Source organism: Helicoverpa zea, chromosome 14 (genome assembly GCF_022581195.2).
Source record: "Helicoverpa zea isolate HzStark_Cry1AcR chromosome 14, ilHelZeax1.1, whole genome shotgun sequence".
NCBI classification, from domain to species: domain Eukaryota; kingdom Metazoa; phylum Arthropoda; class Insecta; order Lepidoptera; family Noctuidae; genus Helicoverpa; species Helicoverpa zea.
In genome coordinates this window covers 2,335,440-2,403,165 of record NC_061465.1, presented here as the reverse complement: position 1 = coordinate 2,403,165, position 67,726 = coordinate 2,335,440, and the positions used below count along the sequence as shown (strand labels likewise).

Genomic DNA, 67,726 nt, shown 5'->3' with positions numbered 1-67,726 from the left:
TGGTATTTTTGGTGTTACATATTATATATAAAGGAGCAAGCATGTTTAGCTATAGGTACAATAGCATGCAAAAATTTCAAACTTAAAACTAACATCTTAATATCATATTAACATTAACCTATCTGAGATCAAAATTTCTGTCAAGAAATTCATTTACACTATAAAAGCTACATTTGACTAGCCATTCGTGTAGTTTTGCCTTCAAAGCTCTTACATGTAATAATTTAAGATTTCTGGGAATTTTATTATAAATACGTACACACATTGCAAGGCAGTTTTTGTTATACTTTGTCAGTCTGGGTAGGTCATCAAGTACTAGCGTGTATGGATCACGTCTGCTTCGCTGTAATACTTCATTTGCTGACTTAAACAATTTTTTGTTTTTTGCTACAAACATACAAGTTTCATAAATATAAAGTGATGGTAGTGGTAACAAACCAAGCTTTTTAAATACTGGTCGACATGAATCGTCAGGTTGCATACCCCAAATCGATCTTATGCACTTTTTTTGTGCAATAAATGCACGGTTCATGTCGGTGCTATACAAAAAAATATCAAGCTATCAAAAAAACACATGTCGTTTAATGATGGTTTCAAACTAAATTCTAATCGTCTCCCAAAATGTTTGTGTACCTATCTGGTAGCTTTTTCAGACGTAGTTCCTGATACATACCAGGAAAAATCTGATTTAATTTAAAAAATACTGATGATTCTTCCAATATTATGGATACATTATGTTAACAGAAGTAACTTCCAAAAAGGTACTCCCAAAGCTAAGATTAATAAAACAATTAGACGACTTACAAAACTTCATAGAAATTTTGACTTATTCGAAAAGTTTTTCAAACAAAATTTTCCTTAATTCAGATTGTGGAGATTGAAGCTTTTGTCGACATTTATTATAAAAGTCTCAGAATTTACATATTACTATGTGCCTTATGAAATTGAAAATTCTGTTTGTGAGAAAATGGCGTAGGAACATTTCGATAAAGTTTTAAAATTACTTTGTGATATCTAAAAGTTCTGTTTGTGATCCTTAAAGATTTCTAAGTAATGGATTAATGTCAGGCCACGAATTTTTGTAGGTACTTCAAACAAGTAGGTACAATGAAGTATATTCAAACTGAAAATAAAACCTTCCACGCACAGCATAACTGCGAGTCCACTGCAACCGCAAAAAAATAAACAAACAAAGAAGAACAATAAATGGATATGAAAACCACATCATGCGCCCAAACATAATATAAAAACCCTAAAAAAATCCAAGTACACAATGGCAAAAATGTTACAACAAAACCATAACGGGCATAATGAAAATCACAGTGCGCACTTATTTGGCCCACTGTACGTGACGCGGGTCGCGAAATTTCGTCATTCAAAGCGTCCATTACGGGTCCAATCGATTGGTCGGGTCAAATATGTCACCTATATACATGGACGTTCATAAAAATGGATGATATTATTTCATGATACACAAAAAATGGGACTATTGAATCTTTATACGGTGTTATGAAGTGCATCGATGTTCGTTTCTTTAGTAATAAGGTATTGGTGTCGTGTAATTTTAAATGGTTTTATTTAGCTCACCCCGTTTGTTTTATTATTTATTCATTCTTGGGTCAAATTTAGAAATTGAAATTTCAGTGCCTTCCTGTTGTCAGATTGATCTGAAATTTGGTACACACCTTTAATTCCGATGACAATACAATATAGTAATATCAATAACATTGTAAATCCACGATGGCCGCCGGTACAAAATGGCGGATTACATATTTTTCCACAACCCCCTCAATATGGGTATCAAATGAAAGGGCTACTCAAGTAGAATACTGTCAGCAACCCCAACGGGGCCCAACAGGGCCAAGGCCTGCCTGGGCTGCGGGATTGTCCTAAAGAGTTACCGTGGTCGTGGTACATAAAAGGCCTACGACGAAAAAGAACGGTTTTTAGTCAGTAAGAGTCTGGCACTCCCTCACCGCTGCTGACCCATGTATAGAATGAAGAATATTCGGTAGGCATTTTCATTAAATACTAAAAACTAGATAATAAAAAATCGGTAAAAAAACTTTTAAGTTAAACGGTTTTATATCTTATGTGCACTGAAAAATAAAAAATTAAAAAACAGTTACTTACCTATAAACCTACGTAGGTGGTCCCGGTCATATTAGACTAAAATAAAAACGTGGGGCCCTCTGAAATCCTACTTATGGCAAAGCATATCTTTATACTTTGGTAGATCGTGAGCTCGGCGTTCGCTGATGAAGCCGCTACGGCTGATTATTGATTGTCAAAATCTCCAGTTATGATTATAGTAAGTCAATGCAATCCACACCTATTATACCTCTAGCTAGAAGAAAGTATTACAGCAATAGTTACGGAATGGGCCCCACGTTTTTATTTTAGTCTAATATGACCGGGACCACCTACGTAGGTTTATAGGTAAGTAACTGTTTTTTTTATCTTGACATTGTTGTCATATGAAACTTTTCGTAACGGGATCCTTTTTTTGTGTACCACTCGAAACTCACCACCCACAGCCTCGCGCCTGCGGTGGCCAGGAGTCGTCTCTCGACACCAGTTTAGATACAGTAAAAAGCTACAATATACGTTGATCAAAGTTCCGTATCATCTTCAAATTCCTTACACACTAAGTGCTGTTCAAACTATTTGGATTTCCTTTGAACTTTGAGTATAGGTCGAAATTCTTAATGTTAAGTTTTTGAAAAGGACGTCGAGGTAGTAACACCCAATTGCTATTGGTATTTCTTCCCTCGCTTATGTGGTTGAAGACACGTGTAAAGTTCGCGTCATTTAACTTTGCATTTTTGATGTTTGCATGCCTGCGCTGAAAGATGTCGTTTATATTTTCTTTCATAATTCAAATAGCTACCTCAGGAATGAAATGTTAATCGTTGTTAATTATTTTCGAGATGCCTTACTATATACCTAGGTATATTTCATTCATTTCTTAAAACCCTGCAAAATGGCCTGCTTAAAAATCTTCAGGATTGTTTCCAATTAGTGCAGCATTTCTTCTTCCATAGTTCTCTGTCTGACGTAATCTCACACATGTTTTTTGTTTATTTATAAAATAAACAAGGATTAAGATAAGTTAAACATCACAATGATTGTACATAAACAAAAATATAGTTATTGACCGGTAGATGATAAGTCGGATAATTTATACGTCATTCGATCATTATCAAAAGATTTTGTAATAATCTTTTCCATTTCATGCAAATAAATACAAATTTTTTGTAAAGACCTATCTTAAAAATTGCTGAGTTAGTTCTAAAATATTTAACAAATCTAAAGATTATGTTATCGCTAGGTATGAAAGTCATGTTTCTTTTGTATGTATATATTATTATAGATATTGTGACCGGACTTTCGATAAAATCTGAGAATGTATAATAACTGAAATATGTTATTGTATTTTTCAAATAGGTAAAACATAATAATAACACATTTTTTCATTGGTATCTTTACTCTCATTTCTTCAGAAAGGTAACTGAATCCTATAATCGCTTGTAGTCGCGATAAAAATATATTAATTGGTATTCATTCATACCTTTATTTACATAGATATTTACAATACATATTTACAATAAATATCAAAAACTATCCTAGTAAAACAAAAATCTAAAAAGCGTCAAAAAATTCGTCCCCATCGCTGTCAACTGGGAGCGTGCCCAAGAGGCTGGCAGCATTACCTCGTTGGATCGCCATGCTGATTCTTTGTCCGAGGTAATAGCCAGCCTTCTGGTCACGAGAAGCGTCAACCAGCCGCCTAGAGAGATTTTTAAATATAATGTGGGCATTCGGACCCCACGACCCGAGGGTTTCAACCCCAAACGGTTCGAAAATATAGTTTCCGACAAGCCCACTATATTTCCGCCGCTTGAGGTTCTCCGCAGCCGCAGCGGCAGCAGCAGCACAGCACGCAGAACTTGGAAGGTGTGATGGCGTAAGAGTATCGACACAGGTTGCGTCCCATACTAAAGGCCTACCCATCTTCCAAGGGAATAACGACATGCCGTCTGGTCTCTTACCGTCGTCGCGTGCCAAGCCGTTTGGTTCTAATACGGCTGGTACCCCGACGGCAACAAGAGCTCGACGTATAATGTCATTGATGTTTGCATGTCGCGTAATACGGCCCGCACTACGGCTGCACGACAGGCCGTGGTGTCCGAGGCTGGTGACAGCCTCACCACTGTGGCAGCGATGAGGGGAGCAACACGGTGCTCCTATACGTAAACAGGTAGCGAGGCGGAAAGTTGTATTGAAGAATATTGACGACGGTAGTGCCTGAAGCCAAAGCACCGACTCCCATCTACCCGCAGCCAGTAGGCGCGCTCGCTCAGCAGGAGTAATTGCCGTTTCTATTAAACAATTCCGGGTTACTCTGCAGAGCGGCTCATCCCACTGTCTTTGGGAAGACGGGTTGCTGGGTAAATTTTCGTTCGGGCAAGTAATTTTCCATGCATCCATAGCCTCGGCTAAATACGGCACCTCGAAATCAGCCAGTGTTGGAGTAAGAATATTCCTGGCTAATTTCTCAGTGCCGTGAACCGAGGATTGGTACCTATTTATTTTATACTTAACATTAAAAAATACAAGCAACAAAACAGTACCTTGATTTTTCACTCACCCAACTAAGCTGAAAATCGATGTGATTGTTCATCCGATTTGGAACCTAAAACAATAATAAAAGTACAAAGTGAAACAAAAAGGAAATCTTAACAGTCATAAGCGGATTATTTTGTGATTTGTTTTCTTTGTCTATCATCTTTGTTGACAGATCTTACGTTTGTTTATTTAAGTGGGTCAAGGGAAAATTGTATAAACATCATTTGTGCTTCACATTATACCAGGAATTAAATAGGAACGGTAATGCGACCTTAATGGCATCAGTACCTTTTTAGGTAATTAGAAAGTAAACAGTCTGCCGTTTAAAATGTAATATTGGATGTAATCTCACAAGGGTGGCTGTTACACCTCTTTCGGGTTTTATATTATCAGATTATTTTTGGTAGAAACTTTGTTCATAAGAGGCTTGAAGTTTAAACGAATTCTTAACCGGAGGAGGGATCAATTCCACAGGCTAATCTTAGAATACGATAGGTTCTATTTTGGAAGTTTTATTTCGATATTCAGCAGAGAAGCTTCATTGGTGAAGAACTCTAAAAATAAGAGTAACGTAGAAGTGACTTGAGTACAATACTACTCACTTACTCACATAGTTATCTGTCCACTCCACTGCACAAACACTACAAATAAATCAAGGCCAGCTCTAACCTTCAAGACATATAAAAGGCCCCCAGAGATTGAATGTTATGTTAACAACGGAATTTTTCATCCCTACTTCTGTTAAATAGGGTAAACGCGACAGTTGGCGACTGATACAAATTGCGGCTTAATCCTACGATTGAGCGTGAACTATGGCAGTCGTTACGAGGATCCAGCCGAAGTAATAGTCCTTCTTTGAAGCTAATGTGCCATAAAAAGAGCTCTGTCCTCACGGCAAACGGTTTTGACGGTCAATCGGGTTTCGGACAACGGGTATGGCGGTGTATCGAGCTTTTGTTTGCGTGTGTGGGTAAGTGTCTATTGTGTGCTGTTGCTTTGTAAATATCTATGATACTAAAACTAGGGAGAGTATTTGTTTGTTTAAATTTTACTAGTGTTGTAAAAGAGAGTACCTACGGAAATAATACGTACCCAGGCTTTGTTGTAAAGGTTGGTAGGTGTTTGTAGTTCAGTGTTAGTAGTTCCATTTTTTTTACGCCCTTTGGTGTAGGAAAAGCTTCAGATATGTAGGCAATGGTCATGATAATTACCGCTTAGTTCTTCAGGATTACTATTAAAATATTGAGTTTTGTTTTTCATTTCTGTTCAGATTTATTTATATTGCTACAGTCCATTTTACTTCAAAAATGACATAAGTATGCAACTAAAGGAAGCGCTCCTTATTTAATTCTTGGTAGCGTTATAGTAGGTAATTAAAATCTAAGTATATCTCTAGTCCTTTTCGATGTAAAACCTATTTCATAAAATAGCACTCCTGGATTTATTACTTTAAAATTGCTTCTCATCCGAGAACTTCAAACTTCATAAGCACGCTTTAGCAATATACAATATCTATGTATAGAATATAAAATTCTAGTGTCTGTGTGTCATGACACTTTTCTAAACTAGATTTCAAATTTAACATCTCTTTTGTATTTTACCTAATACCCACTTAAAATCTGACGGTATGTATGTATCTATTTGTATTTATTAATGGCATTCTCAAAAACGTTTATACCCATATAACCTACTGTTTGCATCACATACCTGAATTCATAAAATGCTGTTTATTTTTTTTAAATCCTTGCATTTTTAAAACGAAAACGACGCCGCGGGAATTATTCCGTAAAGGTAATAAAATATTCCACTTATTTTAATTTGAGCGATCCTTCCCGTCTTGTTCATAACTCCTTTTGATTATTTTCCGTGTAAGTCTCTTAAAGGAAATTATTAAGGCAGGAATGTGACTGCGCTCAAAGGCGGGTACAGAGACATTAATTTTTGATGTTATAAATAGCGACAATGTTATGTAACCGTCTTGCTTAATTATTTATTTATTTATTTATTTATTTATTTATGTAACATGGAAGACTTACAGCTAAAATAACTAGAAATAACACAAGTTTAGTTAACAGGGAGCCAATGACAAGTCTTCACTTATAGCAATAGTGTAACAATTGTAAAAAGAATGAGCAAACTGAGCATGCACAGGTTTTATAAAAATAAAATATGTAACTTATTGCCAACCAGTCAAATAACCAGACTAAAATAAAATAAAGTAACATAAAGTAAAAAAATTAAAAATAATACAAGAACAATGGTAGGAACAAAAACAAAATATAGAAAAACTAATCTAACTTTTGAAGAAGCTATGGCTTAGACACCTTCTCGCCGACACAACACTGGTTATAAATGGATCGAAATCATGCTGCCTGCACAGGTTGTTGAAGCAACGGCTTGCTCGCACAATATAACTATTTTGTCTGTAATTGGTAGACGCATTCGGTATACGTAGTGGTGGATTGAAACGAACTAATTTATGTGGGATGTTAAAGAAAAGTTTTGATAAGAGTTCTGGACTGTCGATGTCATTATTAATTACACTCTGCTCTGTCCTCGAGATCAAGAACAACTACGTAGTAACGCGCAGGTACTACACTATCCATCCACTGAATTTGAAATAAAAAAATAAAAATTGAAAACCAACAACTGTCAGCGCCCTCTCTTGGTAGGTAGGTCATTCGCGTTTTAGTGCTCACACTATCCGCCACGTTTTTTCGTTCCTCTCAAATAATTATTATTTTCATTAAAAAATCCATCTTATAGGTACTCGTAAGTGTTTATTACTGTGTTAATCAAGCTTAAAGTTACAATTATGCCGAAAAAGCGATATAGTGATGAAGATATTGAGTCTACGTAGGTCGGAAAATAAGGAAGATCGAAAGAAAGTTACGGAAGAGGCGAGCACACCGTCTTCGCTCATCTTCACAGGATTCGTTAAAAATCTTAGGTAAGTGCCTATTAATTAGCTGATTTCATGAATACTACGGTTTTTTTCCATAAGAAAGATTTATTTGTTTCGGTATGTTGAATCTACCCTCCTAATTTTAGAAATTTTATTTTCGTGGTAGTATATTATAACGGAATGTTCCTACAAGCTAAGTCGAGTTCTAACGATTACTACCCACATTATTTCATAAACTATTAACATAAATATACTTTGTTGGTTGTGAACATTTTAATGGAATGTTTCCGCCATCTGATAACAACAAGCTGTGTTCAGTCCACAGGGATTGTTACCAATGCTGTAATAAGATGATTGTGAGCATTACAATGGAATGCTTCCGTCATAGTTCCCCGCATAAATGTCAAATAACAAATTATGCGAGCAATTACAATTAAAGGCAATAATGCCCATTTCAGACGAACCTCACAGAACCCACCCTGGTGAAGAACGCTCGTCATCTCTCGCGCTAACTCATCAACCTAACGAGGCCGCACAAAATATAGACCACCATGTCGTGGATGACGCCCCACTTAATGACGTGGTCAATATATCGGAGCAACCTCCAGATTTATCAGCCTCTATTGTCCCTGATACTGCAGCGGCGACCGCGCAAGTAGCGGACAACGATACAGTTGAGGATTCTCTTCCTGATGACATTTTAGAAATATTAGGGGAAGCCCCCATAAACGATAAAAAATTTGGCCCACCCTTGAATTCAAATCTAGCTATCAGGTGGGAGCATACAGCGACGAATGGTCTCTCTAAGGAAGCTAGAAAACAGATTCTTGATAAACATTCTATCCCACAAAACTGCAAGAATATCGATGCTCCTGCTCTCAATCAGGAGGTAAAAGCAGCTTTGTCTGAGGTTCTTAGCAAGAAAGATAAAGCTATCGAAAATAAACAGAAGCAAATCGCATTGATAATCGCTTGTGTAGGAGATGCCCTTTCACAGATTTTATCCACCGGTAGTACAAACATATCGCTTATTAAATCATTAACTGACGCCGGTAAACTAGCCTGTGACTTGCAACATACAGAATCCATGATTCGTAGGAGTTTTGTCTGTTCTTCAATCAAAAAAGAAATAAAAGATCACTTGTACGAAGCAAAAATTGATAGCCATCTTTTTGGTAGCCAACTGGGTGACTTGTTAAAGGCGGCAAAAGCGATTAATAAAACAGGTGCAGAAATGAAGACTGTAGCACCTATACCTGGACCGTCAAGAAGATTAACCAATCAGACGCAGAATTTAAACTCGCGGCGCCCACTTCCACCCATGAGCAGGCAGACGGGAGTTGCGGCGAGACGTTCGACAGCGCCTGCTCCGACCCGACCGGAGTACCCGCGCCAACAGCGTCGCGCCCCACCGCCGCCGCGGCCGCAGCCGAGCGCACCCTACAGGCGCTCACAGACCCACGCACCGCACCGCCGATAGAGCCGGTGAGTCATACAGGACGTTTGTCACACTTCATCGATAGGTGGCGTCTTATCACCAGCGATGGGCTACTTTTATCTTGGATAAGGGGTTATAAAATACCTTTCCATACTTACGTACAGCAAAATAATACCCCATCGGCACCAATCTTAAATAAAAATGAATTAAAAGCTTATAGGGAGATTGTCACTGATCTAATTAAGATGGGTGCCGTATCACCATGTGTACCATGTCCGGGACAATATGTCTCAAGCACTTTTCTTGTACCCAAACCAGATGGAAGACAGCGTTTTATATTAAATCTTAAAAAATTAAATACATTTATAAATACAAATCACTTCAAGTTAGAAGATTTACGAACAACAATAAAATTAATTTCTAGAAATTGTTATTTAGCCACGTTAGATTTAAAGGACGCATATTTCTTGATCCCAATTGATAAAGAATTTCGTAAATTTTTGCGTTTTCAAATACCAAATATTAAGGGTTTGGATAATAATCTTTACGAATTCAACGTCCTTCCATTTGGTTTGTGTACAGCTCCATATGTCTTCACCAAATTGCTAAAGCCCGTGATGGCATTACTGAGAAGCTTAGGATATTTTTCAACTATTTATTTAGATGACATATGTTGTATCGGAAAGACTTATGAAGAATGCTTAAAAAATGTTCAGACGACAAAATTAATTTTAGAATCTTTGGGATTTGTTGTTAACATCGAAAAAAGTTCATTGACGCCACAGACTTCATGTAAATATCTAGGTTTCATTATTAACACAGAGTTATTTCATATACAGTTAACTGATAAGAAAAAGTCGCACATCATAGAAGAGGTGAATAATTTTATGACCCTTAACCGCTGCAAAATTAGAATTCTTGCTCGCCTAGTGGGTCTTCTGGTTTCTGCTTGTCCAGCTATCCAATACGGTTGGCTTTATACAAAGGAATTGGAAAGGTGTAAATACTTAGTTCTGCTTAGGTCTAACGATTATGAAAGTTTTATGGATATACCTTCACACATTCGTCAGGATTTACTGTGGTGGTTAAACGCTGTCAAAAATAGTGTCAACCCTATTCGTGACGAAAAATATTTGCTTGAAATATTTTCAGATGCAAGCAAAACAGGGTGGGGGGTGGCATGTAGAGATGAGACGTCTAACGGACAGTGGAGTGATGTAGAAAAGGATCTGCATATCAACTTGCTAGAACTCATGGCAGCCTTTTTTGGCCTCAAGATATTTGCAAAACACCTAAAAAATTGTCAGATCCTTTTGCGCATCGATAATACTACCGCAATATCGTATATTAATCGAATGGGTGGTATTAGGTTTCCTAATTTAAATAAAATTGCTAGGGAGCTCTGGCAATGGTGCGAGCAGAGAAATATTTATGTTTTTGCTTCTTATATAAGCTCAGAAAATAATGAAATCGCAGATGCTGAATCTAGGGCCACGCATCCTGACGTAGAATGGGAGTTAACTAATCGTGCCTTCAGTAAAATCATTCACAAGTTTGGTTCACCATCTATTGATCTTTTTGCATCTAGAATAAATAGAAAGTGTGACTTATATGTGTCATGGAAGAAAGACCCTGACGCTTACACCGTTAATGCTTTCACACTAAATTGGCGCAATCTAAATTTTTATGCTTTTCCACCTTTTTCTGTGATTTTAAAATCTTTGAGAAAGATAATCACGGATGAGGCTGAAGGCATTGTCGTTGTTCCATACTGGCCTACTCAACCCTGGTTTCCGCTGTTCGAAAGTTTATTAGTATCAGATATTATTCTGTTTGAATCATGTGACCAAGTTCTGTTGTCATGTTCCCACAGACCTCCACCTCCACGGCTTACCCTGGCTGCAGGCAGATTGTCAGGACGGCACTTCTAAGAAGAGGCATCCCGACTGCTTCTATTGATATAATGTACGCTTCACTTTCCAATAATACCATGAAGCAGTATGATACAGGTTTGAAAAGATGGTTCCTTTTTTGCCAATCTCACAGTGTTGATTTATATGAAGCTTCTGTCCCTAATATCATATATTTTCTTACGAAGCAATTTAATAACGGGGCCCAATACGGAACTTTGAATAGTTATCGGTCAGCCTTATCTTTGATTATTGGTTCAAGAATCGGAACTGATGATAGAATCATACGTTTATTTAAAGGTTTCTATAAACTTAGACCACCACTGCCTAGATATAATGAAACCTGGAATCCGTCTATTGTACTAAATCATTTGTCTCAATTTTATCCCAACGATAAGTTAGATTTAGAATGTCTTACCAAAAAGACTGTTGCACTGATCGCATTAGTGACTGCTCACAGGGTTCAGACCATCTCAAAAATTAATATTAAGAATATCAGTGTTAATTCAGACCACATATCTATTAAGATCCCAGATTTGATTAAAACTTCGCGTATTGGCTCAACACAACCCTGTCTTCATTTACCATTTTTTAGCCAGCAGCCAGAAATATGCCCGGCAGAAGCTCTCAGAGCATATATTTCGAAGACTCAGACAATTAGAGGCGCACAAGAAAACCTTTTCATAAGTTATAAAAGCCCCTATAATTCGGTAAATTCACAGACTTTGAGCCGCTGGATTAAAAATGTTTTATGTGACAGTGGTGTTGATACCAGTAAATTCAAAGCCCATTCAACTAGACATGCATCTACTTCAGCTGCTCTAAGATTAGGCGTATCCATAGATTTAATTAGAAAAACAGCAGGCTGGAGTGGATCCTCATCAGTATTTGCAAGGTTTTATCAAAGACCAGTCCTAACGGATAATGCCAATGATTTTGCTGTATCAGTTTTAGAATCTTAATTACCCCTTTTTATTCCGATAGAAGAAATTTATTTTTACAGTAAATGTAAAGAATGCCTTTTTCTCAATAGTATCTAATTTAAATTAGTAAGTATGTAGCATACCTACTTGTGTAATTCCCATAAGTAATCATTAAGTATTGTAAAACAAATAAATATATAATTAATGAATAATCTATTACATGCTCTTTATTTTCTTTTATTCAGTCATAAAATAACAAAACCGTACATACATACAACGCAACTGAATGCTTTCAAGTTCTACGTAGTTGTTCTTGATCTCGAGGACAGAGCAGAGTGTAATTGATGATTAAACGAACTTACCTGAAGTGAAGTTCAATCCCAATTACACGAAGGCTCTGTCCGAAGAGATCAACACCCGCCCGATCCCGTACTTGAACAACCAGGTGTGTTCAATTGATACCCAAATGCGTTGTAAGTATGTAATCGTAAGTAATTCCGTTCTCTACTTTTAACTAAATGACCTACCTACCAAGAGAGGGCGCTGACAGTTGTTGGTTTTCAATCTTTATTTTTTTATTTCAAATTCAGTGGATGGATAGTGTAGTACCTGCGCGTTACTACGTAGTTGTTCTTGATCTCTTCGGACAGAGCCTTCGTGTAATTGGGATTGAACTTCACTTCAGGTAAGTTCGTTTAATCATCAATTATTTTTAACAAATAAATAAAGTCAGCAATTTCTCTGCGTCGAAAAAGTGGTAATAAGTGAAACTTCCTGCAAAGATTATAATAATTTACTGACTGATATGGGATCTTTTGATGAAAACAAAGGTACTTAATAAAGCGTTTTTGTATTCTCTCAATACGGTCTATGTATTTGATGTATCGTGGATTCCATATTTGTGATGCGTACTCCAGGTTACTCCTGACATAGGTGCAGTATAATATTTTAAGAGTTTTAGCTTGTGTAAAGGATTTGGACAGTCGCATTATGAACCCAAGTGATTTTGAAGCTTTTTTGACTATAGCATCAATGTGAGAATCAAAGAGCAGCTTGCAATCATGGTGCACACCCAAATCCCGAACGGAGTTGATTCTCGGTAAGGTATGGCCACCTAAGTTGTAGGAAGTTTCTAAGGTTAAGCGCTTTCTGGTATATGTTATAACTGAGCACTTTGAGGGGTTGAGGTCCAATTTATTTAACTGGCAATAATATTCAAGTCGCCGAAGATCACTCTGCAGCAGATCCATGTCTTCACTCGATGATATTGTTCGAAAAATTTTCATGTCATCAGCAAAGCACAATAAATTGGATGATTGGAGGCATTGATCGATGTCATTTACATATATAATAAACAGAAGCGGACCGAGCAATGAGCCTTGTGGGACTCCGCTAGGTACTAGAACCCAGCTGGACATGTAATTATTCAGTGCTACAGCTTGCGACCTATTTTCAATGTACGAGGAGAACCACCTGAGTAAATCTCCGCGGATTCCCACAAATTCCAGCTTTCTAATTAAGATCGTGTGATCAATTCGATCAAAAGCTTTACTATAATCGGTGTAAATGACATCAACCTGTCTGCCTCCATCCATAGCGCTAGTAATAAAGTCATTAAATAAGGTCAGATTCGTAACAGTGGATCGATTTTTCAAAAAGCCATGCTGAAAGGATGAAAAAGATTTCGAAAGACAAGGAACTAACTGATTATAGATGATTCTCTCAAATACTTTAGCTACGATGCATAGTTTAGAAATTGGTCTGTAGTTTGTAATTTCTGTTTTAGCCCCTTTTTTGTGCACAGGTGTTATAAACGCGGATTTCCACAGTCTAGGGACGACACACGTCGAGAGAGATTTAGCAAAAAGAATTGTGATGGGAAGAGAGATAGATGCCGCACACCTTACTAGAAGTTGAGATGAAATATTATCGGGTCCTGCGCCTTTAGAAGTATCTAGCTTAAGGAGCATATCTTCCACAGCATCACGTTTTATCTCAATATGGCCAATATCAGATATTAAATTCGGTGAAGAAGGACAAAGGGAAGAGACGCTGTCAGACCACCGATACGTGCGGTTTGATGTTTCCATCCCGGGCTTTCAGGGGGCCCGGGAGGGTCGGTCGCACTTCCCACGGTGGGCGCTCTCCCGCCTAGACCGGGAGGCCGCTACGGAGGCGGCTTTCGTCCAGGACTGGCTGTCCCCTCCTGTAGTAGTCCGGGATGTGGACGCCACAGCGGCCCATTTAAGGGTCTCCCTGACCGAGGTGTGCAACTCTAGCATGCCTCTGTCTCATCGTCCGCCTCCTAGGCGCGCCGTCTATTGGTGGTCGGAGGAGTTGGGGGATCTTCGGGCCGCCTGTGTGGCGGCCAGGCGGGCCTACACAAGAAGCCGGCGGCGGCGCCTTCGCGACCTCGACAACGAGGACCGCCTCTATGCAGCCTACATAGAGGCCAAGTCAACATTGACGGCTCAAATGGGCACAGCCCAGGATCGCGCGAGGGCGGAGATGCTTGAGGGTCTGGACATGGATCCCTTTGGGAGGCCCTACAAGGCGGCACGCAACAAACTGCGCCCGTACGGTCCCCCAGTTGCCGAGACCCTCGAACCGTCGTTACTGGATGGGGTTGTTCAGTCCCTGTTTCCGCGCAGGGACAACTTCACTCCACCCGTGATGAGCGCCCCGCAAGGTGCGGTTCCATCGGCCGAGGAGGTCCCGCCGGTTACGGAGGACGAGGTGGAGAAGGCAGTCTTCTGCCTCAGGGGGAAAAAGACGGCCCCAGGTCCAGACGGCGTTCCCGCAAGGGTGGTGGCCATCACCGCCTCCCAGATGGGAGATAGGTTTCGGGACCTCTTCAGTGCGTGCCTGACGTGTGAGAGGTTCCCAAAGCCGTGGAAGGAGGGCCAATTGTGCCTTCTTCGGAAGGAAGGGCGGCCGGTGGACTCTCCATCGGCATACCGACCCATCGTTTTACTGGATGAGGTCGGTAAAATGTTCGAGAGGATCCTCGCTGCCCGTATCACCAGGCATCTGAGCACAACTGGCCCAGATCTAGCGGACGCTCAGTTTGGTTTTCGAGCTGAGCGTTCGACAGTTGATGCCCTGTCCCGACTCAAGGGCCAGGTGAGGGAGGCGATGGATGCGGGAGATGGACTGCTGGCTGTGTCATTCGACATAGCCAACGCCTTCAACTCAATTCCTCACTCCACTATACTGGAGGCCCTCCGCTTCCATGGGGTGCCCCCGTATCTGCGGAGACTTTTGGCTGACTACTTAAGGGACCGTACAGTCATCCTTGTGGACAAGTCGGGCCAGCTCCGACGTTACGTCGTCGAGTCCGGTGTCCCGCAGGGTTCTGTTCTAGGGCCACTCCTGTGGAACATCGGATTCGACTGGCTTTTGAGGGGCAACCTCCCCCGTGGCACTTCTGTCATCTGCTATGCAGACGACACCCTTCTGACTGCCCGGGGGAGAAATTTTGGAGAGGCGGCCAGCTTGGCCTCGGCGGGCGGTTCTCAAGTGGTGGACAGAATCTCCCGCCTAGGGCTGACGGTGGCGCTGCACAAGACCGAGGCCGTGTTCTTCCATGGGTCTCGGCAGCACCAACCGCCCGACGCCCATATCCATGTGGAGGGTGTCCGCATTGAGGTGCAGCCCCAGATGAAATATCTGGGCATAGTCCTTGACAGTAAGTGGCGCTTCAGAACACACTTCAGCGGCTTGTCGACGCGCCTGATGAGGACCGCGGGCGCCCTCTCATGGCTCCTCCCAAACATCGGGAGGCCCGGCGACCAATGCCGGCGTCTATACGCCGGCATACTCAAAAGTATGGCACTGTACGGGGCCCCAATCTGGGCAGACTCATTGTCCAGTCGGGTGAACGCCGCTGCCATCCGCAGGCCACAAAGGGTCATTGCACAGCGGGTGGCGAGGGCGTATCGCACGGTGAGCTTCGCGGCGGCGTGCGTTCTGGCAGGAACCCCTCCCTGGGAGCTCGAGGCATGGGTGCTCGCCAGAGTGTACGACTGGACGGTGGCACAGAAGGCGCTAAACCGGCGCCCAGACCCGATAGAAAAGGAAGAGGTGCGTGAGGAGGCAAGGGAGGCAATAACACTGCACTGGGCCGAAGACCTTGCCTCGGCAACGTACGGGCGCTGGACGCTGGATGCCGTCGGGCCTGTCCTGAAGGGGTGGCTTGATCGGCGGCACGGGTGCCTTTCGATGCGTCTGGTGCAGGTGCTGTCCGGGCATGGCTGCTTCGGATCGTACCTGCACCGGATTGGGAGGGAGGAGAATCCACAGTGTCACCACTGCGAAGCCACGGTGGATACGGCAGAGCACACACTTCAGGTGTGCTCATCGTGGGCTGAACCCCGCCGCGCCCTGATGGCAGTGGTCGGGAACGACCTCTCGCTTCCCAGCGTGATTGCCGCCATGCTGGGAAGTGAGGAGGCATGGGAAGCAGTAGCCTCCTTCTGTGAGGACATCATGTCACAGAAGGAAGCGGCGGAGCGCATGCGGGAGAACGACCCTCTCGCGGTGCCGCTCCGCAGACGAAGAAGGGGCAGAAGACGACAAACACGACGTCCGTCCCCATCCGCCCCGGGGGGCGATCAGCAGGCGACAGGCGCGGGGGCGCCACCGCCTGTATCACAAGGATCAACCCCTGCGCTCCGGCCATTATAAGGACCCTTCTCCACTAGGGGGAGGTATGAGGGGCCTGCCGTAAGGCGGGCAATCGCCGGTGGGGGACTGGACGCCATAGATTCCCAGACCCCCTCCACTCAGGCGAGGTCGGAGTGCCGCTGGGCCTTTTTAGTGGGTATACCGGAAACGATTTTACCGGGGAGTCCCACATACCCCTCTCCCGTCCCCCGACGGGAAGGGGATGCGTAATAGCATTTTTAGCCCAGCGACAACAAAAAAAAAAAAAAAAAAAAAGGACAAAGGGAAGTTGAGGATAAGGCACAAGTATTGCCATTGTCATGATTAAGAAAGGTAGAAAGAAAGTAGGAGGAGAACCCTTCACAAATCGATTCCCCCGTGAGAAGCATTTCATTATTATAATTTAGTGCACTAGGTATTGCGTTTAACTTATGACGGTTCTTAACAAAAGTCCAGAAATATTTTGGATTTTGTTTAATTGCATTCTCAGTCAATCTGACGTAGGTGTTATAACATTCAGATTCCATATTTTTAACTCTCTCACGCAATAACTTAAATGTTAAACTGTCAGATATATTACCATATATCTTAAATTTTTTTAAATATTTAAATTTTTCTCTAATTGTTCTTATAAGTGCTCGGCTGTACCATGTAGGGTATTTATTTTTACGGACAATTTTCAGAGGTATATATTTTTTCTGCAATTTAGATAAAGTGTCATTAAAAAACTCAACTGAATCATCCATTGAACGAGACGAAAATTCATGACCCCAGTCAATAGCACTTATCCCATTATTTAAAGACTGGAAGTCTCCCTTACTATAAATATACCGCATTTGCGGCGCACATTCCAAGGTACGTATTGCGAACTGATGAATGTTAATGAATAAAGCTGGATGATAAGGGTCCGTAGTTACTAAAGGTTCTGAACATTCATAAACGTGAACTACTTTATTAGACAGAACTAGATCCAAAAATTTACCATACCTATTACTTACCGAATTATACTGGCCGAAACCCATTATGGTGAGGAACTTTTAAGGTAGAAACACATTATTGAAACGCCACGCCACCCGACAAAACGTGATGCGTGTTGAGTGGAATCAATTCGTACTATTTTCTATGCCTAGAATCACATTATAAACACCCGACGCAACAACATGCGCGTACACGCCACCCGATCCCTGACTGCCAGATCAACGTGTCGCCGGTGGTGGGGGTAAACACGCCACCCGACGCACCGCTCGCAGTGTGTTTCTAGTGCAGACCCGACGCCACGCGTCATTTGTTCGAGAACTTTCTTTGATTTTGCACGCGGATTTTATTTGCATCTTTTGGAAATGAGGGACGAACAATTAATAGAATTAGTGAAACGATATCCTATTCTATATAATACTAATTTAGCTCAGTACAGGGACCATACTGTACGAAATAATGCTTGGGAAGAAATTGCAGGGGAAATGGATACACCAGGTAAGTTTTATTACGAATATTATTTATTACAAAATAGAATATACTTATTTTTTACTTGAATATATATACCTATTGGATAGGACTGTATATAAAATTGAATAAAAAATGCTTCGTGAAAATTATATAAGAGAGTTGTATTCCGCAAGACTTATTTTTGACAACGAAAAATTAAAAAAAGATAAAACAAAACACAGACACAAAGAGGTTCCTACTTTATAGGTTTTGGTGTTTTACATTAAAAAAGGTTTCACGTTCTGGGTATCCCGAACACCTATGTTAACTAAATATACATATATCTCGTATGAACTTAGTTTTGTGATTTTTTTGAAGAGTAGCCATGTTATTAATGTTGTCTACCTCTCCTCACAATATCAAGCTGCCACGGAACGGCGCCTTCACTGTTAAAATATTCTTTGAATTTGTTTCTCACTGTAAAAGCATATTGTGTGGAATTTCTACGAATTGGATTTAAATTGTCAAAGGCGGTAGATTCTGTCACATTTGTCTCTGGATGATCACAGTTCGAGGGTAAATTATCCGTGCCCAAATAATTGTGTAAGCAACATGTTGCTAAAATTATTTTGTCGACCATGTCAGGTTGTACTGACATAGGACCTGCAAATACACGCCATCTTGATCTTAAGATGCCAAAAGCATTCTCGACTATTCGTCGAGCACGACTGAGTCTGTAATTGAATATTTTATTGGGTTCATTGTTACGAACGTCATTCTTACTGTAGGGTCGCATCAAAAATGGTTTTAAGGGAAAAGCTTCATCTGCCACAATCACATGTGGCAATGGTTCTGAATTCGGAGTTAAAGGGTTAGCGGCTGGCAATTCTAATTTTCCTTTTTCTATTAATTCTCCTAAAATGGATTTTTCAAATATGCCACCATCGCTGTTTTTACTATAGGATCCGACGTCCACAACTAAAAATCTATACTTTGGATCTACTACAGCTAGTAACACGATTGAATTAGTTCCCTTATAATTCCAGTAATTTGAACCACCATTTATAGGACAAATAATATTCACATGTTTTCCATCTATTGCTCCACAGCAATTTGGGAAATTCCAGTAATTTCTAAAACCATTTTCTGATTCTTGCCAAATTGCAGTTGTAGGTTTGGGCATATAAATAGGACCCATTTTCTTCCAAATTGCATTGCAAACGTCTTGCACAATGTTTCGTACGGTACTGAATCCCATTCGATAGTTGAATCCCATCGATCTAAATGAATTGCCCGTGGCTAAAAACCTATAACAAAAAATTTCATTATTTTTCTTTTCTTTCAGTTGAAGATGTAAAAAATAAATGGGCAAAATTAAGAAACTGCTTCACAAATGCATTGAAAAGACGCCGCAAGAAGAGCGGTCAAGCAGCAACTAATTTAGTACCTTGGAAATTTGAGAAGCAGATGGAATTTCTGTTACCACATTTAGAAGGGAGACAGACTGTTACAAACTTAGCTGATATAAATGATGAAGATTCAACACAACACTCTGAATTGCAATTTTCTGAAGAATCTGCACTTTCACCTCCTCCTATAATTCGTTCACCTACTCCAGGGTCCTCTTCTTCCAGGGCATCTGCTGCAAGAGCTTGTACTACTCTAAATTTTACCCCGAGACGCACAAACAAAAATGATAGTGATACTCAAATTTTACGAGAAATGGTTGATGTAATGAAAACGACGCAGGATATGAGACAGAAAAGAGGAGTACCAGACATGGATGAAAATGACTATTTTTTTTTATCAATGAGTAAACAATTGAAGAAGTTACCTAAAACAGACCAAGCTGAAATAAAATTTCAATTACATAAGCTAATACATGATTCGGAAATGAAAATGCTTAATAACCGTGAAAGAATTCTGAACACACCGATAAATATTACTAGTGATAATATAATTCACAATTCTAATAAGCCATTTATTGTAAAACCAAATCAAAGTCCATATACACACACTAGGACAACAGAAAAAGAAAATGTACCGGTTAATATTATCCCTAACCAAACATCGCGTGATTTAGAGAAGACTACATTATACTATAACTTAAATACGAATCAAATAATGTCGAATCCAAATGTGACTCAATATAGATATTACGACCATTCTCTATCAGCACAAAATGATGTGTCAAAAGTAGAAGCTGGACAGTTGCCAAATGAAAATACTAATTTGAAAGAATATTATGATAGTTTTGACCATGAAGAAAAGTTTTAAAAGACAGTCTGATCTTATTTTTTTTTTAATATCTAGTAGTTACTTACCTGAGGCATACAGCAAGTCTTTCTTTTGTACTGATTGCTTCGCGAAATGTTGTCCTTTTCTTTTGTATATCATTTTTAATAAATTCATGTATTTCCTCAAATTGTGTTTTAGTAACCCGAAAATACATATGAAATCTTTCGCTGTCATTAAGTAAATCTTGATAAAGAGCATGATATTCACCACACGTACTTCTCTTTTCATTTATTTCATGCACCCAGTAACGTCTAGTTTGTTTCTTATTCTTGAGTCGTTTTAGTAACATATATGTACCCAAAATTTGCATCAATCCATCTTCAAAATCTTCATCTGACTCGTTATTTAGAAGATCCATAGTACACGACTATACATGTTCACCGCCGCACATAGACTGAATTAAAAAATTGCGAGCGTGTCGTGGCATCACGTGTTGGTAATGTGCACAGTGCTCATGGGGTGGCGACACGTTGTGTGGCGTGGCGTTTCAATAATGTGTTTCTACCTTTATTGTTTGAATTGATTATCTATACATCTTATTTTTAAACAACTAGTTCTTAGCTAATTTATGTATTTAATTAAATGATAAAAAATGGAAAACTAGTCCTACTAAGTGGTATGAAGTTGCCTGAGTAACTGGGTTGATGAAGTCAGATAGGCTGTTGCTTCATCTAAGCACCCACGGTTAGACTGAATTTTTAGTTAGTACCTTTATGTTTAGTTAGTAAAAGGCTAAGGAGATGATGATGATAGCTCCCTTGGTCGCAATATTGGCTTTGCGATTCTGGAAGATTGTGTGGTAAACTTTATGTGTTTTTCTTGTCATGACCTCATTGACGGCGATATCAATTAGGTATTTCAACCATTTCTTAAGTGTAAACTAACTGTACAGCTTAAGCAACGCGGTGTAATAACATACGTAGTCATGGCAACAGTTACCACTTTACAGGCTTATGGTAATTATAAACGCGGTAATATCAGATTATATTACTGTCGGCCTTAGAATAACAGCCGGTATCGTAATACGACGCTGAAGGCTTAGGTACTTACATATACATTGTGTAGTTATATAGCTATGTGTGTGGTAGGAATAGGAACCACATTGACAAATAAGTCATCATCATCCTCCGAGCCTTTTCCCAAACTATGTTGGGGTCGGCTTCCAGTCTAACCGGATTCAGCTGAGTACCAGTGCTTTACAAGAAGCGACTGCCTATCTGAACTCCTCAACCCAGTTACCCGGGCAACCCGATACCCCTTGGTTAGACTGGTGTCAGACTTACTGGCTTCTGACTACCCGTAACGACTGCCAAGGATGTTCAATGACAGCCGGGACCTACAGTTTAACGTGCCATCCGAAACACAGTAAAATAAGTAATCCTGGGTAAATAGAATTGGATGTAAATATAAGAGGCTCCTAGGGCCTTTTAGGGCAGAAAAAAGATAATATCACAAAGGGCTCCAAGCTCCAAGAGGCAACATGTGTAGGTTAATACGTAGCAAAAAAAAAACATAGTAAAGACATACAATGATAAATGAATCGTAATAGATATGGACAATGATTGGAGGAACGCTATGAAAAAAACTGATTTAAATGAAACTTAGACCACTGAGCGTAGAATCAGAGAAAGAACATAGTTTGATCCGCGGGGTAAAAAGAAAGCTATAAAAAAAAATCTACCTGGGGAACAACAATAAACCAAGAACTCGTGTTTTCTATAACGAGTTAAGCGTGTAACAAAACCTCTGAGGTTTAAGAAAAATAATATCTCAATTATGTTCAAGATTTCAGTACAAGTTTCTGACATGGTTGTGAAATTGTTTAATGTAGACGGAACATAATGGATTTATTTTATGTTCAGTAACTTTGCCTTCGTATGTTGTTTAAAGAGGCAGCAGGCAGTAGTTTATAATTGCTTTGCATTGCTGAACACCCATCTTCTATTATGCTGACCAGTCTTTTCCTGGTCGAACTATACAGAGACTCAATTGAATTGATCCTAATAACTCAAACTATTATTAACTAAATTATGATTAACTAATTGTAATATAATTGCTGCGTTCATTCAATTCAAAAATCAATCCAAATGAAAAAAAATATGTTCGAACTGAATTGAGGATCTCCTTTTTTGGAATTCAGTAAATAAATAGTACATGTAACTTTCATCATCATCTTCAAGACACAGGCCTCTTCTCATGCAGAGAAGGAATTCCTCGACATAGTTGCGAGTTTACTTGGAAGGTCGATGCTTTAACTATATGCCAAAGGGTTAATTATGGCTCATTGTGCTATTAATAGCCCCACATTGACATTTGATTGATTTGTACATGGCCTCTAATTAGTTGGTGAGATTGTATACGAGCCTAGGTGATTAATACCTCAAATTGACATCGATCCTTGCTAATTATTTGTTGCAAAACTAAATAATTGGTCAAATAAATTGAGATTTTTTTTTACAAACTTCGGTTAATTGCATTGCGCGGAACGCGCCCGAGTCATAACAATCATAAAAGTTCCGATACTTAAAATATATTTTTTGGCATTATTACTTTGAAATTTTATAGAAAAGTATTAACATTAATCGTTTATAGTGTCACAGATTCAGTGTTATCGATTTTCTACGTCAAATATAAAGAAGAAAGTAATTTTACGAACTTAAATAAAGTTACCAAAAAGTGTCCGTCATCCGACCAATCCGCAACTACACGGGATTCTCACGGTAAGGCGTACCGTATAAGGTCTAAATTGGAGTGCATCAAAAGCCGACGGAGTTCCACGGTCCTACCAACATTACGCTGACACGAGCAACAGCACGTTCCACGTACATTTCTGTTTTATTATTTTGTATTTTAAGCATAATTAAAAGGACGTTCTGAAACATAAATAAAACATTTTTTGAACACCAATATGGATTTTAAATGCTGTCGTTTACTAAACAAGGATGCTGTTAAAGAGCTGGCATGCTGCCAATGTGATGATAATTATCACATTAAATGTATCTTCCACAACAAAGAGGAAAACTGGGTCCCTGACCAATACCTTCTCTCGTCGTGGCTGTGCCCTACCTGTACTAAAGGTAAACAAAGAGACAACCGAGATGATACTCCCGTGCTTGCTAGAGTCGACAAGATAAAGGGAAAGACCTCACCATGTCATCAGAATGTGACTATAAGAAAAAACTCTGTCGCAAAGAAAGAGGAACTGATCTCAACGTCGAAGGACGCATTACGTGTTATTGTCAGGGAGGAAATCAACGCGGCCCTTTATACCATTAATGATACCTTGAAGGATCTTAAGTCTGAAGTCAACGATCTGCAAGTCAACTTTAAGTTTATGAGCGATAAATACGATGCTATTATGGCAAGATTATCCTGCATAGAAGCAAAGTCCAAGACAGTTAATAAGCTAGAATTGGAGGTCAACGAAACAAAAAGCCAAATAAACTTGATCAATAATAGCATCGAGAAGCAGGAACAATGGGGAAGACGGTCGAATGTTGAGATTATAGGGTTGCCTGAAAAGAATGGAGAGAACTTGATTGCGATCCTGACAAAGCTAGCCACCCATGCTAAATGCCCTTTCAACGCACAGACCGATATAGATTTCGTGACTAGAGTGGCGCACATGAATAAGGATATCAAAAAACCCAAGCCAGTGGTAGTACGTTTTCTAGCAAGATACAAAAAAGATGAATTTTTATCCCGATTGAGAGGAATTAAAGATTTAAAGGCATGTGACATTGGCTACCCCAACGATACAAATCGTATTTATGTTAACGAACACCTGACTAGTTGCAAGAAGTTATTGTTAAATAAAGTTAAAAAGCTAGCTGAAGAAAAGCACTATAAGTACGTTTGGGTGAAAAATCTTTCTATACTTGTACGAAAAAGCGATTCTAGCGCAGCTATTCTGATCTCTACTGAGAACGATTTAAAAAAGTTAGTCTAAAAAGTTATTTTATAATCCATATTGTATACACATTCATATTCATGGTATTTAATCTTGTTGTCATTTTGAAATTCTTAATTTTCTTTATAGTGCCGAACCAAACAGTAACGAAATATATTTTAATTAGTTTAGTCTCATTTCAGCAGGTGAGATTGTTGTATGTGTGGTTGGATGACGATTATAATTCTTTTGTCATAAATGTCGTGGGCTTGTTGTTTGTTTGCGTATTAATAACAACAGGGTCTTCTTCAATTTTAAATAAGTGTCATATTAGTAAAATTTCCAGTGATTTCTAACACTAGCATTAACATTTATTATCAGAATGTGCGTGGCTTGCGGACAAAGACGAATTTATTTTTTAATAATATGTTACTATGTTCATATGATATTATATGTTTAACCGAGACGTGGTTGTTGCCAGGGATATTTAATGCCGAATTATTTGATGACCGGTTCAATGTTTATAGATGTGACAGGGATTATGATTCCAGATCGGATGTAATGGGTGGAGGAGTTCTTATTGCTACGAAAAAGGGTTTAACGATCGATGACGTCATCGTTAACCCATCAAGCGCATCAGCGTCGGCTGATATCTTAAGTTTGAGTGTCCTTGTTAAGGAGCGTTCCCGGAACTCTAAGCTTAGGTTATACTGCTGTTACTTCCCACAGAATAATCATCAACTTAATGAGGAGATAGCATTCTACGAACAAGTTTCTCAAACTGTCATAAATTGTCCAAATGACCGATTCTTGTTAATTGGAGATTTTAACGTTAGAAATGCAAACTGGGTGTCGACTCCACAAAGTAATGAAGCAGTTCTTAACTTAGTCCATGTAAATCCTTTGGTTGGAGTTTTGTCAAATTTTTTATCATTGAACAACTTTTCACAGTTTAACATAGTAGCGAATGCAAATGAAAGGCATCTCGACTTAGTTATCAGTAATCTCATTTGTAAGGTGGCAAGATCCCCATTCCCACTGGTTAATGAAGACCCACACCATCCTGCTTTGGAAGTTAATGTACATGATGTTAGTCTAAGTACGTTACGATCCCCATCGCGAATAACTCGTATGTTCAGCAGTGCCGATTACGATTCCATTAATTCAGTTCTCTGTCATATTGACTGGGATACTATTATAGATGAACAAAATATTAATGAATCTGTGTTTAAATTTTATAATGTTTTGGATGAAGTAATCTGTGATCATGTTCCAACTAAAATTATTAATAATACTAATAAGTACCCGGTATGGTATTCTTCAGCTTTGAAGAAAATTATTAAAGAAAAATTAAAGTATCACAAGAAGTGGAAATGTTATGGTCAGCATAGTGATTATTCGACTTTTGTACTCTTAAGAGATAGGCAAAAAAGAGTTGCTAAGGAATGTTACGATAAATATATTAGTAATATTGAAAATAGAATAGCAAAAAATAGTAAACACTTTTGGAATTACGTGGCATCAAAAAAAAAGGATAATAATCTTCCTGACAGCCTTTACCTAAATTGTGTATCTGCCTCTGATGGAGAAAATATCGCTGATCTTTTTAATACCTATTTTGGCTCAGTTTTTGAAACAGAGATTACAAACCATCAATTCACTTCTAATACCGTTAACAATGACACATCTTTAAATCTCAGTAAAATTGATATTTCTTTGGAGACTGTTTCAAAATATCTCAAAAACTTAGACACAAAAAAAGGTTCTGGTCCTGACGGCATACCCCCTTTATTTCTGCATAGGTGTTCTAGAGCCTTATCAGTTCCTTTGTATAGGCTGTTTAATGCGTCATTACGATTGGGCTCCTTGCCGACGATGTGGAAGCAGTCTTACGTTGTACCTATTTTTAAAAGTGGAGACAAGCATGACGTTAAAAATTATCGCCCCATCTCGAAGCTCAGTGTCATACCCAAGCTCTTTGAAAGGATTGTTTGTGATATAATTACACCTCTTATTAAACCTTTACTGATACCTGAGCAACACGGGTTTGTTAGTCGGAAATCCACTGAAACCAACTTATGTGAACTGATTGAGAGAGTAACCGTAGCTATGGATGAAGGCTTGCAGGTGGATGTCGTGTATACCGATTACTCAAAAGCCTTTGACAAAATTTCTCATAAAGTTCTATTACATAAGCTTGAATACATCGGTATACATGGTGATTTACTTCGATGGCTGGAGTCTTATCTGCGGGATCGTAGCCAGGCGGTTACTGTCAAGGGCTTCTGTTCATCATTCATACCCATAACGTCTGGGGTGCCTCAGGGCTCGCATCTCGGACCTCTTTTATTCAATATACCGTAGAGGCGGGTTACTTTGACCCTAGGGCATAACTTTGGCCCAAATCGAGAAAATGTTAGAACTGTCCGCCGTGTCGCGACCGTACAACCGAACGTCGTAGTTCCTTCGGTAACTAATAGATGGCGATATAGACGTGTACTTGTGGAACTGTTTTACCGACTCAACTGCACGTCGCTACATATTCGCGCCATTTGAAATTTTGACCCTATCACCGGCGTATTTTTCTGCTGCAAACTTTGATGTGTATTGCTGTATTTTGGTAAGTTTTGCAATTGGATTGTTATTTATTTTCTTAGGCATGTATATAGGAGTATGGCAATTGTTTTTTAAAGACGATTTACTTGTGTGTTGGGACTTAAATTACAGATCTAGAAAATCGGTATACATTGACCGCCTTTTCGGGTAACTTTGGACCAGCGGGCCAAAGTAACCCTGCGAAGTTTATTAGTAGAGAACTTTACATTTCTGATCCGTTTGTTACAGAATTAAAACACAAAGCGTTATTCCTGATGCCATCCAGGTACAGACGACAGCCTGGCAGTCGTCGGTATGTCGACTACACCCAGGCAGATTTAAAAAAATGTCTGGATGCAATCCAATCAAAAGTGCTCACACAGAGAGCAGCTGCAGAGTTGTTTAACATTCCTCGCAGTACTTTGAAGAACAAATTGATCCGGAAGCACCCTAACAAACCAGGTAAACCTAAAATTTTTACTGAAGAGGAAGAAAACGCTTTTGAAGCACACATAACTGCACTTTCGGAAAATGGGTTTCCGCTGACAGCATTAGACCTGAAAATGATAATTAAAAATTACCTTGCATCCCAGGGAAGAGTTGTGAAAATTTTTAAGGACAACATTCCTGGTAAAGACTGGTTGGCTTCTTTTCTTTCACGACATCAGTCTCTTTCACGGCGACTTGCTAACAATATTAAAAGAGCCCGAATTCAAGTGTCGGAAGATGTAATTTCCAATTTCATAGAAAACATCGACAAAGAACTAAAAAGCGTTCCACCCGAAAACATATTCAACTACGATGAAAGCAACCTTTGTGATGACCCTGGAAAGAAGACTATACTATGCAGAAGAGGAACAAAATATCCTGAAACTATAGTAAACTCTACAAAAGTTAATTTTACTGTCATGTTCTGTGGCAACGCCGCTGGGGAAGCAGTTCCACCGTTCATCGTTTATAAGTCGGATCATCTCTGGTCGACTTGGACTGAAAATGGCCCCAAAGGTGCTCGATACAATAGAACAAAGAGCGGATGGATGGACAGCGCAACTTTTGAAGACTGGTTTCTTAATCATCTTATGCCAGTCCTCAAGAAGAAAACTGGAAGAAAAGTGGTGATTGGAGATAACCTTGCTTCACACATTAATAAAACAGTTTTGAAGGAGTGTGAGAAGCACAACGTTAGTTTTATTTGCTTGCCACCCAATGCAACACATATACTTCAGCCCCTAGACGTGGCATATTTTCGACCTTTGAAGTGCAAGTGGCGACAAGTAATGCTTCAATGGAAGAATAGTCAATTGGGTAGGAAACTGTCAACTACACCTAAGGATCAATTTCCACGACTATTGAAAACCGCTTTGGATTTTTTGACCGAGACCAAAGCGAATTTGGTTGCTGGTTTCAGAAAGACAGGCATATTCCCCGTCGACAAACAGGAACCATTGGCTAGATTACCTCAACAAGATCGAATCATAAACGCAGATCTTATCGGAAACTCTTTTATGCAAAAATTGGTACAAAGCCGAGCTGAAGCGTGCCCTGAACAGAAAACAATTAGGAAAAAGAAACTTAATGTACCACCTGGAAAATCAATCTGTGCCACTGACCTTGCAGAAGCAGGTCCATCGGGTTTACAGCAGGCTAATACTATAAAAGAAATGAAAAGGGCAACAAAACGCAGACGACGCAATGTCTCTTCATCTTCAAGCTGCACTGACAGGACCATCAGTCTGGCTTCTTCCACTGAAGACCACATAATGCCTTATGACTCTGAGGATGATGTTCTCTTGAGCAACTATGTGAGTCAGATTAATGATGCTGATGCACATGCATTTCGAGGCGATTTTTTTCTGCATTCACCTGATCTTCAGCAAGATTTCATAACGTTCATCGAGCATGAGAGTGAAGTAGAAGTGGAGTGTGTCTCTCCTGTTCTTCAATTCACTTCCCTTCAATCCATAGAGGATATACAGATCGTTGAAGAAAAGTGTAATAAGACTGGGAAAAATTTAGATGCACCGGTCTTTGAATCTGGTTCGAAACGGCAAGTTGAGGATGCCGTTGTAAAGAATAATAGAGACCATTCTGCTCTTCATTTAGGAGAAAAAATGCAGGTCGTAGAAGGTTGTCCAGACAAAGACTTGCAGGTCTCAACCGTATGTCAAATCAAAAAGTTACCGCAGGATACATTAGAACCACTAGCTTCTCGTGGAGCTTCACGTCCTCAACTTGATCTAGATCTTGTTGTTAACGACCATGTTCTAGTAACATGGAACTCACGCAAATACCCAGGGCAAGTGTTATCAGTATCCGAGGAAGGAGCCTTTATAACATGCATGAAAAGAGATAAGACGTACTGGCGGTGGCCCGCGATTAAAGATGAACAGCTTTATAGTTGGGACCATATAGTACGTAAGATTAATCCTCCTAAATTTGAAAAAAAGGGTTCTTTCTCTGTTCCTGAAATGAACGAGTGATAAGAAAAGGTTTTTCAGTAATGTTTGTAATATTAGATTAGATGCTACTCGTAAACGTTGATTCTCATACCTACATAAGACTGAAATTATAATTTTATATGACTGAAAAGTAAAATATGTCTCCGAAGGTTACCTAATTAATCTAAGATTGTTACGTTAAAACCGTTTAAGTTAATATTATTTTAAGTTTTGAAAGTTTGTTAAATTTTTTGAGACATTTTGTAGTATAATTTTTTTTTTTTAATATATAATGATTTAACCTCGTGTTTTAATTTTTTTTGAATTTGTTTCTTACATTAAACCTCTCCTGCCTGCAAGTGCGATTTTTTACCAATAAAGTTCATAGGGTTAAAGTTACCCTTTCCTAAGAATAACTTTGGCCCAAAACTTTTCATAAAAAAAAACAAGTTATGCTTATCATATTTCTAAAATACACTTCGCATCTTGTTGATTATATCCTTGAGCTTCTTTATAACTTTTAAGAATACTAAAAAGACAATACCGATACAAACTACAGATAAAATTCATAAATTATTCGAAAAAAATAGCCAAAGTAACCCGCCTCTACGGTATATGTAAATGACGTTTACTTAAATTTTAGTAATTCTAACTTTTTATTATACGCTGATGATAAGAAAATCTATAAAGTAATAAAAAATGTAGAAGACTGCATTAGACTTCAAAGTGACATTGATAATCTATGCAACTATTGTAGAAAGAATATGCTTTTTGTTAATGTAAAGAAATGTAATGTGATTACTTACACTAGGAAAAAAAAGTATATCGAATATGCCTATAAAATAAATAACATAAATATTGAGAGAGTATCCGAGGTGCGGGACCTAGGAGTTCAGTTGGATAGTAAACTGCTTTTTGACGGCCAAGTGACGTCAGTTACTAATAAAGCTTATCGTTTATTGGGTTTCATACTGAGAATTACGAGGGATTTCAAGCGTGTATCCACTTTGTTGCTGCTCTATAAAACAATTGTTAGACCAATATTGGAGTATGCGTCTGTAGTGTGGAATCCACAATATAACGTGTATATTGATCAAATACAGAGAATCCAGGATAAGTTAAATAAGCACGTATTGTGGAGGAGCAACAAAAATCACCAATTGTATGAACTACCCTCATTACCATCTCTTCAGACTCGACGTAATCAGCGGGATCTTTTATTCTTATATAAAATAATTAGAGGTCAGGTTGATTCTTCTTACCTTTTAAGTAAGATAGGTCTACGATGTCCACGTATTTCTTCACGTAATAAGGCTTTGTTTTATGTTCCGACCGTAAAGACAAATTATAGAAAAAACTCATTTATTGTTAGATCTTGCCGTACGTACAATAACGTCATCAAATCAAACAGTGATTGTCTGCTGGATATTTTTAACATACCTTTTCACAAATTTAAAAAAAGTATTCATGATTGTTTGGTTCCTGCTCCAATTGTTTGATTATAGGTAATGTGTTTTTTTTTTTATTATATACTATTTATTATTATTATATACATTTTTTTTTTTTTAACTTGTTTGTATACGTTTCATAAATGTTCTGATTCGGCGTAAATGTTTTGATTATGTTGTGGAAACTGTTTTGGATTATGTTTGGTTTAAATTGTGTGACTTTTTGGTGTAATGTATCTGTTTGTTTCCCAAATAAAAAAAAATAAAAAAAAAAAAAATAAAATTAATGTAAGGTGGAATTCCACCGGTGTGCAGCATTGTGACGCGCACAAATTTATAATATTCTTCTGGCCTACTAGCTCTCGCAAACAGTTACAATCAGCGTGCGAACATTTTAAAAATGTTCGCGAAACTGAAACCATTGCGCGCGAACACATGCTAGCTGTGGACTCGAGCCAACCATCTACCTACACATTCTTTGTTCGCGAACAAAATTAAGTACTTTGATTGCAAAGCTTAATAATTACAGGTACGTAAGTTTTTGCTGCTCCGCGGTTTGTCTGCAGTTATTCAGAAAGTGTAACTGAGCACTTTAATGGTGCGATTAAGTTTAATTCTAGCTTAACTAGTAGAACTCTTAAGTGCTGAAGTTTTAAGCAAAAGTGGGCGATGATAAGAGCACTTGTAATGAAGTTTGTTTAGTTCTCAAGTTTTAGATTTATTTGTCTATCTTAGAACACCAGTTAGGTTATCTAGTAAGGGTAGAGTTAATAAATTAGAAAAAAAACATGGTTTAATAATCCCATTTGATGAGATATGGTTAAAGTAAATTCAATATAACTTGAAGAATTACAGACACACAACACACCGAATAATGCCAAAAGTCAAACAACAACAAACAATAAAAAAGGCCAAAAATAATAACAGAAGCCGACAATACCCTTCTTTATTTACAACCCAAAAGTTTTCTTTTAAAACATTTTTATACCGAAACTTTCCACAAATGTTTAACATGCATCTGAAAAGTCCGCGCCATTTCACGAGGCCGTGGCCTACAAGCCCACTTTATTCAATCGTACAAAAAGTAGTAATAGTGGGTTTATTCAGCTGTTTATACAAAACTCGCTCGCATCACCGCACTCTGCGGATTACTGCAAAGTAACCGACAAATTAGCAAGATGAGGCCTGAAGTGATGGGCTTAAGAATTGTGAAAGTTTCCTAAAAAGTCTCAAGAAAAACGTATTTCAAGTTTTGTATTGGCCTCTAAGTTCGAAGTCTTTAATTACGGTTTTTTTTCAAAGCTAAACACGGCTTCTAACTCGCTTCGACAAACTTTGAATGACACAAGATTTGTCACAAGATGTTCGTGAAATCTAGTTCAGCTTACACAATCGAATAACATAATTGAGTCCAGCTCCAAATTTAGTCACCAGTCCCACATTCTGTTTCAAATACACACTACAAACTACGTACTAATGCAAATCCATCTGTTTGTTGAATTGGTTAGGATTCAGACTCAAGTAGTTTGAAGTTCTGCCCATAGCTTTGGGATATTGTCGCTACGAATCAAGGATGGAGGGAGCGTGTTTGGCTAAGGCCTTAGTATTTCGCTTGTTGATTCCAAACTGTTCTGGGCTATTGTGTGAACTCGGCTTTCGGTCTTCTGTTGTAATTTTGGAACATTGGATTCGATTACATGCTAACATATTATTACGGCTATTTGAGTTGTTGTTTATCTTCTGACTAAGAGATTACTTTATACACCGCAATAGAAATTCTTCCAATCCATTTTCATTTAAATTGGTTCATGCCAGGCTTCAAAAGACAATACGAGAGACTTGTTTTGAACAGTAGATTTTTGACATGAGCGTGCAAAATATAATTAGTGTTATATACTACCTTTTTAAAAGCAGTGGGTAAAAGTGATATTCGCAAGTATTTATAAATGCTCCCAAATATTATTTTTTTTCTGTATAAACGGGCCAACTTATCTAACTTAATTCACATTGCAGACATTATTATATATTATATACTCAAGTAAGAAGCAATACCCATCACTAGCTAAGAGGTCATCCCCCCTCTTTCCATTCGTTGATTAAAACTTAACATTTATTTCAATTAGCATGAAAGGAGTAACCTGAAATTGGGCTCATTCGTTTAATTAATGCTCGGACGCGGCCTGGAATTGGTGCACGGTAGAGGCAGCCAAGAGCGGAAAAATGGATATGGAAGACCATGGTTCTTTGTAACAAAAGAGATGGTAGCAGTCCTATAATTCAAGTACATATAAAATGTAGGTAAATAATAGATATTTTTGAAATTATTTATATTTTCCAATCACCCAACAATTATTTCTACACAAAAATATTATTTTATTTGGTAAAAAGGTCACTTGTGAAACAAATAAGAGTTCACGTAACGAAAAACTAAAGAGTCAGTACACAAAACCAAACTTCAGTTTAAGAAAAAACTTAAATAAAATTTACGTGTTTTCTAAAAAATTCCTTACACATAATTATACATATGATAGAACTTGGCTGTCTTTTTACATGCTTGTTTTAGTGAGTTATACTTTTTTCACCTGAAGCGGAAAGACGCTAAATTTATAATATCTACCCGACATCTCAGGTGTGAATTTTGTTTATGAATTCCTGTGTTTTAAGTGAAGGTATTTCTTTGTGTTTTGTGGTATTAACAGCGCCTTTTGTTATTAATGTGATGATATACAAGTTTGCGTGAAAAGGGTTGTGTTAGTAGATTTAGGGTTATTAGAGGATTTTGTTGGAAATATTCTTGGTTAGACGCTGTTCATAAAAAGGTGTTCTCTGAACATTTATGCTATAGTTACACATAAAAAAAATACCTTCGTTTAGAGTTTCATTTTGTCAGTTTTGCAATCAGTGTTACTACCTATATCTAAGTATATTAGTATATTATATAAGTATATATGATGTATATAGGATTAAAAAAATATATATTATCCGTGTAAACTAAGTTAATCGTAAGTCTCTCAAACACTACTACATTACTAAGATATCCTTAGACACGCCTTGAGCGACAATGCCTGGATATAATTTAATACGACATGGCTAATATAATGTAGAACATTACATTAGGATAATTTGGATGACTATTACGGCCTAAATGATGTCATAACTCCATGTTGAAATCGTCAAGGACTTAGTAATACAGGCATTATGTAAAGTACCTACTTATCGAAATACTGTACTCAGCTACATGGGGTTAGAATGAAAGCCGAGCCAAACATAGTTGGGAAAAGGCTAGGCAGGTGATATGAAATACCTAATAATCGAAATGATTATTTTATTTGATTTGTTTTCTTTTTTATTGTGATTACAATAAGTAGTCTGGAAGCCGACCCCAACACAGATGGGAAAAAGTTACCTCAATTTTATTAAATAAGACAGTAAATGAGCCGACATGAAGAGCATATGCCTCGATGGCGCAATGGTCACCATGCCGGACTGCCGAACCTGAGGTCCCGGGTTCGATCCCCGGTTCGGTCGACATTTGTGTGATGAGCATGCTTGTTGGCCGTGGTCTGGGTGTTACAATATGTATTTATAAATATGTATATATGTAGCTATATGTAGTGTATCAGTTGTGTTAGCACACATAACACAAGTTAATTAATAACTTACCATGGGGCTAACCGACCGTGTGTGAAAAGGTGTCCCGACATTATTTATTTATATGCCATAACAATATTTCGAAAAGCTTTTTTTTTATATTTTATAGATGCTGACTTTTTGACCTAGTTGCAATGAATAAATGTAAAAAAAAATTCCACTCCACCCTGCAAAGCTATTTTAAATATTAAATTTATGTATGGGCGAATAACTACACAACCATGTCAATTTGAACTGTATCTCTTAATACAATGTAGAATCATAAGGTAATTCTTACATTCTTCTCTCATTGTCAGTGTTCAGATATGTAACGGTGAACACGATGACATAATAAAACAAATCAATAACATCAATCACATAACCTTTAAAAAACAAAGTTACGTAAAATAAACACAATGTAAATTCACCTTTACACAGGAACAATAAGTCAAAGCCTTTTGAGAACTGTAGCGTCCAGTTCCTGTCAGCAAACGACTGACGTAGGACAAGCATTTTGTTGCCCCACGCAAGTGACGCTGAGCGATACTACTAGTGTGTATACGTCAGGCCTATGCAACCGTGGATTTATAGTGCAGAAGGTCAAATAATTATTAAGCTACGTATACAAAGGCGCCATGAAAATAAACTCATATTCTTGCGGAGTTTTGTGAATGTGTGTATGTATGTCACTTCATCGCGTTGAAACGAGTGAACAGATTTTGATAAACTTGGCAGTAATATAATAGTAATCTTGAATATCGGATTCAGGTTTTATCCGCGTCTCTACTACTCCTAAAGCCTTCAATCTCATGTTTTGTAGTATGAAATGCACCCAAAAGCCTTCCTTGTTAAATTGGCTATCTAACACGGAAAGCTTCCTAAAATTGGTCGAGTATTTCCTGAAATTGGCGCGTTCTATTAATGTAAATATTCAAACTTTTCAGCTTTATAATTTACTTATCTATATATTCTATAATTCTTCCACTCATTCCTAATATTCAATACTATATTGTGTTAATTCTAGACCAACTAATTTTATTATTTCAAAGTACTTCTGCACTATCTCTTCATTGTACCCCACCCTTGTTTGTACCTAGGCTCACTTTACTTTGCGAGTTGAACCGACTAGGTATCAGGCCAAGCCTTTGACATATCGGTGTTTTGGAGACACGACACACAACCAGTAACAAGCCTTTGCGGGTATGTGTGTACTATAAACATACGGCTCTTAACCGACGTAGGCATCGTAATGCGGAAATTGGTGGCGTTGTGTGTGCTAGCAAAATGTAAGTAGGTATGTAAAATTATTTTGGTGCATCTTGTTTTTGGCTTGTAGTCTATGGTAAACTTAAGAGTCTATGGTAGTATTTCTGAATCCGAACTTGTCACGTTTGTGGTATGAAAAAAAAATTATGTGTCATTGATAGGTATGTAGTTCTGATATGATAGTTACCACACTATATTACATAATTTCTTGCATTTTTTTATGTTTACTCGTACTAAAACTCCGACGTTACATTAGAGAGGAGGTAAGTACGTTAGCGTCGATAAATACTGAAACCATCTTAGCACCGCTATAGAAAAGAAAATAACTTTAGCAAACAGTTCTATGATTCCTTCTAAATAACCTGAACATTAAATAAAGTATCACAATCACGTTCCAACGACAAACTTAAAACAAACCTTATCGATTCAACTTTAAAACAAGTCGAATTTTTCACTCGGAACTTCCACCATTCACAATTGTCAAAGTTCTGCATTTGTAACTAAAGCTACGTTTCTTTTACGAACAACTAGATAATAAAACATTTATAGGCTTAATAAAAAAAAAGTTAAATAAAAAAAGAACAAAAACAAAAGTGTCCTGTGTTAACTCTTTTGGTTCGTTCCTCTTGGGTCTTCTGAATTTTCCTAAAAGAAGCAATTTTATATTTAAATAGACAAATACCTAAAACTTATCTTATACAAATGTAGGCTTAAGACTATATGATAAAGCGCATCAAAATGCTGTTCCTCGTTGCTGTCACTCGGTAATGTACCCAAAATGCTGGCAGCATTGCTACGGATGGCAATGTTCAATCGTTGTGCGATATTTTACTAATGAGATCTTAAAGATAAAAAAAATAAGGCATGATTAGTAATATATGGCTTTTGCATTACTCAACTACACGCTGTTAACAAATAAGTACCATAATATAATGAAACGTCCTTTATGAAAACAGACAAACGCAAACTTAAGACAAAATCAATATTGAGAAGCCTTATTTTGTGTTGAGCAATTTAATACCTTATTCTGAAGAAACCAATCAAAAAGGTTCATTGACCTATCTCATCTTGTTTATATTTTTTTCCATTGTAAAATGTAATTATTGTAATTTTGGAGACCGCTGAAATGGCGCTAATAAGTTTCAACAATTTCTTCCGCGAAAAAGACAATCCACAAAATGTTGTTTTCAAGCTTATTTAATTTTAAAATTAAATTAATTTAATTTTGAAATCCCTACTTAATATTATGAATGCGAAAGTAACTCTGTCTGTCTGTCTGTCTGTTACGCTTCCACGTCTAAACCACTGAACTGATTTTGATACAATTTGGTACAGAGATAGAGTTGACCTTGAGAAAGATCATAGGATAGTTTTTATCCCGGTATTTTGCAGAGTTCTTTTGGAAACGCGATATAACCGAACTTGACGCGGGCAAAATTTTTGTAAATATTTCTGTTTATAATATTCCATAAACAAGTGGATGTAGTTTATCTTTTAATAAACGTATTTTAATTGGAAAAGTAAAACAAGAATTTGCGGTTGTATGCATATTAGCCAGACTTAGTTTTAGACTGCATAAAACGCAGCTTTCTACTTATCAGCTAGTAGCAGTGTGAAAGTAGCTTTATGCTCGCCATTTAAAAAGTAATTATACTTATGTGTATAGCACTTAAGACGAGGGTAGTTGAGTGTTTAACAAATAAACGGCGCTGTTAGTAAAAGTACGTACGGTTCTTAATTTTATATGCTTTAGGTAAGTCTGGGCTTTTTGGTCACTAAAATGTTTTAGAAAAAACAATAGGATGTTATTAGCCGAATATGTAGGGATTTTTTTTACTGTGGTAAGTATTTAAACATTTTGTGAAATAAAACGTCGATATATTTAATTATGGCATATTATTTAATTTAAATACAGTTTTGAATGGTGGCGAAACCACGTGTTCATGTAAATTAAATTATTTTTGTTTACTGTGCTATTGTATCCAATTTCAATAAGGGTGCTAATTAAACAGGCTTCTTTTTAATATCATTATTTGCCCCCAAAAATGTATGTTGCCTTCTAAATTACTAAGTCAGCCACAATTAACGAGCATATTAATAATACTATCTTAGCCACCAGTTATCTTCTCAGTAAACTCTGCATGATGGTTATTTTTAGCATCTAAATTTGTAGCATGCATTCTAACAGTAAACTTCGGTAATTTTTATTAAATGACATCATAAAATATATTTAATTAGCTTCTAATTTTTTAACTCAGTACGTTTAAAATGTAAGCAAGCAACATGCAGCAAGCATCGCTTCTGTCACGGCTCCGGTGCTGCGGGGCTCCGGCGGTCCCATGCGAGCTTATCGTCGCAGATGGTTTTCACGCTCACCACCACGTTAAAACTACCTGCACCTCAGCTCGCAGGCCGCCTCGCCCCTCCGCGCCTACGCGGTTTTGAATTGCACTCTAAGGGTAGGGCAAACAAGACTACGTGGAATCGGTTTTGCAGCGATTCGTTTTCGTCACTAACTTCAATTTTTAATACAATGTTTTTTAATTGAAGGTTATAAATGGCAATATACTAAAAACGAGGCCGAGTTAGTAAATTAGATGACAATGTATAAATAAGAAGGACAAATCACAATAATTGATGATCTTTACTTGAAGCTTTCTATAGAATATTTAGTTGGCGTTCTAAAAAAGACGAATTCGTTTATTAGAGGCTATGCCATTTCCCCGTTGCTTAGTTATAAAATTAGAAGTTTAATCATGTGTCCAATAAATAATTTTGCGGCTACACTTATAATTTCCCTTTCAATAATAACATACTATCAATCCAGAATTTATTGAAATCAATGTCCGATTTGTGAAAACGCTCCGAATTTTGGTATTTACAATATATATGTCCACAAATAAGTAAATTGATTACAGTAAGAGGCTCCCAAAATAGTTGGCAACATAATCTGATTAAATTATGTTAGGATCTGTTTACAAACCGATCCAATCTATCAAGTGGAACTCTCAAACAAAACAGATAAGCGTATCGTATGCTCTCTCTAATTAGAACACAAGTGTTTACGTTGAGTTGAGACCAAAATCAATCAGTGCATTAATAAACAGGCCTTTGATATCGAGTGCTCTTTGAATGCAGGCAAACAATTATCCGTATTACTACTGTGAGGCAGTGAGACAGAATAAACAATGGGAAATAATAACGGGTACCTATTTGTATTCAACCTCAAACTCAAACTCATTTTTTTTTTATTTCAAATAGGCCTATGAAAACTCTTTCGAAACGTCAAAGTTAGGTGCACGGTTCCAAAGAGTTGGTCTCATGGAGAAGAACCGGCAAGAAACTCCATGGACACTCTTTTTAAAAGAAAAAATAAAATTTATATATTTCATACAGTTTTCTATCTAGTCCTGAGAATGTTATTGTTTGTAATTTATTTTTTTGAGAAGTGTTTTTTTCTGAAGCGAGATGTAAATTTTACTGGTTTTCTTTTGATTTTAAGATAATTGGCGTAGAGCTTTAAAACTTGTTGACATGGTTCATCTTTGAGACGAAGTTTCATGGATTGCAAGCTTGTCATTGCAAGCAGAGCAAGAAGCTGCTTTGTAGAGAAAAGAATAAAAATTGTCCTAGTTAATAGGATTGATTTATGAAATTGTTTATTATTTTATGAATGCCATTGATTAAAATTTATGCATGCTTGGCTCGGATATAGTGCACTACTTTTGTAGTTGGAATAAAATGATTACATGTTTGACCCGGTATATGTAGGAGCGCAGATATACGCGAGACACAATAGATTTTCTATTGTTTTATAATTGACGACATACTAGAAGTGCTGTTGTGTAGTGCATGTTGCTATTGTATTCGTTGTTGTACTAAACTTGTCTTTTTTTTTTACTTAAGCATTAATGGTGAAAATGTGTAAAAACCCTTCTAAAAAAATAAACATGACAAATAACTTGGTATTACGACTGTGATATATCAAGATGTTTATACGTAAGTATTCATAAAAGTCAAACGCAAATTGAGTTTCCTTAGCGTAAATGTAATTTATTTGTTAGTTTATTTCATATAAAGGAATGTTTGATGTATTGGTAGAAGTATCACAGTGAATTGATGGATAGTGACATCTTAAAAGTACCTTTATTTGTTTAGTAAAAAATGTTTCTAATATGGAGGTACTTTTAGACCAAATTGTCTAAAAACCTAGAGTTAGAACATGAACATTTTAACTTTCCATTTATTTTTATTTTTTTTCTAAAAAAGTAGCAATAATTCATGTTTGTATAATTCTTCTATTAACACCATATCCAATAAACCATGACATAATTTTATTTTTTACTCTCAACTTCAAGTATGATATCTAAAGGTGAGTATAGACTACAACATTTTCTGGAGCATTTCTGTGTAATGTAACATTCGTGCGAATGCTCGGCGTTATGTTACGGGTAAATGATCATAGTGAGCGAGTCTTTCGTCTCTCTCCTTCCGCGTCACCCCGCAACCGTGCATTGCCCGCACTTGGCTCGACGAAATGTTACACCAATATGCTCGTTGGTTTGTAGCAAACAGGCGAGCGTGCTCGACATTTTGTTCGTAAAAGGATGATACACCAGAACATCTCATAGAACGGCACGTTGTTCTGTTACAAGTAAATGTTGTAGTCTTACTCACCTTCAAGTTACAAAGGTACGAATCAAAAGATACAAAGAGGAAAGTAACAATATAGCAGTTTCAAAGAAAGGGATTTAACGAACCGAATCAGTACCGATTGGGATACAAGTTTGTTTTTATTGTTCTTACTACGAAACGAGAATTAAGACAACTTCTAATGGCTGTGATTGCCGTACAAATGCCTTTTGATTTTAATAAAAATAATTTCGATGTTTTGGTTATAAATGGTAACTTGCTTGGATGTTTGTTTATCACCGTTTCTGCTTTCTAGCCATAACACTAGGAAGCGCTGAAAGGGGTGAGTTCCAATGAACTTTGGCGTAAATATATTGTTTAAAAAACTAAAAAACACGCTTGTCATGAATTGTCATCAGGAATCAGAGCGTGTGCAAAATTTCATTGTTTTCGAATACCGGGAAGTGGGTCAAATTAAGATTCTAGGATTTTCTTACATACATAGTTAGTTACAAGTGAAGCGAATATAAGCGTCTTAAAAAAGTGCCAATTCAATCTGACTAATTTCAATAAATAAATCAGAATTATGACTTTTTTAAAATGTAAAAGTTATTAAATTGTACTGTTACTGTTGCAGCCTTTTTGTCGTCCCACTGCTGGGCACAGGCCTCCTCTCACACGGAGAAGGATTTAGCATTAATTACCACGCTTTTGATTGATTCGATTATATACAAGTTATTAAGAGTCGTGGTGGCCTAGTGGGTAAAGGACCAACCTCAAGTACGAGGGCGCGGGTTCGATCCCAGGTCAGGCAAGTACCAATGCAACTTTTCTAAGTTTGTATGTACTTTCTAAGTATATCTTAGACACCATTGGCTGTGTTTCGGATGGCACGTTAAACTGTAGGTCCCGGCTGTCATTGAACATCCTTGGCAGTCGTTACGGGTAGTCAGAAGCCAGTAAGTCTGACACCAGTCTAACCAAGGGGTATCGGGTTGCCCGGGATACTGGGTTGAGGAGGTCAGATAGGCAGTCGATTCTTGTAAAGCACTGGTACTCAGCTGAATCCGGTTAGACTGGAAGCCGACCCCAACATGATTGGGAAAAGGCTCGGAGGATGATGATGAGGATGATATACAAGTTATTAAATTGTGTGAAGCAAAAATTTCCTAGAAGTTCTTTCGTGGTGTGGATACATGATAAAGATAGGGGGAAGAAAAAGGGTAACACTTAATGTAAAAAAGGAATGGTAATCAAACATCTACTAACCCTACACGTGGAAAGGGTAAACCAATGTATAAAGAGAGACACAACTTTGTTTCCAAAACAGAAGATCCAAAAATAAAGCGTTACTCGTGTTTCGGATTAAGCAGACATTCTTGACATATAGGATGTACTTTGAGATCGGTTGACATTGTTTTGAATTTGGAGCTTGTTGCCAATTAAAATGTATAACAGTTAAAAAGGCCAGTTAAATATGTTAAGGAATGATGTTAGTATCTGATCTGTCTGATCCCGTATGGCTGTTACATAGTAACGAGATTGTTAAAAAATAAATCAAAGTAAGTAACTATTGTAAAGAATAAAATAAATTGCAATTATTTTTTATTTTATTTTATTTTTATTTTTTATTTCAGACAGAGTCCATACATTAATAAAATATTAACACAAAACAATTATTAACACATACATACACAATTATTAACACATACATAAACAATAATTAACACAAAAATTAACAATACATCATACTGGATCAGGAACACCTGACATGCTGTTTTGTCCAGTACTCCATGAAAGAGCTGTCAGCGTCCATTCTCGCCGCCTGATTAGTTTGCTAATTACGACAATTATTTAACCGTTTCTATCGATACTTCTATACATTTGAGCTGATTATTTATTTCATGGAAATCTTTTATTGGTTTTCCATTATTATACCTACATTTTAATCCCGGCTTAAAACAATAAGTGGATAGGACTTGTTTGTATTTTATGGAATTAAAAATTGTTAGTAATTCGTCGTTGTGTCGTTAGTAACTAAATTTCAGAAAATCAAATACAGTACTTACAAGAAAATATTTATATTTCTAGTCATCACGCCTATTACAATATCCTTGGTTAGATACATTTGATTTTATTTTTAACCCTACCACGTCTATCAATAAACTCTGTTTTCCCCTTCCAAAGGCCACTACAACGCAATGATTACGAACTCAAGATAACACCATTTCCTGGCCAATTTTGGCAACGAACATTTTAAGCTATCAAGATGTAAGTGCTGGAGCCAGTTCCACTTACAACTTTACCGAGGTCACTCGCCTGCAATGATATTACTAACTATTGTAAGACTTGAGTCTTGAAGTGCTGGACTAAGTTAGAAATAGCTTTGTGATGCCGCCGATTATGTTTCGGATGGGGTTTTAGTGAGTTCATTGAATTGGGATACGAATGATGAATAAAAATATCAGACAGATAGGTATATTTTTGTGACCGATGAAAAATATTTGCAACCAGCCATTTTTCCGTGATTTTACCCGTGTTGGTGGGAACTACTGTCCCTACCAGGATAAATATAGCTTTCTAACAGTGAAAGAATGATTAAAATCGGTTCAGTCGTTTTGGAGCCTTTAGTACAAACAAAACAGGTATGTTCTTTATTATATAGTACAGATTATACAAGAAGAGAATGAAAAAGGAAAAAATGTCACACCCAAATATTAGAAAAATATTGATACAATAAAAAGGTCTGTAGTTATCATAATAGTTACAGACAAAGTAAAACACAAGAACGTGCTTTCACTGAAAACAGTCAATATAACTCAAATATCAGTTACATTTAAAACAACCAGATTTTATAGGTGATAACAATATTTCCTAACGATTCCCTGACTACACATATACCATTTTCTCGCAATGTGTGTCGTGAGAGCAAAATGTGGGATAGTCATTTATTTTTATAGTCAAAAAGTTGATAATTTTACAAATAAAAGCGGTTTATGCCATTCATTAAAATTCTAGTTCTTCATAATATATCCTGCGAAAAAATATTGTTGCTTTAATGAAGGTTTCGGTTCCTATCAAAACATTGGAGCATTAGTAAGATTCTATATAAATATCAACGTTATTAAAGCATCATACCCAAACTTTAATTGAGATAAGTTCTTACTAGATATAATAATCCCACCCAAAACAAAAATGTGAAAGACTGCCAAGTTCGATAATATGGGAATGCTTCGCCTATAAAAGAAGTGAGATCTGAATAAGTACCAAGTTCCATACACATACCTCAATTAAAAATAGTTACTTTTTAATGTTGTTACTTGGCAAGTTTCAATTAAATTATTAAAATTAAAAAACAACAATGATTTATAAATATTAACGATTCATAATTAAAGTGAAATTGATCATTCATTCTTCAGTGACTTATTTTTACTAGAATTCAGTCATTAATAGCTGTTTTCTAATTTAATTAACAAACGCAATTTGTATTATTCACAGCATTAAAACGATTTGTTTTAATTATGCTTGAAATAAAATATAGAGTGAGCAATCATTTATAATTAAAATTATTCGTATTTTATAATGACTGGATTTGTGTAAGTCAATTAGAAAGTTTTGCTCGTTTGTAAACGTAGTCTGTTTGAGAACAGGTCGGTGAATTTTTGTACTAAATATTTTGTTACAGATTTTATCATACATGTCTAAACAAGCTTTTGGTTTGAGTTCAGAAAGTCTTAAAATATTGTTTTTTGATACCATTACCAAAAGAGTGTTCAAATGTTTTATTGCCAGCTTCTCTCTATGAGACCAACTTTTTGGAAACCTGCAGTTAGTGTGACGTTTCATAAGAACCCGCAACGGCCTATTTGAAATAAAAACATTTGATTTTAACATTGTTTTATATGGTGTGCTTTCTAAGTATATCTTAGACACCAATGACTGTGTTTCGGATGGCACGTTTAACTGTAGGTCCCGGCTGTCATTGAACATCCTTGGCAGTCGTTACGGGTAGTCAGAAGCCAGTAAGTCTGACACCAGTCTAACCAAGGGGTATCGGGTTGCCCGGGTAACTGGATTGAGGAGGTCAGATAGGCAGTCGCTTCTTGTAAAGCACTGGTACTCAGCTGAATCCGGTTAGACTGGAAGCCGACCCCAACATAGTTGGGAAAAGGCTCGGAGGATGATGATTGTTTTATATGCGGTGACTATAATCACAAATTATTTTTATGATAAAACCTAAGTGTTCTTTATACACAAAATTTTAATTAAAGTACAAAACTAATTACCCTATTTTTTAGAAGAGCTTAGATATTCTTCTACAAATTCTTAAAAGTATTATTTTAGTTGAAACTACAGCCTTTTTGCGGTCTTTATAGTTAATTGTTTTTTTGTCATTAAAGTTTAGTCATTTAGTTTTACTGAAAGTATGGTACAAGTTAATATATTATAGGGGATTATTGATTAAAATGATAAACAACGTGGGAATTCGCCAGATAGAAGGATTTGGAAAGAATATACTTGAAGCAAAAGTGGTGTATTCGCGGTTAGGAAAAAAAAATATACTTCGTTTTTGAAACAATTAAATGACTTCATACAGACAATAATTCAAAGTGACCACAAAAGCAAAAATAAACAACAACATTCGTAGTCTTAAAAAGAGGCAACAAGGAAAACAAATGCCACACTAAGACCCTGATCAGATACGGCGTTTTACTCGCGCATTCCCAAGATTCTAAAGCTACATATTATATTCCGTCCTGTTGACGACACGCATTTCCTTACTCGCGCGCATTTGGTAAAACGATTGTAATGAGCGGGACACTCGAGGCAGTATAACTTAGATGCGTGATACGCCGCATCTGGACAAGCCCTTACTTCTGTCCAACATCTTAACAAATTCAAATTATCGCCCTCAATATTCAGAAACAAACCGGCCAAACGTAGACATGAAAGAAACCCCGACTTACATTACAAAACTTGTCTTAAATGCTAATAAAAGAGATCGCAGCCCGCTCCGGGAACATTCCAGAATGAATATTTCATGATGGGTCTATTGAAAGCCAGGGGGAAGAGCTACCCCTCCGCCCGCGTTCTAAACAAATTGTACTAAGTTCGTGGTTCTTGTATACATTTGCAGGGGTCAAGTTAAATTGTTCGTGTACAAAAGCAGTGACGCAGATGTTGTGCGTTTATTTTCTCATAATTTTTTCATCTTTGTGTTCCGTTTCGTTTGTGTTAACTACAGTTTGACAGGACATTGCGATTTTTTTTCATTATGTTTTTTTTTTTGCTTTTCATTTGATCACGGAAACCAATTTCCTGGTGAGTTATGCATCTGGTTAAAGTTCAGTGTATAAAGCTTTCATCTTCTTTTACATATTTCTGTTTATCTGTTTCATAATACTGCTCATATTAATATCCCTGAACTTACAGTAAACTGATAGTAAGTATTTATGTATAAAGTAACATTTCTCTTCGGTACGATTAATTTCAGTTTTATCATCACTAATTGAACCTTAATTTAACTTAAGTTTGTTCTAATAATAATCAAGCCAATATTTACCAGTAGGCTTACAAATTGCAACTCCAAAACAAATGATGACTCACTAGTTTCGAATCGTGTTTATTATCAAAACACAAATTATACAGAAACTACACAAATTCAGAATTAACATATTGAACGTTACAGTTCTTGCTACAAATTCATGTGCCAAAGTCTCTGTTTTCGAATAGAATAATTAAATGAAAACTACAATGGTAACATTTACAAATAGTATTGTTATTATAGTTACGCTAGTTTGATGTTTTGAAAACTTTGTCGATAGAAGGCTTTGAATAATTTCTGGCTTATTATTGTTGTTCAAATGCTGGGAAAGGCGTATTATTAACGTCCAAAAGAGAATAGATCAACACTTAGAAATAACCAAGTTTCTTGCCGATTTCGGACTCTCGATTCAAATAATATCTTTACAGTGTATTCCATTCATTCGGAAAAGTTAGGTTTTAGTCATTGATACCTGAAATTATAAAATCTTTAAGATAATAGAATTTATTTATCAAAAAAAACCTGTGTTATTAGGAACCTACACTCGTTACACAACACCTATTATGTTTCTTACAATCAACTATTATTGAATACGAAGAAGACTTAAAATGTAGATCCCTCTAAAACCATCTAGGTACCTAAAAATGTGTTTCTGGAAATACACTGGAGTGCATGAAAAAATAAGTTTTCGCTTGTATTTATTTATACAAACACGGCGCAGGTACGATACGTTCAGTGTACGATAAAGCTTTTAAGCCTTCTACACAAAGGCCTGATGCCTGCGTGCCTACCCGTGCACGGTGCTCGATGCAAAACGCTTGTCCGTGCCGTGCTAGACAGAAGCTATCGGGAAAATTGTTCTGTGTTCTGTATGGGTATTTTATTTTATTTATATTTTACGAGATATTTGTCATTATTGTCAGCCTCTTAAGTTAGTATTTATCGACTAGTGGAAACGTGTTAAATATTGACACGAGTTTAATTTTATAAGTGTTTTTGTTTGTGGGAAACTAAATGACCCGTCCCACTGTGGTCACACTGTGGTCCCACTGTAAGTGCAGCGTGAGGGAGTGTCAGACTCTTACAGACTAAAAAGCACCATGTTCTTTCTTAAGCATTTTATGTACCAGGGTCGCGGTAACTCTTTCGAACTATACCATTTAGTTAGGTACTAAGAATTGCTTCGTATGTACAGTCAAGCAAAATGCCAAGAAAAGTTTCAAAGCGCCTCATACCTTACAAGCAAAAGATAATTACAAAATACTATACATAGCTATAAGTACTCTAGGTAAAACAAAGCAATAACACGTTCGTTACCACTATGTATATTCGTGCAGCCTCTGTATATTATTCTCTGATCCACTTACGGCGAGGTACAGTCGTAAATACATGTTGTTTACACCATTTGTCAATTTGTACCATTATCTATAACAAGTTCGGAGCACAGGTAATACGATAGCGTGTTGTTAGCGGCTGTACTAATATTTGTTGTGTAAACTGCCTTGGGCGGAGGATTTTTGTGATACAAAATTTAATGGTGGAACCAAAATTATAAACGTAGCTTGTGGTATGTAGAATATTATGAAAGACATCTAGTCTTAGTAGCCTTTTTGAGACTTAAAGTACGCAAATACGAGGCGTCTAGGCTAAACGTCAGCCCTCGTACCAAAGACTTTTAAATGTCTGTTGAAGACTTGTCTAAAAATTGTAAGATTATGACGTATGACATAAAATGTAAGGTCCGTTTTGCAGCTACCCTTTTTATACCCCTGTGTTCAGTAGAAGTTTTTGTAGTAAGGCTGTATAAGTTTACCAATGTATGGCATAAGTAATAATAACTTGTGAGTTACAAAAATTGTGCAGTAATATAAACAATGTTTTTTGGTACAAATAGTTCCTTTTTATTTTCAAAAATTTTATTTTCAAAAACTACAAAGAGTTCTTTAGTTTCAATTACAAAATAATATAAATTCAATAAGTTTGTTTAGTAAAACCGTTTCGTATGTAAATGAAGCGACGAACAAAAGCACTGAACTAAAGTTCGGTTACGACCAGGAATTAAAGGATAACATTTTACGTATCAGTTGAATGTTATTATTCCAATGTAAGAATTAAACTACCTATAGGGTTGTTATAACAATACGTGATGGGATACATTTTCGAAATATTCATTCAAATGTGATTTTTGGAGTTGAATTACATGTGGTTCAATAATCCGTATTTTGTTTTAGTTTTTGGATCATTCGTAAATTCGAGCGAAAGAAAATATTCTGAAAATAATACTGTGTTACTACTATTCAAAATATTACATAACATCAGACAATAAAAAAATATGTAAATTAATTCTCTTCTACGAATAAAAGACCTGGAAGTAAGCCCAAAATAATTAAGCACCGTGTAAATATTTTTTATGGGATCTAACCTAAGCCCAGGCTTTGAGATCAGTTCAACAGAAACATTTTTATATAGGACATAAAATATTTACCATACATATTCATAACATTTCTTCTACGGCTATAATGGTTTGTGAGAATCAGTAGCATTTGCTATAACATGCTTGTTTTATTTAACTCTTATAAAAATTACATCGCCTTAGCACTTAATAGCGCGTATTGTTGAAATAGATCGATGACATTATAGAATTGATAATAAACAAGTTAAGTACTAGTAAGTATAACAGTCTATCTATTCTCTTTCATTCACTCAGTACCTAGTATGTCGTACTCAAAATCCTATTTCCATATTATAGTACCCATATTGTAGAGGTAAAGCGATGCAAGTAGTTTTCTCAGGGCTTCTTCCATTTTGCATAATGCTGTATGGTCATACACCTATGGCTTTCAGAGTTTATTTTTATGCCATTACTATAGGAGAACCATAGAAACTTTCTTATGAAACTTCTTAGTAAGTGAGTGAGAGGTAAATGGCAATGTTCCAGTTTATATTCAGCAAAATAGTTTGTGACCGTTGAGATCGAACTTCAAATAACTAGTAGTCGTGTAAGCTAGAAAGCATGGAATAATTTTCTACAGCAAAGTTACTAAGAATTACTGAGAAATGCTGTTTTACACTGCAGAAAGACCAAAAACTCTTTTACTATCGCGCAAATATTTGACACAGTTCAAAACACATGTGTATCAAAACTCAACTAATCCTTTCTTAAATCCTTTATCCGTAAACAAAATCAAATCAAAGAACTCCAACAGCATTTGCTAATAACGTAGCAGCTGGCAAATCTCACAGTATCGATATATTTTAAAGTTGGACCGTCAATAGCCCAGCGGCAATCGCCAACTCAAATTGAACGGGCCAACTATTCTAACAGCTCATTCTTAAAGCAAGCACGTTTAGCTTGCCTAGAGGGCTAAAAGCAACATTTATTAAAAGTGCGCTACAAGTTGTTTGTGTTTTTTTTCGCCTTGCCACTCCACAAAGAAGGAAAGTTAGAACTATGGGTGAAGACTGTTAATTAGTTCTGTAATGGTATATTAAATAGTTCTTTTGTAGGTCTTATTGCATACTAGAGATGCTTTATCTACAAATAGTCGAGTAACGCCTAGAGAAGTCCAGCGGATAAAATATAGGTACCTAATGTATTTTCATTAATTATTAATGAATTTACATTATGATGCATAGCTAATACTAATAGTTTTTAACTATTAATATAATTTGAAATTAAATTGAGTTGTAGACATAATTAGTGTCATGCAAATTAATTGGCCGTATGTTAATTAACTAGTTCTCGTTAATTATGACTATGCATTGTTCATGTAGCAAGGTATCAGTTTCTCAGTTAATTGTAGGCTAAATATTACAAAAGGATACCTGAATATAAATGCCTGAATATTAATACTCCACCGTACTACTCAAATTTTAGCCGACAGTGAATAAATAAACCCAATTTTTTTTTCTATGGTTTCGTTAAGGGTAGACATAGTTGGAAAAAGGATAAGCAGATGATAATGATGCCTTACTCAAACTTGCTACGACAATGAATAAAGGTATAGACCCAGTTTATATTTACCTAATAACAAAAATGTATTGAAGCCAGCTTACCGCCACCAATCGGACACAAGTTGAAACTTAAAATACTTCAAATAAAAAATAAAGAAACATTTTTCTTTTTTTATTCGGAGTATTTTTAGTTTGCTGCTTTTGTTAATCCCAAAATAGATGGCCCAATCAAATAAGTTGCGGATTACACAATGAAACTTGTTTAAACATTCCAAACGTGAACTTAAGCCTAAGATCGTTTTTTGCAAATGCTTCTCAAAATGTCAGTTTTATAACTAAATCCTTTATGTCTTCAGAAAAAACTTAGTTAGCCACCTTTATCAGTGAGTTCTCGTACCTTACTAAAGAATGACACTCATTTATTACAATGTTCTAGTTTCAATTTAATTTTCTTTTCTAAAAGAATTGCTTATCTAAAAAGATTAAGGGGGATTTATTATTAAAATGTGCACGGATTTTCTTGATGTAAGGGTGAACTATTTTGGATAGAGATGTAATTTTTGAACGGCGTTGAGAACTGTCGAAAGTCTCTAAAATATTTGTCGAACTTTATAGATGCTGTTGATCAATCAAAGAAGATGAACTTATATAAATGCTCTAGACTTGAATATTTCGTCAGTTTTATGTACTAGTGCTAGGTATATCTAGCGAGCTGATAGGTAATACCATAAAAATTATATTCCCATTATAAATAATCCTGACGAGGTGAATACGACCTTTAACATCCAACTCATAAAAACTTACTCTCATAAATTTCGTCCAAAAAACCTCTTTTATTTCGTCAGTCCTTAAAACTGGGTGATTCACCTTAGAGGCATAAACAACCATGTATAAAGTACCTCAAAGGATATCCAATATCTATTTTTAGTTCAGGCTCAACAGCCATTGATCTACAGCTCCCACTAGTCATTATTGGGAATTATTTATTAGCGGGTTCGATTCCCGGGAGCGTCCCTGCGCTAAATGGGATATCGGATGGCCGTGATAGCAAACACGGGCTACGATAGGCTTGAATGTGTGTTTGTGTGTTTGTGTGTTTATAGTGCGGGAGATGCATGATTTAGGATCAGTTTGGATTTGTAGGGAAATCTTTATTGATTTGACCTACTGAATGAAATATTTTATGTCTTCACACTCGTTAAATGGTTTTAACGATCTTAATTTTACTAACTTTACAAAACGTCTGTCGTTGGCCAAAACTTCAGCTTTACTGGTTTTGGGTCTGAATGTAGAATTGAATGATGTTATTATCATTTTCTTGTATGTCTCAAATTAGAGTACTATACTATAGCTCACTTTTCTACCTAACCTATTTGGTTAAAAAATAACTACCCGCATTGAGCACCTCTTTCTTTGGAAATCGGTTGGAATGAATGTTGTCTGTCTCGATATCACTACCACACTATACATCATAGCTTCATATGCTCTTTTCCTTTGGGATATCACCATCTCCAAATTAATAATAGTGCAGATATTTTCCTCAGTATCAGCGCGAACAACCTTGTCATTACAGATCATTATTTATTAGTAGTGCCGTCAGGGGACGTCATTCCGACCTAAATGGAATATCAAATAGGATCGTTCGCTCCCGCAAATATAGGCTCAAGTGTTTGTAGGATCAGTATGCTGTTTGTACCGTGAACTGTATGCTGTATTTGTTTCCAGTGTTTGAATATTTGTAGGTATATGTACTTTGGAATATAAGAGGTAAGCTGAAAAAAGGTTGTTCTGTTAATAACTTAAAATCAATCTAACAGTGGGAGCTTTCGCACTGGTGGATTTTCCAAGCGGAAACACCGAGTGACATCGACTGAATCGTATGAACTGTGAATTTATTGCGATTTTAAAGGTTAAATAAGTTTAAACAATATTTGTTACTTAATTAATTAGGAATATTATAGACGTGCGTGGATATTTAGCTTTGTTAATATCATATCAGTTCCCTACCAGCCTCCATCGCAACCATAAATTGAAACCAATTAAAAAACTGATTGTACATTAATTAATACAACCAAGATTTTACAAATGAGGCCCAAGTTTCAAATTACGAACCGAATTACAGTAGCATTCAACGTTCATATTTGGAATCAAAATACTGGTTTCGAAATTTGATATTTCAGAAGCTGCTATTCTTTGTCTTCAAAAAAATCCTCTCTTGGAACTGCACAATCAAACATCAATTCACGTCCAATTTTCTCGTCATAACGTCATAGACGTATCCAGTTACCGAGTGAGTAGTCACAAGGTGAATTTTGCATCGAGTCTACAATCGATGCATCGGTACTATTCGATACAGTTATTTTTAACAGCCGTAGTGAAATTCGGAACGAATGTGAATTCCTGAAGTGTTGTCGGTATCGAAACGTGAAATCGAGTGACGAAATTTAGACTGGGTTTGATATGTTTGTTGAAATAATTATCATATTTGCATAATATTTACATTAATTTTGTTGAAATTGGTATGCAGTAATATTGGGACATCTCGGTTTTATTGTTGGTGAATATTTTGGAATCGAATTCGAACGAAGTAGCTCTACTCAACTACGATTTTACTTTGCTTGGTTGTCTTCTGTTATTATTTCTTTATTTAAAAATCTATAAGGGTTTACTGGACCTTGCACGGGGTATGAAACTATAGGTACAACATGAGGTCTCTGGCTCATTTCTTGGGTCAAGTAAAAATACTAAATTGATTTTCCTTCTGTTTATTTAGTAGCATCTCTCAATACATACTTATAATTACCAAGCACAAATAAACATTATCAGGCCTTGTAATTTTGAGCTTATTTTAATAAACATATCTCACAGAAACCATCTAGTAAATACCACATACCTTTAGTACACATTGCGACACAGAAACCGCAAACACGGCTAATTGAATTACCTAAGAATTTCCTTAACGAGACGCGTGAACAACCTTTTCAGAAACTAAGAAGACTTTTACGTGTATATGAACTACATAAAGGCGCGTTACTAGGGTTAAAACATGAATATTTTTTTGAAGAAAAATAATATTTGGATTCAATTTATTTTTTTCATTCTTCTTTGTACACTCTTAAAATACATAACAACTTTTCTGTCCCATGAGTCAAATGTCAAACATACCGATTGTTTAACTATTGTGTCTGCACCGTGGACAGTGAAGTGGTTTTTAGTCATAAAACTGATGAGTTAGTTTGTTTGCTTGAACGAGCTAAATCTCAGGAACTTAGATTGCCTAACCATTAAGAAAAGCTATAGGCTCACCTTCTATCCGGGTCTACAAAGGAGTTTTCACGAGATATATAGCTACTTGTATTAGACAGGTTATGATGGAATAAGTATTTGCACACTTGGTTCAAACTTGACGTTCAAAAATCATCATCTGTCTAGCCGTTCTCGAGGTGCAAACACACCCTAATATTTGAACACGGAATACCTTCGTAGAATCAGTTAGCTTTGATGATTATTATGAATAGCCAGGCCACTTTGATTTGTGTCCCTATGTGACATATATTTGTACAAGTATTAGCGAGTTCCATGAATGTGTTTTGCCTTTGGCAAAGTTGTGAGGAAGTATTGAATTATTCATAAATAATATCCTGCTTGCTCACCTTGGAGGGTTGGCCTACTAAGTTATATGTAAATGTAAATATCTGTCGATAATTTTAGTTTTGTCTACCTGTATTTTGCTCGAATGATGAACTAGGTTAAAGTTCAGTACAACCTAAAAAGCCTGGGTGATTAACGACCCATTGTTAACTATTTGTTCCAAATTCAACAGTTTCTGTTGGTACTAGCAATATAATGTAATCACAAAAATATGTTACATTTAAACAATCAATGCTAAACCACAGTAAACTAACCAAATTTAATTAATTCCGAATAACAAATCGGACGCAAAATGGAGTGTTTAAACCATTCCCGAAATGATCGAACCGGACTAGAGTAACAACTCGTTAAAATGTCGCTGGATAAAAAAAAAAAACATGTTTATTTCTGTTTGTACAGCTCTATATCGTAAATTAAATTGGAGCCCATAAACGTTCAGAGTATCCGAACGGAAAGCGAAATTGTGGTAAAAATATTATAGACCGGGAGCCCCGAAGTGCGTCATAAAAATAATCTTAGTGACTGAGATGTTTACGCCAGACGTCAGTGTTGGGATGTTTTCGGTTTCATTTTGAAAATGTTTTTACTGATATAGGTGATTTCGGGGATAGATACTGAAATAAATCCGTCGAATGAAAGTTTTTTCGAAGGATTCCGAGAATAATCACGCGAAGTAGGCGCGTTACTTTTTGTAATATCTTTTTTATTTTACTTTTTGTTTCCCTTTTTTTCTGTTGAATGTTTTCCAAGAAGTAATAACACCCGTACAAATAATTCGAAATATGTGTTTGTAAAAATATTACCTAAAATGATCTAACAAACCAAAAGAATTTCCTAGATTCCTTTTAAAAGATTCCCTTCCTTGTAAAAGATATTTACAGCGGAAAAATGAATGAAAAATAAATCTTGACCACTGTCTTCTGAACTATCCTGTGCTTCCATTTGACGTTTTAATTGATTGACTGCCGAGGGCCTTGTTACCCGCCCGGTTAATTACTTAAATTACTTTGAAGTAAAATAAAAACTGCATTTGCCAGCTTTATTACCAATTTGGTACATTTTCATGTCGTTTCTCACTTTGACGAAGGCTTTATGTGATTTTAATTCATTTAATGCGCTTTTAAAGTGAGTGAGTGATATAATTTTGTATTGGTATCGAATACCATTTACGTTGACACTAGGTTCTGCCAGCGGTTTCATCCGGTTGGGAACTTCGCACATCTGGATAAAAATGCCTAAAGAATTTCTCAAAATGGACCAGTTCCTGCGAGATGTGTGCAAACGAACAAAATCTTCAGTTTTATATGTAGTAATAAAATAAAAAGGAAATATTTTTTTTTGTTTTATAAACACTCCGAATCTACAGAATTTGAAAAATTCTGTCGCTGTCGGAAAGTTACACTCTTATCGAGTAACATAGGCTATATTTTACACTGGCAAGGGAAGAAGTTAACGAAGTAAACGCGGGTAAAGCCGCGGGAAAACAGCTAGTAAATGTATATAAGTATAGGTCTATTTTTCCTTTTTACTTTGACTTTCATTTAGCAAAGCCTGTCTCTCATTGAATGTTTTAGCATATCAATTCTGAAATAACAAAGAAATCTCGAAGTGGCCTACTACAAGAAAAGGTCCGCGAACATATTAAATAACTTGTATTTTTTCCTCTACTAACTTTTTAATATCGAAATAAAAAGATATTTATGATACGCGGTGACTTTTCCAAGTTTTTTATAACTTCAAGTCGTCATTCGAATATGAAATTACTTTTTGTTGCGATATTATTTTGACATTGAATGGTACTTCGTGAAATAATAATTGGAAGAGCAAAATAATTTCCGAACTGACGAAAGTTAAATTTTCATTGGGTCCTAATTTATTCTCGAAGTCGATATTTTTTATTAGATTTTTTCCTTTCATGGACTTGATTTTATAAGTGCCTACTGAACATAATATTCAAAGTATAGTAGGTGTAAACCTAAACTACCATTTGGTACCTCTAGAAAACTTTAATAACAATCTATTTAGTAACACAATTACATCGATAAAATTTAATCACGTTATAAAAGCAGTAAAGATATGGTTACGATTACAAAATCGATACAAAATCGTTCGAAGTATCCATTTTGCATAACCTTTTCGTTTTCCAAGCAAAAATTACCAGCATTTTATTGACTACTACACTGCAGCAAATGCATATAAAATAATCTAATCACTATGTTGTTGGTCGTAAAAGAAATCGAATGGAAAGATAGTACATTCTATAGTAGCTGACTTCGCAACATGAAACTTAACAATTTCGTTTAGTTTGGTTAAGTTAAATTAGTTCTCAGTTCAGGTGGCGAGTTTTTAAGCTATGCAAAACGCTGACATTATTGAAATTAAGACCAATTAGTTTTGTATTTAATATTCAGCTTTAAAAAGTTTAATGGAGTATAAAAATAAAGAGTGTTGCTTTAATTATGGTTATTTTGTTTGCTTTGAAAGAAATTGCTCTTTTTAATTGAGAATGTTGAGCGTTCAGCTGACTTGTATTTATTATTTAAATTCTCGCCACGCAATGTCTTTTGCACTTTTTATCAGGAATATATCTATAATAAATCGATACTAACATCCGTCTAAATTTTTAGTTGATTTTTGTCCAATTGTGTAGGTTACGTGTTACTCCAAACTGTTGCTCACTACATAAACTGAATACTTCGTTGAAGGAATACCAAAACAGTAGACCAGCTGTGTTGCCAATGTTTAAATTACTCCGTACATTGTGCGGTTTTAAAACAACGGATTGTTGTGTTTTAATGTATTTTTCTTCACGGTGTACGAGTAAGCAGACACGGCCTTTTGCAGTTGCAATTAGCTCGATACGAGCATGCATATGATGCATCGTTTGCACGATAAAAGTGCTGTTTGTGATAGTTTTCTATTATGGTCTATGAAACATCAGAAAATAAATTGATGTAGCTCTAAGTTCCATCAGTTTTCAAGTTATAACGTTTTGAATTTGATTGGTGATTAGTGAACTTAATGAGACGATGTTATAATTTGATGGTGATAGTTGGAATAATATATTTACTAACTAATTATATTTTTTTATCACTATTTATCTACATTTATATTATTATATATAACATCTCTTTTTTCAAATGTAACACCTCTACGTACCATATTTTATGGGAATAAACGAATTTTATCTTATCATATATTTTTAGTAATATTTTCTTTGTTATTCAATTTCGCCACACTTGTAGGTATTGCCGCGCGCAATAAGTATGGAATCCTCCTTTTTGAATAAAAAGGTAAAAATTCCCAAAGATTAAAAATCTATGACGAAACCGTCACAATAATCAAAATAACGACATAAAATGTCATAATGACACCCAAAATTTTTGTTCAAAATCCAAGAAAAGTGTTTTTTAATACAAAATTGTAACTTACAGAGAGTTCAGAATAAAATTGGGTCCATGAGTTCACAAGAAAATGTACGTTTGCACGTCTGTTAGGCCTTTAAGCGCTTGTGAACTGCAGTTTAGGAGGAAAGCTCTCCGAGACGCAGTTATTTGTATTGGTTGGCTGAAACTTGTAAGTATTCAAGGAAATTTATACTAATATAAAAAAGAAGAAAACGTTAGTTAATGTTGTACCCTGAAATCTCCAAAACAACTGAACCCATTTGAAAAAATATTTCACTGTTTGAAAGCTTCTCTCTTCTCCAGTAACATAGGCTGTATTTTATCCCGGTAAGGTCAGTAGTTCCCACGGGAGGCGGGTGAAACCGCGAGAAAATGGCTAGTAGGGAACCCGGATAGTTGCCTCACTTTTCAAAAAAGCAATATAATGAAGAAATACGAGTATGTACTTAATAGGAATAATGCAACATGTGTATCAAAACATAGGTCTTTGAACCATCATATTATCCTATTATATTAAACATAATTACTAAAGGTTTTGAATGAATCTGTAAATTTGACCTCTCACATGAAGGATAATTGTCTTCTCTTGCGGATAGTCATCATCATCTTCCTGCCCTGTTCCCAAGTCATTTGGGGTCGGTGCAACATGTCTTTTTCTTCCATTCCTTTCTGTCAGATGTCATACTTACATCCACTCCCTTCTGCTTCATGTCCTCTTTCAGGCCCTCTACTTGCCCTTTTAATTTGCAAAATAATTAAAAAATATTTTGCAATAAAATGTAATTAACAGTATAATTTAAAGTCGTATGCACGTAAAGGAACAAAAGTGTACTGAAATCACAATTAGTAAAAAAATATTGAATACAAATGATTTACCAATATACATGGTTTCAACGCCTGTCGAAGTTTCACCGCGGAACATCGCTCGCACGGATGAAACCTGTGGGTCAACAATAACGATTGACATGGCACTGAGGACTGCGGGAGGGGTACTTACAATTATAGTAAAGTGTTGGTGTCCCTAACGTTTGTAACATAGTATTCGAAACTGCGGCAAGTATCCCACTGAGGCAACTATCCGGATTTTACCTTAAACTATAATTTCACTGTTGTACAATACTTCAGAGACATAATCTTTTGCTTTGACTTTTTAGGTAAATAAGAGGGTTTATAAGTATTTATCATAATATATTTTTTTTTCAGCTGTCCCTGTTTTGTTACTTAGGCATCTATTTATTAGTATTCATTCACAGTAAAGGAAAATGGTCAAGTATAATCCAATTGATGGTACTAATAGTTATACCATTTCAAATTATTAACGGAATACTATTATTCTTAGGAGCCTTAGAGGTACGTGATCTAGTTTTTAATTTATCTAAAACAAACACACGGAAGAACTTGTTATAATATACATAAGTAGATTGTCACCAATCCACGGACCAATCGTGTCAAGATTTTAAAATCTTATATCGATTGATCCCTGCTATAACTTAGCCACGTTCTCCCCCACCGGTACTTGAGACCGTCTGTGATTAAAATCCGTTTTTCCAATGTCATGAATTGGCAAAATGTGTTTATCCGAATAGAATCGAACAATACGCACTTTCAACCACCTTCACAATGTACAGTACAATTCACGTCGATATTTGGAGCGGCACAAAATTTTGCTCGTTTTATTTTTCCAAAGAATCCAAAAGGAAGCTTTTGACAATAAAACCGAACGATTCTGTCATAGTACTCAAGATCAACAAAAGACATTTAAGGGATTCCGATTTTATCATAAACCTACCTTTAGATCCCCGCTTTGGGCTCGTAGAGTACAAAAGGAAATATGTGCGTAAGTTTTCTTTGAGAAACTTCAATTTGCCTTCGGCATACACTCGTTTACAATACAATATCAACATCGGTGGTTATCTTAAAATATCTTTGAAATCTCTATTCGGATTTGGGACCGAAGGTAGAAATTTGGATGGCCTTATGTTATGAAAATATTTTATTTACCCTTTGATTATTTTTTTTATTTTCGTCGACATATTTTTAATGTTCTTGGAAGAATATGCTACTTTAACCTTTGGGGAGGTTTGTTTTCCTTTTCATAAGCTTAAAAATATGTAAAGTAGTTTATTACTTTCAGTTATTGTTGTACTTTATTTAAAAGCATTTAGGCAAATCCTGATGTACCTAGGTTTCTATGGTTTCAAAACATTCCCAGTTCCATGTACATTTTTCATATTTAATTTTTTCATTCTGCGAAAAATGATTACTTAACAATCAAACTCTTTATGCATACCTACGACGTTAAAAGATTTAAAATTCCACAAATTTTGTTGAACCAACTCACCAGAGTGGAATAATCTCTATAGTGAAGTGGAGCATAACTAATAGTTTTTTTTGTTTCAGATAAAAGTATTGGCCTTAGAATTAGCACTATGGTTATGTGTATTACTGGCCGCGTACAATACTGTTTTGGGACTGATCGGAGGAATATATTTCATACGAACTGGGTTTCTGACAGTGCATTTCTTGCTGTCACTCATGTTTGCAATCCAATCCTTGAGTATATTTAGTAAGTTCCACTACTACTATCAACTGCATATTATTTAGAATTGTAGATGTCTTGAAATAAGAATGTGTATAAGGTGTTGTAAATGTGCAAACCTCAAATCTTAGAGCATTTTCTAACAACTTCAATGCAATTATTACAATGTGTTGAGAATAAACTGATGAATTTTGCCAATAACCAGTATTTTTTGGGGGTCACAACTCTTTATAATACCCCCTAAATTACCAGTAAAATTTGTCAAATTTTTAAATTCGCATTTTATGTAACTGAAGGTTCCTTTATGATGTTCAAGCCAAATAGGTCCCTATAGCTATATTTTTAAAACGTTTTTTTTTTAATTTTTCCAGCGGTTTTGTGCCATGATGTGATAGTAATATACACATTCAGATCATTGGTGCAAAGCCCACCTCCGGGACCCCCTCAGCCTTCGACAGTAATGCCAACACCTTCATTACCTTCCAACGATGCGCAGAGCAGAAATCCGAGTTGGGCGTGATACGTACATCTTCAGAGTGAATCGTTTCAATTATGTACCATTGTTTTTTTTTTTGGAGAATAATATTTAAAAGTTACTGTACCTACGTGTTGTTTTATCCAGTTTTGTGATCTGAGCGTTTTTATACTAGCGGGTTTTGTCGTGAGTATACGCTCGTCGTCGTCATTGCTCAAATTGGTATTTAACTTTTGACCTGATTGCGATTATCGCGTGTACCTATATGCAGGACAAAAGTAGTTGAAGCGTAGAAGATAACTATCCCATCGACGTGACCAAAAATAATATATTATGTACGAAATATCTCAAGATCATTTCTTTAATTAACCTAAAACAATAACCACGTCTTAAAAACCAAAGCTACGACAAAAGCGTAGTAAAGATAATAATTAAACTCGGGAATAATGAAGAGAAATAATATTAACAGCTTTAAAGACTGTTCTTCGTACATTTTTTATTAACTTTATGAAAAAGTATGAACTTTTAACCCAGTATTATTGCTTCTCTCACAAAGCCTGTAAACAGTTAAATTATGCTGGGTGATAGCAACTTCGTAAATTACTTTTATAAAGGGGATGGGAATGTATTTCTGGGCTCTCAGCTTTATAAACACCCTGTAGCCTAAATAAAGGTACAGTGTGTATACAATGTTAATGAAAATATTATTAAAAGAAAGTAAAGGATAGATTGTAATTAAAGTACGATAAAATAACGCTTTTTAATTATGTAAGGGTCAGTTACTGTGAATATTCATAATAATGGGGAGGTTTTGGAATTAAAATGCTTTTCCTGTTGCTGCGTGCCTCTTTTACTTAAGAGTTATCTTAAAGGTTTGATACATTTTCTGATGAATGTATTCATCACATCATAGTTGTTGTTAGATGTCTTTGCATTTACTTAGAATTTTTGAATTATAATCTTCTCATTTATTGAAACCGGCCAAGCGAGAGTCGGACTCGCGCAAGAAGGGTTCCGTACCTTTCCGTTGTATGGGAGCCCCCCAAAATATTTATTTTATTCTAGTTTTCAGTAGTATTTGTTGTTATAGCGGCAACAGAAACACATCGTCTGTGAAAATTTCAACTCTGTAACTATCACGGTTCATGAGATACAGCCTGGTGACTGATGGACGGACGGACAGACAGAGGAGCGAAAACAATAGGGTCCCGTTTTGCCCTTTGGGTACAGAACCCTAAAAATGAATTGCTGTTCGTTAGGCGATTATCACACTGCCCCGCATGATGCAACGTAGTGCGTGGATGCGTTTTTTTTCGTTGTATGGAAATATCTCCGTTTGTATGGAAAACACGCATAGTCCAACACACTGAAAATGCATCCACGCGCCTTCATGCGGATCACGCACATACATGCGGAGAAACACGCACCCCCGCGCGTAGGTGCGGGGCGAGACGCAAGGTATGACACACTGAATCCCGCAATGCCGCGCGTGATTTTGAATGGGCGTGACGTGTATATTTGAAAATGGAACTCGCTGTGCGTGAATTTACAAAACGCACCTACGCGCGTGAATGCGTGAAAAACCCGCACGATGATGCAGATCTGCACTCCCGCAGGAACGCGCGTAGGTGCGTCAACACGCAAGATGCAGCGTGATGCGGGGCAGTGTGAAGATCACCTTAGTCTGGACTGAAACTCGAGAATGTCTGGAGTGATTTGGATTATTTTGGTTTTAAAATGTTCCTAGAAGTCCAGGGAAGGTTTAAACGATATGAAGTTCACGGGATCAGCTAGTTTTAAATAAAATTTCAAAGTGAAATTGATTCAAATAACAAACAGTTACAACTAATTAATCCAATCAATGATGATGAAGAACTGTTCACAAGTTACTGACGTTATAAATTGTTAGTATGTTGAATAGAAGAAACTTATTAATGACTGCCAGTAATGGAGTACCCAAGTACCTGAACTTCTAAGCTCAAACCAAGTCTAAATTAACCTTACATCATTCACAATTCAAGGGAATTAATTATTCTTAAATAGAGTCTAGACTAACTCAGGTTCAACATCAAAGAAACTTGCAAAATGCGTTTGTTGCGAAAATCAAATAAATCTAAAAATACAGTTTGAAAATGACATTTAAAATACCAATAATCAAATTAATTGATTTTGAGTTATTAACCGTAGCACATAAATTGGTTTTCGTTATGAACAAAGTCAATCATTATCGTTCTTCTAATTCAATTAACTAATCTTTCATTGGTATTTCTTTTGTATCTTCAATTTTCCAAATGTAAATTGTATCAATTAATTGAGAATCAAAAGTTTGTTCTGAAGGTTTTTTGTAGAGAAAGTTTCTTTTTGTTGAGTTCAGGCTCATTGTCGTGAATTAAATAAGTTTATTGTCCGAAGTTTATAATGAATAAGCAATGCAGACGCTGTTCGCTTTTCAGCAGATTTTGTGATCAAGGGCGAAAACAATTGACGAGCTCTTTTGGAATTCTGGCTGTTGTTTGGTACTTGGTTAGAATTGTTTGATGAGCATACACAATTTATCAGATTTTTCACGTACTTTTTTTTTTTTTTTTTTTTTTTTTTTTTTTTTTTTTTTTTGGTATGGCATCTCGCAGTTCAGCCTAGGAGGCCGTGTACTGCTTAACCGGACTTTTCCCTGTGGATGCCTAGAATTTAAGGCCTCCAGCCAGGGGCGTAAAACAACTTATAAACTAAGCGACTGCGCTAAGGGTACCCCCTGTGGGGTCGGACCTCGGCTTAGGGCGTCGCTGGGGAGGCAGCAAAGGGACAGGCTGGATCATATGATCATTATTATTAAATGGGGAATTTAAAGCTACTGGCTCAGCTCGCGGGCTGGCTCGATGAGCAAGGGTCGGGAGGACAGAGAACGGGACGTCGCGGCGGACCTCGGCGGCGAGGTTTGTACGAACGCGGTTTGTGTTTGTGTAGGGTGCTAGTGAGTTTACTACTCTCTTGGAGGACAGTTATCTCATCGTCAGGTTCTAGAAGGGCATGCCTAGGGCGGCGAATCCTACTGATGCGGGAGGGAGTATAATTACTGGCTGACACGATAAGTGAGTTATCGTGTTTCTCAGCGCGTTCGAAGTACCGTATGGCGGCACGCTTCATATACTGGCGGATGGTAGGGATTTTTAAGTCGAGATGAAGAATCTCATTTCGAACATAATAGGGAGCTCCTGTGATTTTCCGTAAAGCACGGTTTTGAAGGGCCTGCATTCTGTGAAGGCGGCGATGGCTTGCCTGTGCGAACACAGGGCAAGCATACATCATGACGGGGCGTATGCACGATACGTAGAGGCGTAACTTGCATTTAAGAGATAATTTGCTCTTTGAATTGAGCAAGAAGTGCAATCTGCCGTACACAAAGGCTGCCCTAGAGCGCACCTTACGTATGTGCTCGGCGAATGAGAGGCGCTGGTCTAAGATTACACCTAGATATTTGGCATGCTCCTTCCAAGGAATCGGCCTACCAAACATGGTGACTGACGGGGGCGCGGGGGGAAGCCTACGGCGAGGGCTCGAAAAGAGTATGGCCTGGCTTTTGTCGGGGTGGAGTTCGATTCTCCATAGCCTAGTCCAGACACCTAGGGTGTTGCAATAGGCTTGGAGATGTCTCACTATGGCGGCTGGGCTGCGGCCTGAGCAGTAGATTGCCGTGTCGTCGGCGAATAGGGCTAATTGAACATGCTTGTTCTTAGGAATATCGCTAGTGTATAGCGTGAAGAGGATGGGGGAGAGTACCGAGCCTTGTGGGACGCCAGCTTTTATAGGGTGGGCCGAAGAAAGAGTGCCGTCTATGCGATAGCGAAAGGTGCGATTCGACAAAAAGTCTCGTAAGATGACGACGAGACGGTCTGGGACACCGAGTTGGTAAAGCTTGTAAATCAAGCCTTTGTGCCAGACTTTGTCGAATGCCTTTGCTATATCGAAGAGAATCGTACCGGTGAGTTGGCCACGTTGGAATCCGTGGCTCACACCTTCCACGATGCGGTGGACTTGTTGGACACAAGAGTGATGGGTTCGAAAACCAAACTGTTCTAATGGAATAAGACTCTTTGCTTCGACGTAATCTTTGAGACGCTTATAGATAAGTATCTCGTAGATCTTGCCGAACACATTGAGTAAACTGATAGGGCGATAGCTGGACGGGTCTGATTTTGGTTTACCGGGTTTGGGAATACCGATTACGGTTGCCTCTTTCCATGCCTGTGGGTACAGGTTATGGGTCATGGCGCAATTGAAGATCGCGGTCATGAGCATTACGAGGGAAGCGGGTAGGATTTTGAAAACTTTATTGGTTATTCTATCTGGGCCCGGAGCTTTACGGGGTTTGAGACGTTTGATGATCTCTGCCACTTCGTCTGGAGTGACGGGAGGCAAGGGATCGTCGGGGTCTTCTTGCGGTGGTAGGGAGGATCTGCGCTCGACCTCGGCTTCGACCTTTAGTAGGTGAGCCGGGTCGACCGGTTGGGTACTAGGCGAGCATTGAGCCTCGAGGCTGTCGGCCAGACATTCCGCTTTTTCATCGTCCTCGAAGGCGAGGGAATTGTCGGGGCGTTTGATCGGCGGGGTGGAAGCTACTTCATCGGATTTGAGTTTCCTTTGAAGCTGCCAGAAGGCTTGATGAGTCGGCTCGAGTTCGCTCAGCGTCTTGTCCCAGCGCGTTTGACGCATCTCAGCAAGGCGTTCCTTTACAGCACGCTGTAAGTTACGCATGTGAGACTTGTTAGCGTCGCAGGGAAAAGTACTGTAGGCACGGACAGCCGCGTTCTTCTCGGTCACCAGAGCACGCACGTCATCCGGGAGCTTGAAGCGATGAAAGCTCGTCGCTTCAACTCTACGTGAACACTTGTCCACGGTGGATTGTACGTGTTCGGTGAACGAGCCGATCGCGCCCGTCATGTCAGCGACTGAGTTGATTTCATCGGGAATTGATTCTAACTGGGCGGAGGAGGATTTCAAGCTTTCGCTTAGCATTCTCCAGTCCGTGACAATCTGGGTGGGAGGAGGGCGATCCGGGTCGAGTGGGCCTGAGCGCGAGGCTAGTTCCACTAGAACCGGTCTGTGGTCGGAGGTGAGCTCGTGTAGTACCTCGATCGAATGTAAACGTAAGTTTACGTTCTTGAGGAGCGCTACATCGAGAACGTCGGGAAGGTGGTCGACTATATTGGGAAAGTGAGTGGGATGCATCGGAGCGATGACATCGAAGTTGAGGGATTCACACTGATTGAATAGCAACCTGCCTCTTGGAGAAGTAGTGTTGCTATTCCAGGCGGGATGTTTGGCGTTTAGATCGCCTGCTATTATTACAGAGTCGCTCAGGCCTAGTAAGGCTCTGAGATCGTTCGTGAAAAGGATCGGGTCGTAGGACTGAAAGGATGAGGACGTGGGAGGGCAGTAGGCCGATACGAGAGTGATCGACTGGTGATGGGACATGGCTAGTCGACAGATCGAGGCTTCAATGCAGCTTAAGTCGGGGGGAGTGATCTCTACACAATGTAGCGATCTTTTATAATAGATAAGCGTGCCGCCTTTGTGGCGTGTGATCCTGTCATTTCTAATTAACTTATAGTTGGCTATATTAGGGCCGCGTACGCGCGGCTTTAGGAAGGTCTCTTGTACGAGAAGAATGTCTATCTTATGGGATTGTAGGAAGGCGGAAATCTCGTCGCGTTGGCCGAGAATACCGTTGGCATTATAATAGCCAAGCCTAAGGGAATGGGGTTTAATTTTGGATGTATTATCCATTTCTATTTCCTAAAGTGAGGCAGGTTTTGAACTGCCTGGGCGACGTCTGAATACTCCTGCATAACGGAGTAGAGTTTGATAAGGTCGCCATTGCTGGCGACTATCTCCCTCGAAAGTTGTTGAGCTCTGTCGCTCTTTCACGTACTAAGACATAAAAAACTTATATGGCAAATATTTTTTAGTGTGGATCAATGGCGAACATAGTGTCTCAGTTAGGCATTTAGTTGTAGCCTTATCTGGACGGCTTCCAGACAATATAGAATTTTCTCTCTTATACTCCGAATCATCATCTGCCTAGCCTTTTGCCAATTATGTTTAGGTCGGATTCCAGTCTCACCGGACGCAGTCAGTGTTTTACAAGCGACTGTCTATCTGACCTCCTCAACCCAGTTACCCGGGCACCTCTTATCTAGGTAAGACTGGTTGTCAGACTTACTGTCTTCGGACTACCTGTAATGACTGCCAAAGATGTTCAAATGAAAGGTTGTACTCCGAATAGTATGAATAAAAATACACATGTAGCCACAACAAACAATGTTATAACTCAAAAGCAATAAAGTAACCGGACCATACAGCTACACTTAGAAATAAATAAACATACAAACCTAGTTCCCGACTACAACTAGAGCCAGTTAACATAGCGGTTGTCGCACAATGCAGCTAAACTTTTCTCATTATTCACTGCAATGTACAAGAAGCACACAACACCGTTAAGAATTTACATCAGGAGTTGACTTACATAAGTTGTAATAAAACGTAAGTAGCACCTTTAATGGGTAGTGTTAGGGTCGTTAGTTGCGTAGCTGTTTATGCAAATTTTGAGGAGGGTAAAGAAGTAAGGAAAGATGAATGAATGCCTGATGCTACGTGATTATTGAGACCCATGGATACCTGCAACACAAGAAGAGTTTCAAATTGGGGCTGACCTTTCGAAAAGGACTTACTCGTAAGTACGTTCTCTTCTTGAATTTTAGAAGGTCACATTGGTTCTTAAATTCCGCAGGCGACAATTTTAGGCTATTATCTTTTTTAGTAGTCTTCATCAGAAATTGTATTAATCTTGCTAGTTTTCTTCGACCTTGGACCTACAACACAATAATATTACGAAGCCTAAAATTGATGAAATTCAGTGATAATTATAATCAAGGACAAACCGTATCGATCACTGATCCTACACCTACACGGAACCACGCCTGTCATCTCGGTAAACCCATGTAATATGACCGACCACACCCCATTTACCTTCACTCAGTAATTACCTATCAGGTCCCTTAAATAAATCATACGATCAATCAAGTAAGATAAATGTAGAAGTCCCATTTAGACTATAAAAATATTTAAAGCTAGATGCGGCTTCGTCGGTGCGGCGTCGTAGAGAACTACGTCTACCGGTTGAAAGTAGGCCATTACCGTCTCCAGAATACCACCTATCTCCATGCTAAATTTCATCTCAATCAGATCAGCATTTTTAACGATACTTTTAGTCTTAGAATAATCCATATGGCAATCCAATGACTAGCCCCGAACTGTTGAATTGAAATAAGAACAAACATGTTTTGTTACACAGTTTGCTACATTATGATGCCATAGTAAATTAAAGCTCGATAGAAAAGTAATGATGTTATAAGGAAGAAGCTAAAATGCACTGGACCTTCTGTCTTTAAGTCTTGTATGGACAACTTTTCGCCACGTTTATCTTGAGGTTGACACCAAGTCAACTTAAATACTCCTTCAAATTAAAGATGAAACTATTTCACAGTAAGAAACGTCTTTTCGCTTCAAGCTGTAGGTCGCCTAACTTTCGACCCGATAATATCAAGATAACAACTTATAAAGTTACATCTAATTAAAATGTTTACGCGATAATCGACTTTAGACACTTAATTATAAAGATAGTAATCGATTTGGTACTTGATACTGATATGCGAAATTTAAATTTATAGTTTGAATTGGATCGTTATTTGACGTCATTAGGCCCTTACCTGGTATAAACTAAAAGTCCGCTGGGGGTACTTTACTTGGTATAATATTCCTAGAAGCTATTTAGGTCAGTACCTGACTAATAATAGTTACGTCACCTGGATTACCTTTAATCATTACCTGCTAAGGCAACTAGTTTGCTTTGAGGATAACCTAATTTTGTCCTGTCTAAATCTATGATAAGTTTTCTCGTCAAAAGCAGTAAGTCATGAAGACTTAATTCATTATTAAGTTAGAAATTATCTAATGATAAAAGGAGTAATAATTGTGACTTCAGTATCTGTCTGCAAAAATCAACGA

At 37.2% G+C, this 67,726-nt stretch overlaps 3 protein-coding genes and 1 pseudogene across 3 annotated transcripts; 3 read left to right on the top strand and 1 right to left on the bottom strand.

The window, feature by feature from the left end:
* The first annotated feature begins 7,444 nt into the window (after positions 1 to 7,444).
* On the top strand, positions 7,445 to 9,014 carry LOC124636573 (annotated as a pseudogene).
* Positions 9,015 to 17,527: 8,513 nt separating this feature from the next.
* LOC124636460 (transcription factor Adf-1-like) lies at positions 17,528 to 20,320 on the top strand. The gene is made up of 2 exons (XM_047172554.1): positions 17,528 to 17,943; positions 19,241 to 20,320. Exons 1-2 carry the CDS (start codon positions 17,811 to 17,813, stop codon positions 20,170 to 20,172), a joined length of 1,065 nt encoding a protein of 354 aa, XP_047028510.1. The 5' UTR covers positions 17,528 to 17,810; the 3' UTR covers positions 20,173 to 20,320.
* Positions 17,945 to 20,697, bottom strand: LOC124636459 (protein ALP1-like). Its single transcript, XM_047172553.1, has 2 exons — positions 20,220 to 20,697; positions 17,945 to 19,202 (listed from the first exon to the last, which is right to left on the bottom strand). The coding sequence occupies exons 1-2, from the start codon at positions 20,549 to 20,551 to the stop codon at positions 18,287 to 18,289; spliced, it is 1,248 nt and encodes a 415-aa protein (XP_047028509.1). The 5' UTR covers positions 20,552 to 20,697; the 3' UTR covers positions 17,945 to 18,286.
* A 36,018-nt stretch (positions 20,698 to 56,715) lies between these two features.
* LOC124636559 lies at positions 56,716 to 59,707 on the top strand. Its single transcript, XM_047172693.1, has 4 exons — positions 56,716 to 56,817; positions 57,852 to 57,998; positions 59,049 to 59,214; positions 59,559 to 59,707. Exons 1-4 carry the CDS (start codon positions 56,716 to 56,718, stop codon positions 59,705 to 59,707), a joined length of 564 nt encoding a protein of 187 aa, XP_047028649.1.
* Positions 59,708 to 67,726: the final 8,019 nt, after the last annotated feature.

What these genes read in the sequence shown, in the direction of transcription:
- LOC124636460 (XM_047172554.1), top strand. Translation starts at nt 17,811, where the DNA reads ATGAGGGACGAACAATTAATAGAATTAGTGAAACGATATCCTATTCTA. An exon ending in AGGGGAAATGGATACACCAG is followed by an intron (nt 17,944 to 19,240) that starts GTAAGTTTTATT and finishes CTTTTCTTTCAG; the next exon opens with TTGAAGATGTAAAAAATAAA.
- LOC124636459 (XM_047172553.1), bottom strand. Translation starts at nt 20,551, where the DNA reads ATGGATCTTCTAAATAACGAGTCAGATGAAGATTTTGAAGATGGATTG. An exon ending in AGACTTGCTGTATGCCTCAG is followed by an intron (nt 19,203 to 20,219) that starts GTAAGTAACTAC and finishes TTTTTGTTATAG; the next exon opens with GTTTTTAGCCACGGGCAATT.
- LOC124636559 (XM_047172693.1), top strand. Translation starts at nt 56,716, where the DNA reads ATGTACGTTTGCACGTCTGTTAGGCCTTTAAGCGCTTGTGAACTGCAG. An exon ending in GTATTGGTTGGCTGAAACTT is followed by an intron (nt 56,818 to 57,851) that starts GTAAGTATTCAA and finishes TTTTTTTTTCAG; the next exon opens with CTGTCCCTGTTTTGTTACTT. An exon ending in CCAATCCTTGAGTATATTTA is followed by an intron (nt 59,215 to 59,558) that starts GTAAGTTCCACT and finishes TAATTTTTCCAG; the next exon opens with CGGTTTTGTGCCATGATGTG.